This window comes from Triplophysa rosa, linkage group LG14 (genome assembly GCF_024868665.1).
Source record: "Triplophysa rosa linkage group LG14, Trosa_1v2, whole genome shotgun sequence".
NCBI classification, from domain to species: domain Eukaryota; kingdom Metazoa; phylum Chordata; class Actinopteri; order Cypriniformes; family Nemacheilidae; genus Triplophysa; species Triplophysa rosa.
Genome location: NC_079903.1, coordinates 1,120,935 through 1,187,555, shown reverse-complemented (window position 1 = coordinate 1,187,555; position 66,621 = coordinate 1,120,935). Strand labels below are relative to the sequence as shown.

At 43.0% G+C, this 66,621-nt stretch overlaps 2 protein-coding genes across 2 annotated transcripts; both read right to left on the bottom strand.

Annotated features, from left to right (window-relative positions):
• Nucleotides 1-9,159: 9,159 nt before the first annotated feature.
• Nucleotides 9,160-30,237, bottom strand: LOC130565166 (arylacetamide deacetylase-like). The gene is made up of 4 exons (XM_057351749.1): nucleotides 30,138-30,237; nucleotides 28,808-28,955; nucleotides 10,550-10,727; nucleotides 9,160-10,427 (listed from the first exon to the last, which is right to left on the bottom strand). The coding sequence occupies exons 1-4, from the start codon at nucleotides 30,235-30,237 to the stop codon at nucleotides 9,807-9,809; spliced, it is 1,047 nt and encodes a 348-aa protein (XP_057207732.1). The 3' UTR covers nucleotides 9,160-9,806.
• A 20,951-nt stretch (nucleotides 30,238-51,188) lies between these two features.
• LOC130565165 (arylacetamide deacetylase-like) lies at nucleotides 51,189-53,491 on the bottom strand. Its single transcript, XM_057351748.1, has 2 exons — nucleotides 53,121-53,491; nucleotides 51,189-51,431 (listed from the first exon to the last, which is right to left on the bottom strand). The coding sequence occupies exons 1-2, from the start codon at nucleotides 53,259-53,261 to the stop codon at nucleotides 51,189-51,191; spliced, it is 384 nt and encodes a 127-aa protein (XP_057207731.1). The 5' UTR covers nucleotides 53,262-53,491.
• Nucleotides 53,492-66,621: the final 13,130 nt, after the last annotated feature.

Below are 66,621 nucleotides of genomic sequence, written 5' to 3'. Positions count from 1 at the left end.
AGGAAAGGAGGTCTGAGGTTTCACTGGGTTTGTCGGATAGGCATCCTCTGTGTTTGGGGGATAAAAGATTATAGAAATACATATCATACTTACCTTTTCTTGCCATTATCAGAGAGACATCTCATTAATTGTGTGTCCCACTTTCATCACATCCATTATCCTGGGTGAAAGATGCCTTTTGGTGAGGTTCTGCTGATAATGCCCTTTGTATGGTTCCCATCAAAGAGTTGTGCACCTCAGCCTCATTGGGTATTTTGGCCCTTTATCACAAGACACCTTCAGTCAAGGGTCAGCAGGTTGATCAGACCTGGGTGTGTGTTGCATTGTTACAAGGTCATCTGGCAGCCCGTGCTGTGTCCATCCGCCTAAACCACAGCCATTGGCTTCTTCTTTCTGCACCACTGGCAAGTTCTTGATTATCCTCCACTGGACCTGTCCTCTGAGAGTGACCTATTTGTCAGCTATGGTGACCTCTACATTTGACCCATCCAGTGAGTAGTGAACTCACGGACTGCAAGTCGTGAACATACTGTATATACACCCGGAGCAGTGGGCAGCTATCATTGCAGCTCAAGGGCATCATAGTCGTTACCCACCGGCCCTGAGAATCGAACCGGCATCCTTCTGGTCACAAGTCCAACTCTCTAACCATTAGGCCACAACTACCCACACCTTTAACGTGTGCTCAATGCCCCCGATCCCGTATTTCATACCATTACAACACATTACCATAAACTCGCCGCAACCATATGTGCCACCCCATTGGCTAAGGCTGTTCTAGCCCAACTGTCACCATTAATGCATGCTCAGTGCCCCCGGTTCCATATGGCATAACATTCCAACACACAACACCATTTTATTACATGGTCACTTGGCGTTTTGGGGGATGGCATTTGCTGCCACTCTCTTGGTCTCTACTGATGCAGCCAAGCACTTTAGTACTCGATTGTGGCGTCATGTGTATCTCCCCTGTGTCAAGCTCTTCTTACAACCCACAAGAGTATGTTTCCGGTTTGCTGGAGCTGCACATAGGTGGCAGGCTGGATCCTGTCCACACCAAACATGCAGATTTGTTGGTGAGGGCAGCACATCATATGTAGCTCTTATGATAAAACTTAGCCTGTTTGTTTTCATACTCCACAGCTCACTTCAAGTGATTTTGCACCGTTCAATGCCTTCCCACCTCATCCAACGGCCTTGCTGGGCTTGAGAGACTTCTCTGGTGCATCTACTTGCTTCCTCTTGACACTGAACCTCCTCCACTACCAGGGGACGCTGTTCCTTTGGTGTCACTTTTCGCCACGTGGGTGTGGTTGATGCCAAACCAAGTCCCTCTCTGCCATGTTGAACTTGTACCACGACGTCCTTATGTCTGAGGGCTGCCTTTGCATCTCCTACCGCTGTTGTTGGGTTCCATTTCCTCCCTGTCGCTACTGTTAGAGCAGCATCTCTTACACAGGCATCACAGGATTCTTTGAGCGTCATCTCTAACCTTGTTTTGGTGCATGTGGAAGCAAAAAAATCTTAGATTGGAGGCTAAACTTGCTAGATGAAATATTAATCATTTAATACTAGAACATTCATACTGCACATGTTTAATGAAAATCTTTTGTACTGAAGAGTGGCATGTACACAGGGCTGGACCGTGGCATAGGCGACATAGGCAGTTGCCTAGGGCGCAAAATGACCAGAGGGGAACCAGACGAGAGCGCAAAAACGTGACGTGAACAGCTTCTTCCATCATGACGCGATTATGATTAACTATGATTGATAATCTTAATGCATTAATTATGCATGAGTAACGGAGACCAGCTAGTGTGGTCTTTGCAGGTTAAATTCACTCCGCGAGTTCAAGAAATGTCCACGTTACTTTAGATTAGTGTTAGACGTTAGATTGTGGCCTTGTGGTAAAAGCGCCTGTTTCCCATTCAGAACTCATTGCCTATATTAAGTTTGAATCCCACTCGGAGCCGCTTGCTTANTCATCGAAAAAGAACATGGCGGCCTCCTTAGGTTAAAATGAGTATTACATTTAGGATTTTTTTTAACTGAAAAAAAGAACTGAAAATATTTGATGTGTTTCTAACGACAAATGCTAGTAGTGTAAGGCTATTACAACGCATTAAGCCATACATCTCTCTATACACCAGTTTCCATTTAAGGTTTACTGGAGCTGCACATAGGTGGCAGGCTGGATCCTGTCCACACCAAACATGCAGATTTGTTGGTGAGGGCAGCAAATCATATGTAGCACTTATGATAAAACTTAGCCTGTTTGTTCCCATACTCCAAAGCTTACTCCAAGTGATTTTGCGCCGTTCAATTCCTTCCCACCTCATCCAACAGCCTTGCTGGGCTTGAGAGACTGCTCTGGCCCATCTACTTGCTTCCTCTTGACACCGAACCTCCTCCACTACCAGGTGATGCTGTTCATTTGGTGTCGCTTTTCGCCATATGGGTGTGGTTGATGCCAAACCAAGTCCCCCTCTGCCATGTTGCACATGTCCCACAGTGTCCTTATGTCTGAGGGCTGCCTTTGTATCGCCTACCGCTGTTGTTGGGTTCCATTTCCTTCCTGTCACTACTGTTGGAGCAGCATCTCTTACACAGGGATCACAGAATTCTTTGAGCATCATCTCTAACCTTGTTTTGGTGCATTTATATTCCTCCACAAGGCTTGAAATGGGAAGAGAGAGAGCTCCATTCCCATACAGCCCTATGTTGTGAAGGCATCTTGGTAGCCCAAGCCATTTCCTCACTTGTGTACTCACCAATCTCTCCAGGTTATTGGCATGATACAACGTGAGCTCATACATTGAAATTGACCACATCAGGCGTGCCAACAAGCCAAATTGGAAGCACCAGAGTTTAAGCTTCCCAGGAAGAGCTGTATTATTGATTTCTTGAGTCCACTGGCTGTCTCTTGCATGAGTTGTTCCACCTGTTTGGCGTCTTTAAGGTCTGTGATGTACCACCGTCCAAGGCTTTTGATGGGCTTTTCCGTGACCGTTGGTATGGGCTCACCTTTCATTCGTAAGCCTGCCTTTGACAATAGAAATACTGCGGGATTTGCTTGGTTTGACCTCCATTTGTGTCCAACTAATGTTCTCCTGGAGCTTATCCAGCACCCGCTTTGTACATGCTTTGGTTGTTGTGATGGTCGTCATGTCATCCATGTATCTGTGGAGAAATGTAGAGAATATGTGTTAATCTGTTTAAATGCGCACAAAGAGTTAACCCCCCCAAATATTTATTTTTGCAATGTTTGTTTAACTTGTAGTTTGATTGTTAATGTTTAATAATTCGGGACAAGCACACATTCATAATAAAACCTACAAAGATGTAATGAATGTCCACTAGGTGGCAACAGCAATATAGAGACTCCTGGAGTAGACCAGAGGAGAAGAAGAGTTAGCTGACGAGTGTATAGAGAGAGGCACGAGTCGGTTGTTGTGAGAGAGATAACGCTGTAACGAGATCTATGGAATGCTCGTGAATGTGCTGGCGGAATAAAAGAACCCACCTGAATCACACGCTTGTTGTAGTCTTCTTCAAGTGTGTTACATATCCCCTGATTGGAGGTAGGCCCAACCCATTTTTCAAACGCTCTCCTCCAACCACCCAACGCGATGCCCGGATTATTATTTCCATTGCCATTGTGAAAGCCAGTGGTGAAATTGTGCAACCTGCCATTATGCCAACCTCCAGCTGTTGCCACGCTGTGGTACTATCCTGTGTGGTAATACAGAATTGGAGATCCTGAAAATATGCCTTAATCAGCTTTGTTACCTGCTCTGGAATGTGCAAAAAGTCAAAGGCTGTCCACAGCAGCTTATGTTTCACTGATCCAAAGGCATTGGCAAGATCTAGAAAAACCACATGCAGGTATTTCTTCTCCTTTTTTTGCCATTTGCAACTGGTGCCAGATCATGTAGGAATGTTCCAAACATCCAGAGAAACCCCCTATGCCTGCCTTCTGCACTGAAGTGTCAATGAAGTTGTTTCTCTTCAGAAATCCTGAGAGTCTATTGGCCACAACGCTGAATAAAATCTTACTTTCTACATTCAAGAGGCTAATTTGGTGAAACTGGTCAGTAGTTGAGGAGTTTTTCTCCTTGGGGATCAGTATGCCTCCTTCCCTTCTCCAGACCTTTGGTATCACCTGCTTTTTCCATGGCACAGCCATTAATCTCCAAATGTACCTCAACACCCCAGGGGCTTTCTTGTAGAGCCTGTATGGTATACCGTTGGGTGCAGGATCTGAAGCTGATCTTGCCAGTTTTACTGCACTCGCAACTTCGCTCCATTTAGGGGGCCTTGTGTCCATCTGGTGTTCTGGTAGCTGAATTGATGGCATGTCCTCTGGAATGGGGATTGGATCATGCCTCTGATTGTCAGAATACATTTTCCGTAAGTGTTCCTCAAGATCTGTTATAGGTAATTTAAGCGTCCCAGTTTTCTCCTTGCTAAAGATGAACTTGTAAGGATCTTTGTAGATCAAAGATCAAGTTATCCTGAAAACTCAGTTTATTTTGTGACACAATACAGTACAGAGGCAAATAAAATTAATAAAATTATAAAAACTAATTGGGAAATCTTTGGAAAACGGATTAAAGGGTTAAGTGATTTTTAAATGTTTAAAGCAGTACAAGCAAGAAAAAAATTCATTAATTCTTCTGGCATTGTTTAGGGTAGAAAGTACCCAACTTTTCACCTCTTAAAATCATTTCGAAATCATTTTTATTCATTTGACAGGTGTGAGAGTGCAATGTGTTATCATAGCAATGCGATACTTCCTGTTTTCTTTCTGCTAGTATGTCCTACGAAGGACATCTCATTTACTGTAATTCTAGCCTGACCTTCAGAGGATGCGACCTCCGAAGGACACGAACAAAGAAAAGTGTCTTAAGCCTTATTCGCACGGGAATAGTATTATCTGGGGACCTTGTGTGATTCAGAAAGTAACTCCCCACATATGTATTTCATGTGGCGCATTCGCACGGGATAAGTGAAGCCTGTGATTTTACTCAAATTTACAGACTTATTTCCCAGATATGATGGCAAGGCTTTGCGTATAGTTTGTATAGCCTATAGATGTATGTTGTATAATGAAATATGACCGTACCTGTTAGCATTTGAGATCTGAGGAACTGGACAGAAGATCACCGAACGGGATCGCGGGTCTCAAATGATACGAAAGTTTCCATGAGAAATAACAAAACGGGAGACTCCAGGCCAAAACGACAATGTTGGCAAGTATGGATATGACCCAGCACCCGAAATAATATCAAAACACTTCAAAACAGCCTCCATTATTCGCAAACGGTGGATAAAACCTTGAAAACGGATATATGAGCCTTCCAAATCACAGAGATGCCGATTCTCACGGAACTAATATTATCACAGGACCTCGGTGTTCGTCAAAATATGGTAGGTCATTTGTGGGGGAATTTTTACTTTACAAATTACAGACATAGACGATTCGCACGGGATTAAGATCACAGACAACCTCCACAATTGTTACAAATGACTAGAGGTCCCAGGAAATATTAATTTCGATAGAGCTTTACTCTGTCATTTGGAATCGAGTCATTGCCAATATTCAATAGGAGCAGCATTGCAATTTAAAACATGAGATTTTGGCCAAATGACTGAAAAATCGGAGTTCCACATTGCACATTACTTGTAAACTAACGGTACTGTTTAGCATGTTGACAAAATGTTTATATGCTCTCCTACTTGTAAGTCGCTTTAGATAAAAGCGTCTGCCAAATGGATAAATGTTAATGTAAACATTATTTGCTGTAAGTTTATAAAAACGTAATGCATTGCACTGGGGCATTAAAGTAATCACCATGAAATGGAAGTTGAAATTGTCTTCTTATCTGTATCGTGACGTACATCTGTGTGAAACAGCTTCTGAAAAAATTTAGGGAGGGACTTCATTTTCCCTTCCCCTAATTTATTGGATCGTTGTAAGTAGGCCTTGATACACCACCGGTATCCATTGGACAGTCGGTATAGTTCTTCCTTTTTTCAGGCAGTACGTCATGAAGAGAAGAGTTGTTGTTTAGAGGGGAGAGGAGCTTTGTGTTTTTGATTAAGTGCAAATTAATTTACAATTAATTTACAAAATTACAAAAATAATGATGCGCATGGATAAATCATGTATAATAATCACTGCAATGCTGTGTAAGAAAATTAGTATTATCATTTTTAATTGCACGGTGACTTTCAGCATTTTATAATGTAGTATGCTTTATACTTGGTCTATTTATATGTCTGATGCAATAATACACATAATGATTAAATGCATTTACTGCCTCGGATGTGATCGTTATAAGGATGGACAAAACATATATGTCCAACATTTACTGGTCATTTGAGTTTCTGTGACATGGCATACTAAATGTAGTAATGATGCTGAACATGACTATTTGTCATCAAGGTAATAAATTACATTATTAAAACGTTTTCAAATAGAAAACGGTTCTTTTAATTTGTTATAATATATGCTATTTATATATTTTTCTCTGTATTGCATGTATTGTATTTCGATGGCTCAAATTGTGTTAAATAATAGTTTGAATAACTCTTTATATTTATTAAATTAAATATCATTTGTAATTGTTGTGCAAGGTTAGCTAAGGGACATACACTCCCCCAACACCACAAAATATTTGACCACACCATCCCCCTTGAATTTTTTCGACCACTGCGCACAATAATTCAAGATACTGTGTCATGATGAAAGACAATGATATGCATGGGTAAGTCCAAGAAGACCGTTGACTGGCCACTTCCATCAGAAGCTGTCTACATTTTAGGGTGGTCATCTGCAAGGCAGGTATAACCCATCACTTTAGTGAGCTTTAATTGTTTAAGGCTTCAAAGAAGTTATCTGTCACAAACTCTTCCTCTTCTTCCATGTTTGTCTCGAGTCCCCGTCTAGATTGTGCTGCTCCAGAGGCCATGAGTCTTTATGTCAGTCTCAAGATTTTGCCTGTACAACCTGGATTTTTACATCCTAGTTTGTTGTGCTGCATGTGATCTTTGTAATGTACAGCATGAAGATAAGTCAGTATAGGGATATTTGTTGTTTTAGGAGATCACATACACATATTGCACTTCTTTATGTGTAGTGTTATGTGCCACTGAGCCTCTAATATCAGTTAGAATCAATGTACACTTTCCTATCCAACTTGTTTTTGTCTGCTTTCCCATTCTGAGAAAGGCCTATAATGCCTGTGGAATTTCACTCATATCAGAAAAATGTTGGTAATGAAAACCTCCTGCTGCTCCCACTTTCATTCTTTGCTTGCAGTGTTGCCAGACTTGTTCATGTCAAGTATCTTCCGCTGCAATATCAAAACAACATACAGATGTTTTCATATAATAGACAGGCTAGGTATGTTTTTCATAAAATGTATTCTTTATTTTCTTTTTGTCATTATTCTTGCATGTTTAACTTGTCAGACAAACTCTTGTGTTTTTGCTCATATAGGACATAACTGCGATATGTTGATAAGTCAAACATGTCTCATTCTATCTGTCATAATTTGTGTCGGGGCTTTTGGGTTATCAATGACTTTTGAAAGAGGTCAAATATGCAGAAAATGCTGCAAAATCAACCTAGAGGATTTCTCTGCACACCAAAGGAATTTAACTTTTTAATAGGTGTTTATTAACATATGGGAGTACTGAATTAAAAAAAAACATAGTTCTATGTTGTACGTAAATGTTAAATTGTGAGATTAGTTAGTTTGTTGAGACAAATTCTGCAAAATATTATGTACTTAAATGTTAATTTATTCCAGTATTTAATTACTTTTGTTACCCTTGTGCAAAGAGTGGGTTATGAAAAAGAGGTTTCTTTATTTTAGCTACAAAAGGTGGTCACATACCATTATGCTGCATGTTATATTCACCAATCCACACACAAAGCTTTGGGTTTGTAAATGCAAAAATAATATCAAACAAATGTTTAAAGCATATTTAGGCTCATGTCATTATTGTAATCACCATTCTTAAGTCTTACAGTTTTTCTCGATTGCTAACACACAATTCATGAAACAACTCACCATTTTCTGACAACTATAAACACATTCTCAGAACAATACACAAACTTGTACAAACCCCAAACACAAACAGCCTCAATTTGCAAAGGTTTAACCATGTTCTCATTCAGAAAACACAAACACACAATATAATGAACTGAAGTGTCAATATGTAAACTCAAATAGCACACATTTGTCCATCAGTAAACATTCTGTTGCAAAACTGATGACACACCAATCAGAATCTCAGGATAATATCAATAGGAGCTCATCCTAGAATCATCTACTGGGCTTTACACTACTTACTGTAAACATACAGTATAATTACAGTACACACTTTATATGAGAGAAATTTCTCTATTCTGTATCCAGTAAACTGTAGCACAATTTTTGCAGAAAATATGGAATACTTTTACAAAATTGGGCCAAAGGTGCAGAGGATGCCATATTTTTTACATTGCCTCCTATTGACAAATCGCTTCACTGTATTGTTTCCTTTATCTTCTCTGTAAGTCGCTTTGGATAAAAGCATCTGCTAAATGCCTGAATGTAAATGTTATTTGTGCAGTTGTGTACCGTATTGTGTTGCATGACCAGTTTATATTGTTCTTTGGTTTTTGAACTTCTATTGTCTTGTAAGATCATCTTCATCTACTTTACAGTAGTGTAATGTTTTATTTGTATTTTATGCTAAAGCTCATTCTTGCACTTTGATCTGCACTCTTTTATTTTGTATATTCTAATACACACTAAGCTGTCAAATTATTCTCGAATCCCACTAAGAGGTTTTAGTAACAGTGTTTTGAATTGATCTCACCAGTGTCTAAGACTATGTTGCAGTGTGGGTGATTTTGAGGGCTTGTGTGTCATGTCTGCGGGAAAAGCTTGGTTTTTCAGCAAGTTTGAATGGTTTTGAGAAGAGAGCTTCATTTTGACCCGAAAATAGGATGTTTGGGGAATTGGGTGAGATGTTATGGATTTGTGTTTACTGTTTTGAGAATACGAGGCATAATTTCAAGAAATATGTTTAAGCAATAGAGAAAAACTGTAATAATATGTAGGCTACAAAAAAAGTATACATTTCCTTGAAAATTTAATGTCAGCCACAGCATGCTTACTACCCCAGAAAAGAGTAAAAAAACAAACAATTTAGCATAATGTCACATTGTTTTATTGTGGGATATTCTTTCCATCGACAAGGTCACAAATGCAGTTGGTCCATGACTACTACACGAGTAATGTTATAAAAAGATTATCCCAAATGACTTCATGTTGATCAGTGCATTTAAACATTTATATTAGTATGACACATTTGCTTTTATTTTGTTTACTAAGCCTACATTTCAAAACACCAAGTTAAACTCGTTGTATAGTTGATATATTTGAAGAGAGGCAGCGACTCGGCTGACAGTTTACTGCATATCAAACCTTCAGGAAGGTAAAACAGCCAGCAATATAGAATTAAATTCAGATAAATTCATCATAAACATATACATAGTTGTAAAATGTAATGTAAAATGTAATACTTGACCGTGTGAAACAGTTAAGACCAGTGTTCCTTAAAACCAGATGTGGCCAGGAATGTTTATGCCATGATAGACCATCAAATACAATAAAAAGTGTGCCATTTTAAAATATAAAAAAGTGGTGCACTGTAAACTACAGAGCAAAAAAATAAAACTAAATAAATAATGTCATCTGAACCAGTCAAACGAAACTGATGCATAAAGCACTGTTGCATTCGACATGTTATAAATTTTGCTTAAGCCATGTAACGTAGTTGTCTATCATCCTACGTCCAATCTCAAAGTCTGAGGGCCACACAGTGAACATAAGTGCACCATGAAATCCACCGGGGTAATGTTCATGTGTCACATCAACTCCAGCATTACGCAGGCGCATGACATACATTAAGCCGTCGTCCCGCAGTACGTCATACTCGCATGTCAGCACATACGTCTTAGGCAGTAACCGCAAAGTTGTGTCAGGCACCAGCAGTGGCGATGCCCTTGGATCTATGAGCCAACGGTACGAAGCAAAAGAGTGTACTGGATTTTTTCCGATGGCCACAGGTGGGGCACTGTAATTGTAAGTCTGTCGGAACGAATCCGGTAAGTATGAACTCCAGTTCACAAATTTAAGCAGAGCAGCTGATTCCGGATTATTGTGTGTGTTTGTCATCATGGCACGGAAAAATGACTTATCGCTGGTGAAGTACTCGCTCCAAAACCGAATCATCAGTGTGCGGGATAATATAGGCATATGCTGGTTCTGCTGATAGGAGGGGGTGTTAAGGTCTAGAGCTTGCAGGACAGGATAGATTAAAGCCTGGACCTTCAGGTGGACATTGTTCCTTGAGTCCTGCTGCAACTGATTACAATTATACAACATAAATATACAACTAGACATTCAACTCACCACATATTAAGCAACATTGATTTATTGTATTTGATATTCCTAACATTATACAGTTCTCCTGTACATTCCCTTACCTGCTGGGCCACAGCAGCTGCAAGGTTGCCTCCTGCACTGTCCCCCGACACAGCGATTCGTTCTGGATTGATATGGTAGCTCCTCAGAACGTCAACATCAAGGAAGTACTTTACCACACCATACACATCCTCAAAAGGGATAGGAAAATGATACGCTGGTGCTAGGCGGTATCTAAACAGAACAAATTATTATTGGTAGTGTATAATTCTATTATTATGCATGTCAGAATTGGGAAGGAATATTTGAATAACATACATATGCTTTTAGTACAATAGTGCTGCAGTAACAAACGCAAAAAACTGGTACCATTACAACCAGAGGTGGACAGTAACGAAGTAAATTTACCTGAGTACTGTACTTAAGTACACTTTTTGAGTATCTGTACTTTACTTGAGTATTATTTTTTCTGAGTACTTGTACTTTAACTTCACTACATTTGAAAGACAAATATCGTACTTTTTACTCCACTACATTTATAAAAAGGTCCAAAAGTAGAAAATGGTTTCTATGCAGCAGGGTTTCCTGTGTGCGCAATTTATCTGGCTTGCGATCTGCCAGGACCTTTTACTGTTGCCAAGTATTTCAGTTTTTCTAAGCTCGCGGTTTTCCGGCAAGCTTTGAATGGCCATTTGGCAGATTTTTTTAACGCAAATCTGGCAACTCTGGGATCTTCCCCGCTAAACTAATGTAAACGTAGGCGCTGCTACACCGTTGATAGCGCTCTAAAAAGGCAAATAGAACAATAAAAGACGAAAAGGGCACATGTTAAAGTGTGGTGTAATCATCTGTGGGTTACGATCAGTCAAAGATCGTAGAAACATTGTCATGAAAATGATCGGCATAACGGCTAAACGGTAAATAAGCATCACATACACCTTGAGCTAAGAGTGCGTGTTAACTTCTGATCTGCTGCTATATCATTTAAAGCGATTTGGAAAATGAATGATGTTTTTACTGAAGTAACTATAGTTGAAGTATTCCTGTTGAAATAAAAACAATAGAACCCTGCGCAAAATACAACATAAAATGTAATGGATTTAATGGTTATAATAGGAATTGTACTATGGATACTTGTTGTCTACTTGTATGTGATGGATTCTATTGATGGAATGGTAAATCCTATTTGAATAAAACCCAAAACACACTACAAAGAGGAATTTAATGAAAAAATCTCATTCTAATTAAAAAATTCATTGTTCTTTCAGCAGGGATGGTATTTGCAGTAAAACCACAGTATCCTCAAATTGACCATTTTCTATATATAGTCCATACTCCAATATATATATATATATATATATATATAGTCATACTCCAATTAATAATCTTTAGTAAAACCACAGCAACTAAAAATACCATAGTTTCATTATACCAGCTATAGTTTATGTTTGTAGTTAAATTATGGAAATACAAATGGTAATAAATCCAACAAACACATGGCTTCTACACTTGACTATTTACAAGAACCTTACTACTTACTGATAAATTGCTGCTAAAACTGGTAAAAGGAATATACAAAATAAAAAAAAAACACTGCTCATTAATACATATAGGACTAGGTGGATAATGAGGATAATTAGGCTAAATGGATTATATCTAAACTAAACATATATGTGCTAAACATATAAAGCTCTTAAAGGAGTTGCTCACTGCAAATTTTGCCCCCATTGACTTTCCATAGTAGGAATAAAAATGACTATGGAAAGCCAATGGGGGCAAATTTTGAAGTGAACTACTCCTTTAATACTTAGCTCTGTACTAGTGTTGTCAAAAGTACCGGTACCTCGGGTCCAAGTCGGTACCTAAAAATAAAAAAGTTGTCAGTACCTAATTTTCATAAGACCCGGTACCACCGATGTACCAGGTCAACCGGGTACTGATGCTCTGTCTGACAGGTTGTCAGTCGGAAACTTTTTATAGACGCAATAAAACGTGATGAGCGGATAAGTGCGGCTCCGATCCACAAGAGATGCGCACAGAAATACTTCAGATTAAAGTCATATCACGAAGAAAACAAACAGAGTTTTGTGGTGAAACGAGGAAACATCCGGATTTAAGTTAACAAGTTCAAGTAAGTTTCAAATTCTGTTCGCGTTTGCATTATGAATGTTGTAGCATATGTTAAATTTAAAGGTTACGTTAAAATAAACGTCCCTGTTTGCGTGTTAATTTGTTAGTGCCAATGCTAATCCAGTCAATTGTCCTTATTAACCATTTAATGCTTTTATAACTGTAATGGGGTAAAATAAATGGGAGGACAGGATGGGGTTTACAGTACCTATTTTATATAGGCATATCTGAAATCTATGTGCTAGAAAACGTCTTGGTTACAGATGTAACCTCAGTTCCCTGATGGAGGGAACGAGACGTTGTGTCGAGCCGACAGATGGGGTTCGTCCTTGAGAACCAATCGCTTCCGACTACTTAGAAAAGGCCAATGAAATTGGCGAATGAAATTTGCATGCCGGACTCCGTCCCCGGATATCCGGGTATAAAAGGGAGACGGCGTGCCTCATTCATTCACCTTTGTTCTGAGGAGCCTGAGACCTCTCACGACTGCTGCAGTGNAGCAGCAGACTGAGGAGGATGTTCATCAGCATCAGCAGAGAGCACACAACAGTTTCAGCAACAATTAACTTATACTTCATGTATACAAAATGGCATTGCTTTCTATACATTTATATTAACAATGAGATTTATTTAAAAAATTGTTTCAATTAGCATGTACTGGTGTTTTGCTTTGGTACCGAAATTGGTACCGAGAACCGTGGAATTTTACTGGTATTGGTACCGACTACTGAAATTTTGGTACCGTGACAACACTACTCTGTAAACTGTGATAGGCTATGTGAGACCAATTTTCTTTTGTTGCACTTATGCTTTTTGTTGTCCTTATGTTGTTCCAATTGCTTCCATTGTTTCCCTCATCTGTAAGTCGCTTTGGATAAAAGCGTCTGCTAAATGACTAAATGTAAGTGTTAATACAACTGATACTGTGAGCTACTCAGTGTATTCAGTAGGTTGCTTCAGGGGCATAAGGTATACGACAATAAAACAATGCACAACTGACATAAAGGAAATTTACTTTTAATACTTGAGTACTTTGAAAAGCACGTACTTCTGTACTTTTACTTAAGTAAGAATCTGTCTTTACAACTTTTACTTGTAGTGGAGTAATATTTGACTAGTAGTATCTGTACTTTCACTCAAGTAAGGAAGTTGTGTACTTCGTCCACCTCTGATTACAACACAGAAACAGAAGAAAATGTGGAAATGGACAAACATCAAGTTGGGCAATCTCTGTTAACGCCAGAGCAGTTATTAATTATTGGTGTAAAAAAAAACTCAGTCCAAACTATAAGCACACGCCTGTTAGACCAGCAAAAGATGTCAGCAGCCTTGGTGGGAAAGGCCTAAGAGCTAGCAGGCTTGGAATCCAGAAGACAGGCCCAGAGCAGCAGAATTAAAGACCAGGCGGCAGCAGGCGAGATGGGGGCAGGTGAGCGAAAGCTCCAGGGAAGGCAAACTGATCGTCGTCAGCACATAGCTGACAAAAAACATGAACACGGGTGGCAGACCATGTAAAAAATAAACCTCAACAATACAAGCCAGGCTGATCAGGATGAGGTCATGACAGGTCACCCCCCTGAGCGAATAGGGTCGGGTACTAATTGATTCTGATCCCGATTCTGCTGATCAATTCATAAATTACTAGATAGACTGTCGGTGGTGATGTCACTGGCTGCGAGAGACCTGACAAATCTCGAAATTTTATTTTTGAAACTGCAATTTTTAGCTTTTGCATCTCCGTTTGAAAATGAAATTGCAGGTAATTTATTTACTTACCGTTGAAAATCAGGGGAAGGTTGGCAGGCAGTTTTCAACACTGATTTTTATGTACTTTCCCAATAATAACATTTTGGTTTATTTTACCCAAATAAGTTATGGATTGCAGCTGTATATATACATTAATAAATAAGAATATAATGTAATTTCTGAATTAAAGGCTGAGAAGGCAAGCCTGTCTAGAAAAGTTTTTTTTTTCATGTTAGTTGGAAGTCTCTTAACATCCAGCGAAACATTGGTATTTTTATAATTATATATCTTCTGTGAAAGGCGTAGGGTCAAAAAACGTTAGACCAATTACTGCCCTCGGTCCGAGGGCAATGATACGTTGTAACAAAGTTCAATGTAGAGAAGGAAGGAGGCGGGAACCGGCGAACATTTAAACAATAAACTTTAATCAAAAATAAACAAACAAAAACACGGAAGTAAAAGGCCGGCAGCCACCTCACGGTCGACTGCAGGCCACACAAACATAAATAAAACTTAACATTTCCGGGCCCGGTCCTCTCTCGTCGGCAGTCCCGTCGCTCGTCCTCATATGCTCCCTAGCTCCCCGTGAGGCATGCGGGACCGGTGCGCGTACAGCTGATACTCATTATCACTCACGCCACCGGCCCCGCCTTCCTGCCCCACGGCTCTCGTCCCGCCTTCCTCGCTACATATGTCATGTGTACATTTTCAGTCAGCGTATTTTGCATCCCACTGCGCACCCTGTTCATGCAGACATCATGCGTCATCAGTGCGATATGCAGGCAGCGGGACAATGGCGGACAGAGAGCAGGTACCTGGAGATGTTCGTTATTGTAGTAATGTAATTCACTTTGTACTGTAATGTTTTCTCACCGGTGAATGTGACATGACTTCACTGGAACCGATCCAACAGCTTCTGGTCTGTGTGCGCACTCATGTGTTTTGGAGGAGGCGTGGCTTTGGATGGTGATTCGCGAGAGGGAGGGATCATATGATTGCACTACTAACAGGCAAACGTTAGCATTTTCCAAATTATCTACTCTGCCTTTAAGTAATGTCTTAACCTTTGCAGGCTCCCTATTGGCTGATTCAGATGTCAAGGGGGGCCATTTTGTGTTTAAATCATTATAGTCCTTAAAGCCACAATATGGAAGAATTTTGTTATGAAATATCCAAAAATCACTTTCACAGTGTGATATACAGTATTTCATGCAGTTGTGTACTTACATTATGCCAAATGTTCCCAAGAATGTGCAAATCCAGAGAAATTCCTATTTAAAATAATGGCCCGTCCCTTGTCTCCCTTGTATTTGTCGCATATCAGTGACTTAATATCCGCTGCTCTGCACTACCCTCAGTTTCCGGTTGTAGAAATTACAGCAACACGCAAATGCGGAAGTGGTTATACAGCATCTGGGATGCAGCATCTGTTGTCCTGTTACTATGCATCCCGATTACTCTTTGGCATGTAAAGGAAACCAAAAAAGGTGTAAACGTAGGACAAATGAGGCAAGCAGGCTTATGGACAAACGAAGAAATAAAACAAGGATTAATATCAGCGTGGCATTTTCTAAATGGAGAGAGCTTCGTGACCAACTTGGACTCGACAGAGACTCTGCTCTCGCATGTGTTTTAATAGACAGGTAAGCAATTTTTTTTTAATGTACACGAAATACTCATGCACAGATTAGTTGAATAGTTATGAATGCAGTTACCCTTTGAAATACAGTATATGTCGCACAAAAATATGTAGCCAGTAACGTTACTTGTAAATACTGTGGGTTCGTTCAAATTTACTTTTTAAACGACGACTGTATGACTGTTTTAAGGTAAAACTGTGTAGCTTTACACTACCAAATCAAATAACAAAGTCCAATATCAGTCGCGGGCTGACGTAGCATTACATTCCACGTTTCTTGCAAGCTAATTCATTACGATGACATAAAATAAAATTCATTCATTACCTCATCCATGAACATGATGGGCGATCTCCATACGCCTCTGGATGGTGAAAACGACATGTCCCATAATTCCACTCTCCTACATAACGTCATTTAGCTTCGCCTTTTGATGTTGTTTCGAAAGTGCACCATCTAGCGGTCAAAATATTCCATATTGTGGCTTTAATTTACAACACTTAAATCAGAACTTAAGAATCAGTCTTAAACGTTACTGAAAGTTGCTACGTTGATATGAGGATTACTGTGAGCGCTAATCCGTCAGCCAACGGCTCGCAGACCGTTCGCACCTCGTCTCGCTCATCTGACCATTCCCCATGAGATGGTCCCACCGTCTTGTTCCTCAACCACGTATTTGGAAACGGTGCGTGATGATGAGATGTCCGTTGCAGCATCGGAGGGTGACTTACTGGCATCTGACTCCGACGATTCCTCGGAGCTCCCTCCCTCGGGGGGTCGAGCCCAGGAAGAAGCAGACGTCGAAATGTCAGCCATGCTTTCCCGGGCCGCCGGCATTGGGTTGCAGTGCACCGCACTGCCTCTCCCAACGCTCGCGGCTGGATACATGATACCTCGGGTTTGAGAGCAGCTCCAAGCCGCACTCGCCCCCAGTGCCATGTTTTCCCGGAAGTGCATGAGGAACTTAGTACGACCTGGAATGCCCCCTTTCGGTGCGTGCATGTCAACTAGTTCCATCGCCCTTCTTCCCTCGATGGTGGGGCAGCTAGAGGATTCGTCGATGTCCCCCAAGGGCTCGACCTAGACTCCCATCCAAAGCATGTAGGTTTTTTCAGCATCTTAGTTGTCGAGAGCTTACTCTGCTGCGGGCCAAGCTGTCCCCTCTCTCCACGCTATGGCCATCCTGCAGGCCAAGGCATTGAGAGAGCTCCACGAGGGTAAGACCGACCCAGCGTTCATGCAGGAACTCCGCGCCGTCACCGACCTCGCTCTACGGGCGACCAAGGTGAACGCGCGGGACCTGGGATAGGCGATGTCCACACTTGTGGTCCAGGAGAGACAACTCTGGCTGAACCTTGCACAGATGAGTAACACCTTTCTCGACGCACCCATCTCGCAAGAGTGGACTGTTTGGTGATACTGTGGAGCCGCAGTTCTCGACAGTAAAGAAGCAAACAGAGGATATCAAGCATATCCTCCCCCGCCGCGATTCGGCCGCCCTCTGGCCGTCGAGATCCGGTGCACCGTCTGCTTCCCAGCAGCCCTGGTCCTCTTCGACGCCTTTCAGTTTCGGCACCCCCACTCAGGCGGCCCCCCGGAAGAAGACATCGAAGAGGAGACCACCACCCCGTCATCAGCCGTGGCGGAAGCCGAAGCGGACCTCATGGGAAGACCCCAGGGTTCCTGCCCCGTCCCAACAGCCCACTTCTACGAGTTTTCTCTCTCTCTGGGTGTTTATCACAGCAGCTCTCACCCTCTACATGACGGTGTTCGGCAACTCAACGTTGCGTCATGGCGAGACCCAATGTCGAGGATAATCATCAGCCTAAGCACTCTCAATCGATGGTGCGTTGTGCTACATCATCGCCAGGCAGGTAAAACAACAGAGCCGATCTCCTCTCCGGGGTCCCCCCCACGGAGAGGGATCCGCACTGCCAGCCATCGAAAAACCCCCCGGGAGGTCGATGAAGCAGAACGTACCCCTAGCCTCCCTGTCGGTCCCTGGGAGCCTGACAAGAGCTTCCCAAACCGTCACGGTAACTACGGGATACGATCCGTCTCGGCTATGTGGTCCAACTCCCCAGACACCCGCCCAAGTTTCGGGGCATCCTTTCAACCTCAGTCAGAGGCAAGGATGCTCCCGTGCTTCGGGCCGAGGTCGCCACCCCTCTGGAGAGGAAGCGAGGGTTTTACAGCCGGTACTTCATCGTCCCCAAAAAGGGGGTCGCTAGATCTGCGTACCCTGAACAGGCACCTACTCAAGATGCCGTACAGGATGCTCACGCAGAAGTGCATCCTGGCATCTATCAGATGACAAGATTGTTTCATGGCAATCGACCTGAAGGACGCTTACTTTCATGTCTCGATTCTCCCTCATCATCGCCCGTTCCTACGGTTCGCTTTCGAGGGTCGGGCATATTAGTACAGAGTCCTCCCTTTCGGTCTGTCCCTGTCCCCACGAGTCTTCACGAAGTTCGTGGAAGCCGCCCTCACTCCCCTCAGGGAGAGAGGTGTGCGGATACTAAACCATCTCGACGACTGGCTCATTTTGACACACTCGCGAGTTCTGTTATGTACATACAGGGACCTAGTGCTTCGGCACCTAGATCGATTGGGACCACAGGTCAACCGAGAAAAGTGCAAGCTCTCCCCTGTGCAGAGCATCCTCTTTCTTGGTATGGAACTCAACTCTGTCTCCATTACAGCGCTACTGACTACTAAACGCGCTCAGTCAGTGATGAACTGCCTGGAATATTTCAAGCAGTCAGCGGTCCCCCTGAAATTCAGAGGCTACTGGGCAAATGGCATCATTGGCGGTGTTGATACCCCTCGGGTTGATGCACACGAGACCGCTCCAACACTGGCTACAGAGTAGAGTTCTCTGGAAAGCGTGGCACAACGGCAGCAGGCAAATGGTGATTACGCCTCTCTGCCGACGCACCGTAACCCCTTGGTCTTCAATGACCTTTCTACGGACGGGGGTCCCTCTCTGGCAGGTCACGAGGTGAGTCGTGGTGAAGACAGTGCCTCCCTGCAGGGTTGGGGTGCCATGTGCAATGGGCAGGCAGTGTCAGGGCGATGGACGGGCCCCCGCCTGCGCAGGCATATCAACTGCCTAGAATTGTTGGATGTGCTACCCGCACTGAAGGGGCTACAACCGCTCGTGCAGGACAAGCACATGCTGGTCCGGTCGGACAGCACAACTGCCATAGCGTATATCAACCACCAGGGTGGCGTTCGCTCATGGCAGCTAACACGACTCGCCCGACGCATCCTCCTGTGGAGTCCACAGGTGAGCAGATCCCTGCGAGCCACACATATCCCAGGCGACCTGAACCAGACAGCCGATGCGCTCTCTCGTCAGTTGATGACTCGCGGAGAGCGGCGACTCCATCCCCGCACAGTCCAGCTCATTGGGTACAGTTCGGGCGGGCTCAGGTAGACCTGTTCGCCTCCCTGGACACTACCCATTGCCAGCTAAGGTACTTCCCGTCCGAGGCCCCCCTCGGCATGGATGCTCTAGCGCACAGCTGGCCATAGGACAAGCGGAAGTATGCCTACCCCCTAGTGAGGCTCATTGCACAGACCCTGTGCAAGGTCAGGGAAGAGGAGCATCAAGTGTACTATTTGCGCTATACTGGCCCAACCGGACTTGGTTCTCGGAGCTATTGCTCTTGATGACAGCTCCCCCCTGGCTTATTCCCGTGACGAAGGACCTGCTTTCCCAGGGGAAGGGCACGTTATGGCATCCCAGGCCAGACCAGGGACGGGACGGGGACGAGGAGATCCTGAGTGGCATACCCCCTGTGGCGGTTAAGACCATCACTCAGGCTAGGGCCCTGGCCACTAGGCGGCTATACGCCTGTAAATGATGCCTCTTCTCATCCTGGTGCTCTTCTCGAAGAGAAGACCAGCGGAGTTGTTCGATCGGGAACGTGCTGTGCTTCTAGAGACTCGAGAGTAATCTCTCCCCTTCCACACTGAACGTGTATGTAGCCGCTATTGCCGCTCATCACGACCCAGTTGCTGGTAAGTCTCTAGGACAGCACAACCTGATCATCTGGTTCCTAAGGTGCGCGGGAAGGCTACCGTATGGAGCAAAAATTGTGCCTAAACTTAACAAACAAATCCAGCTTTTTTGCAAACAAACGCAACCTTTTTTGCAAAAGAAACTAAACTCTGAAACAAACAGAAAGCGTTTTACAAATACATAATGCAATTTGAGAGAAAATGCAAAGGTGTAACATATAAATGTACTGTGTTTAAGTCTCACCTTTTTATGAGATTCTCTCAGCTTGATTTTCTCACAAATGTGATCGTCCAGATTTTCTCACAAATGTGATCGTGCAGACTTTCTCACAAATGCATGTGCAACAGCAGGTGGTGCTATTGGGAATTAGTTTCTATAGGAAGAAGCCATGAACATTTCCTTGCGTGCCACCCTTGCCAGTGCCAGAAACTGAATTAATTTCATTCATCAAGTTTCATTCAGTTAGTCTCATGAAATTTATTGAAACTGTTAATAATAATCAGTTGCTGTTCTTAATAATAAATAATGAATTATGCATTGGTTTTAATATACAAATAACGTACAACAAACTGGATGCATTTGCAATGTTGTCACCCCTTCCACCCCATCTCATTCTCTCGTTCTTGTTTCCCAACTGTTTACGTTCACAAAACAAACTACTTTTTCAAGGATATTTTCTTATAAGGGAATTTTGACATAATTTTGTGTTTATATCAGGGCCAGCTCTAGGCATGGGCAGGGGTGGGCTGAATCCCCCTAAACATCTGTCTTGCCCACCCAATGAGAATCAAAAAATAACACCAAAAATTGTTGTATTTTCTATTGGCTGAAAGCAACGTCACTCTTCACTTCACTGCTCTGGCTTTAGTTTGTAACAGAGAAGCATGCTACATGCTACAGGTGGAAGCAAAATACTGTGCAAAGGAATTTTAGACGCACTGCACATATGTAAAATTAAGCATGTCAAATTAATTGTGCAGTAAAATCAGATTCATTTCTTCGTTTTTGCGGTCTTATTTTGTGCTGTTAACAAACAGCTATTATTTGCTTGCAATATATAGGCTAGATTTTAACCTATTGACTTTCAGTAATGACTGAAAGCTCCCTCTTCCGAAGCTCCCGCTTCAGAAATAAATCTGTTTCTCTCCATCTCAAACACCCCAATTCACACTGCAGGTGGTAGCGAAACAATGTGCAAAATAGTTCAGTTTAGGCGCGATGCGCGCTCACGATACCACATAAAAAACAGCAGACACGATGTAAAGTTCATTGTGCAGTGTAATCAGATTAATTCATTCAATTCATTAAAAGAAATTAAACAGAAATCAGTGATCGTTCAGTGAATGGAGAATGTTCTTAGCCCACTTTATTTTGTAGGCTTCTATTTATGTCCAGTTTACATAACCGCTTTATTTAAGGTGTAAAACATCAATGAAATGTTGTCTGTTTTTTATATTTATATAAAAATAAATCATTTAAATCCTGCATGTATTGCAGTCATATACTGCAGTGTTTGTTGAATTCCAACAAAAGCAAACCTCAAGAGTGACTGAGCACGATAACAAACTAATTAAAAAAAATCTGGGTTATTTCATAAAACATTTTTTTACGTTTTCTAACGTTTTCTTAGTTTTGTGTTGCTTAAAACTAAATATGAACTTGTTTTTGCTGTGTTTCTGTTTTAAAAATGCAGATCATCTTTTCTGTTTTCACCTGCTTTCACCAGTTCATTTTCTCCAAATAAATAAAAATAAATTATATGAAATTTGGGAGAAATGTTGTCAAAAGTTCACAGAAATAAACAAAAATGATCATTTTACCAAATCACATTCTTATCAGAAAAAGAGGAAAATACTTTTTAAATGGACTCTTAATTTTGTCTGCAGCTATACTGTCTGTGTGGTTGGGGTATATCCCCACCCAGGATATCTGCTAGTCCACACTTCTGCACCTGGCAGGAACCGGGCCTGATTTATATTTATTTATATTTTTATATGTCAATTTTTTGTAAGATTTCAGTATAGTATTTTGCGCTCTTTCTGAGATGTGACTCGGTTTTTAGTGATTTTTCTGCATGAAAGTTGCACTGATACATATGTTTGACTTTTATACATAACAACTCATAGATAAAAAGTATTTAACATTATGTCTAAACACTATGGCATTAAAGTAGAGAGCTTTCTAGGCTATAAAAGATGGAAAAGCAAATAAATCGTCGTGGCAGTTGTTTCAGTCAGTCGTCGGCTTTGTTTGGTTGCCATTAGCCTATTTAGGTTTAAAATGAATGCTGCTATTTTTTTGGCTATTTCAAGCTATTTGGGCAATTTTTGCAATAAAATAAACCAGCACAAAAAAACAGTAATATAAATCTAAGTCAAACAATTGAACTATCTGCTGTTTTGGGAGAAGTTGCATAACTGAGAAAATCTGTACGGTCACATTTGTGAGAAAATCTGCACGGTCACATTTGTGAGAAAATCTGGACGATCACATTTGTGAGAAAATCTGCACGGTCACATTTGTGAGAAAATCTGGACGTCACATTTGTGAGAAAATCTGCACGGTTTAAGGTGAGACTTAAACACAGTACATTTATATGTTACACCTTTGCATTTTCTCTCGAATTGCATTATGTATTTGTAAAACGCTTTCTGTTTGTTTCAGAGTTTAGTTTCTTTTGCAAACAAGGTTGGGTTTGTTTGCAAAACGCTGGATTTCTTTGTTAAGTTTAGGCACAATTTTCGCTCCATACTACCGCCTCACCCGCGCTCCGTACCCTCTTGCGACCTTGATGCAGTCCTGGAGCCCCTCGGAGATGCCGCTCTTTCTTACCTCACGATGAAGACGGCTCTCGGGATGGTGCTCAAGAGGGTAGCAGACCTACAAGCATTCTCCTTGTCCACAAATTGCCTAGAACTCGGGCCCGGTGATTCTCACGCTACCCTGAGACAGGCACAGGCACTCCATCCATCACTAAGAAAGCACTTCCTGCGGGCGGGCTGGGCAGAGCAGCCCTACCCCTTAGGCCGGGTACCAACTGAGTTATCCACAACATAGCTCTAACCGGACCTAGCGGACGTTGTAACCCCCCAGCAGGGCGGTTCCGTCTGATGTATCCTCATGATTGGATCCCATCTTGGTAACCCATGACCTTCCCTAGGTGGACCTCCACCTTGCGGTTAACTCCTTCAGTCCGCACATTCCTCTCATGAGTTCTCCCCTAACGGTGAGACCATGTTGGTATCTCCACTAAACTCCTCCCTGCGGTAGGAAGTTGTCTCTGTAGCGCATCCCCCATTGAGGAAGTAACGCTTACCCAGTGGCTTTACGGTACCGGGCGGCTTCTCGCTGTTACAGAAACAAGGTCGACGCCTGTGAGGCCGAAGGCAGGGGCCTTCCCACTTTTCAAGAAAAGCTCTGTGACCCCCTACCTACACACTGGTAGGTTACAATTTCGCGGTAGCACTCACGGCTGACACGCCCAGGCCAGTCACCGTCGCTTCACTAGAGATTGTGACAGGGCACAGTGTTGTGGCGTTTTCCATAGGAATCCCATCTGTCGGCTCAACACAACGTTGAGAGACCGACAGAAAGGGAACATCTTGGTTACGGATGTAACCTCAGTTCCCTGATGGAGGGAACGAGACGTTGTATCCTTCTTGCCACAACACGTGCTACCCACTGCAGCAGTCGTGAGAGGTCTCAGGCTCCTCAGAACAAAGGTGAATGAATGAGGCACGCCGTCTTTCTTTTATACCCGGATATCCGGGGGCGGAGTCCGGCATGCAAATTTCATTTGCCAATTTCATTGGCCTTTTCTAAGAAGTCGGAAGCGATTGGTTCTCAAGGACGAACCCCATCTGTCGGCTTGACACAACGTCTCATTCACTCCATCAGGGAACTGAGGTTACATGAATAACCAAGACGTTTGCTTCTGTTGGATTTTGAGGGGTGTTGTTGGGAAGTCGATGAAACGCATGGCAATATTTTAATTGCATGACAATTATTGATGAGCACATCAAGACATTATTATCCACTACCATCTAATGAGAAAGGACGCTTGGGGTTTGATTATATTCATGGATGTCCCTTGTATCACAGCACACGTGAACAGTCAGGCAGTTCACCTCAATCGAGATGTTTTATGAGCTGCTTCTGTAAGCCTCCATGAAAGAGAGAGAGAGGCAAGTCAAAATTTGCGCATTTTACTCTAGATAAAATCCATTTCATAATAGGTAAATGGACTTTATGGCTTTAATAGCTTCATGGACAAAACATTTGAGACCCCCATGTTTATCTATTCCAGTTATTCCAATCAATAATCAATACAATACCATACTAAAGAACTGTTTCCGTCTTAGTTGCAACAGTTTTGAAAGGTCTTTTTCTGTTGTGAGATGCCTGTGCTCAGGCCCGGCTCCAGATATGAGAAAGGTCTGCCAAGTGATTTTCCAGGTGGGCGGAGGATTTTTTTTGCCCAAAACTACTATACATAAACTATTTACAAAATAACTATATAGCTTTTTGAATTATTCTTACGTCTAGTATTAATATTGTATAACATTTATATTTTTACATTCTTATATATATATATATATATATATTTAAACATTTTTTTACAATTTTTTATATATTTTTTTTTACCCCACAACAGATCAATTTTGTAACTTTAGATTTGATGAAAACATAAAAAAGAGCTATTTATATCACAATGATATTCACAACATTAACTTTCTGCTCATTTTAGAGAATTCCATCACAAAGGTTTTTTTTCATCTCATGAAGCATTGTTTGGCGGAATGGTGTCAAAATTCTTGCCAGAGAAGAGAATGAGCTCTCACATGAAGCAGTAGAGACACCCATGACCATTGCAGAATCATACAATGTATGAAGGCTTGCAAATGCATTTTTGTATTACTGAAAGAGTTTGCAAACAGCAGAACATTCAGCATCAGTTGGAAGCTTTTTAGACAGCATTGGTCTGGCAACAAGAATTTCATTCTGGAGTTCGTTTAGACTAAAGTATTGTAATAAAGTTCGCAAATACTAAAAAAGTTAATTTGTTTTAACTGCCGTTATATTGCTTCGTTCTGCACGTCCATTAACCTCAAAGGTAGCAAAGTGAATGAGCGTATGCGGAGCGGGAGCAGCGCGTAAGGAGAGCATTGGCAGCGCGTCCATTGTCCTTTCACACCGGCAGCGTATGCAGCGTGCACCTGGGCACCTGGGCACGTACTACAATGCAATTTCGAATTACGTTATTTTAAATACATCAATGAGCAAAATATCTTCCAGAACTTCATCAAAAAGCTTATTTTGTGTAGATTTTATAACTTTGATTTGTTTGATCCGCCTGATTCATGCTCTTTTAGATTCACGTAGTACAAGTTATAAATAAAAAGCCATCGTGCTTTGAAGGAGATGATTTAAGTCAAAGGGTTTACTCACCATAGTAGAGAGTGATTGACTTGTGATGCGATAGCTTTTCTCTCACACATCAGCAATATAAGCTTAACATGATGTGTATGTAGTTTTATCTGTTTTTTTTCATAATGATGACAGTGGGGTTTAGACAGTTTACTGTCAGCGCAATGCGATCGTTTTCCCCTCTTTCATATGAAATATAAGCATAACATTTCAGATACTTGTAGAATTATAAATCCTTTAAATGTGCTTTTGTGGTTTGGCCAAAAAAACTCCTGACAAAAGTGTTTTAGGAAGTCATGGCAGTCATGGCCTAATGGTTAGAGCAGTGGTCACCAACCCTGTTCCTGGAGATCGACCGTCCTGCAGACTGCAGCTCCAACCCTGCTTCAGCACACCTGTCTGTCATTATCAAGCAAACCTGAACACCTTGATTAGATATTTCAGGTGTGTTTGATTGGAGTTAGAGCTGAAATCTTCAGGACAGTCGATCTCCAGGAGCAGGGTTGGTGACCACTGGGTTAGAGAGTCGGACTCGTGACCAGAAGGTTGCCGGTTCGATTCTCAGGGTCGGCGGGTAACGACTGATGTGCCCTTGAGCAAGGCACCTTAACCCTACTTGCTCCCTGGGCGCTGCAGTGATAGCTGCCCACTGCTCTGGGTGTAAGTGTGTTCACGACTTGCTGTGCGTGTGTTCAATACTCTCTGGATGCGTTAAATGCAGAGGTCACATTTCGGGTATGGGTCACCATATCTGACAAATAGGTCACTTCATTTCACTGTTAAAACACATTAGACACCACTTACAGGCTTTAAAGGTAAAATTGTTAATTTTTCCTGTCAACCCATCTGTATTTTGACTGTAAAGAGTGCACTGTCACTTTAATTGAGCGTGAGCAGCGCAGCAAAAACAGACTCTGCGCCAAAATGATCGCTGCACTGCTGTTTACGCGCCGCTTCCGCTCCACAAGCACGCGCTGCTTACGCTTGCAGTATGAATGCTCTCATCTGTTAACGTGTGCGCCGAAAAAAATATGCGCTGCTTACGTGTGCGGTGCGGGAGTGAAGCGGGCGAGAGAGTCGCGCCGACTCTGTTCACTGCAATGGAACAGTTATTTCACAACGACAGCGGTTCACGGATCCTATCTCTCAACGACTCTGGGGGGAGGCAGGGTAAGCAAAACTTCTGATAGGGTGGGCAAAGCCCACTGTGGAGCCGGGGCTGATTGTACTCCAGTATGAAAGTCATTGATGAGTTCGGGTGATAAGTGTTCACCTCAGAGGTGTTCAGCTGGGTTCAGATCTGGACTTTATGTTCTTCCACACCAGTCAGAATCAATCTTGCTTTGTGCACAGGGGCATTGTCATGTTGGAACAAAAAAAGGTCCTGCCCAAACTGGTGCTGGGTGATTCTCATGAAATATCAGATTTCAAGATGTCAAACATGATTTTTTAAAAAGATACTTGCATCAACAGATTGCCATTTTAGGGCATTAAAAACAAGGTCTGTCATGTAACACATTATGTTACTTTTTACAAAATAAGAACTTAAAAATCTCATTACTCTAACAGCTTAAAAATGTCCATTTCGTTGCATGGTTCACTAAAAGAAAGAGAAGGCATGATGTCTAAGCACCTTTTTATTAATCATACCTGATTAGACATTAATAAAGTATAAAATTTAAATTTCTTTTAAATGTGGAAACCTACCCGTTACCTGAATACTGTCAATGTCATTAGTTTTTTTTCACTAGTTCACCTATGCAGATAATAGCGTTTGCAGGAGAGGAAAGAATATACTTATTTGGCATGCTGTCCGGGGAGCATCCAAGCTCGCCGGTTCCTAACAAACCCAGAACACTCTCCCCTTAACGAGGAGAGTGCGCTGACCTCGGAACGCTGACCTCGGAATCGGCCCGAACCCAGAACTCACCCCCCGGAATCCTGCTATAAAAGCAGGTTCAGGGAAGGAGGGAAGGTGGTGGAGGGATGCTGATTACCGTAGAGATGATGCAAGTAAGAACAGCTGCCTTGTTTATAGCAGTGGTTCCCAACCTGGGGGGCGCCAGAGTTCACATGAGGGGCGCGGGAGCTGACATGCTTTGAGGTATAGCAGCATAAATGTTCCACTAATCATTTTAAATAAAAATATTTTTGTATGTTTTAAAAAAAATCATGTCCTTACAATGCCAAGATAATGCAGTCAAAAATAGTTATATCTTGTATAAAATAATTATTTCAAATTTTCCGGCTCCATCGGCATTCACACGGGGCTTCGCGGTAGCCAGAAGCACTGTCATTGGCTGTTCTCGCTATGAGACTCACATGAGAAACGTCCTCTGGCAGGCGTCAAAGTTCGTGTTAAAATAAAAATCAAAAGGAAAAATAGCAGAGAAACGTAAATGCGGTGATTCTTCGTCAGAAATAAAGGAAAAAGTTTAGAAGCTATGACAAAACCTACGTAAATTTAGGATTTATTGAAGGACAAGACAAGTCTCAGCCAGAATGTGTTCTGTGGTGAAAATTGGTAAACGACAGCATGAAACCACCAACCTGAAAAATCACCTGAAAATGTATTTGAGTATTCAAGTAAAAATGTAATTAAAATCTTTTATATTACTCATATTTAACCATTTCATTTAATTTATTATTGAATTATTTCATTTAATTTATTTATATTTACTATCTATATATGTGTGTTTGAGTAGCAATTATGTGTGTATACACACACACACACACACATATATGAGGGTTGGGGGGGGCTCCGATTGTCATATATGTACGTGGGGGGGCCCCAAGGAAAAAAGGTTGGGAACCACTGGTTTATAGGATGGCTCGCTTGAGTTGACAAGTTAGAAGCCGTGATTGCTGATGCGAATCAGCTGGGCTTGATTATATGCTTCGGCTCCTCCCGAACTTTGTTAATGAAACATCATTTCACGAGTTCACCTATGCAGATAATAGCATTTGCAGGAGAGGAAAGAATATGCTTATTTTGGCGTGCTGTCCGAGAGCGGGCTCCAAGCTCGCCAGTTCATAATGAACCCGGAACACTCTCCCCTAAATGTAAAGTGGCTGGAAAAGTGATCTGCGGGATACCAGATTGAAGCAAAACAGATTTGAGATGCTTTTGGAACCAGAAGCGTGAGGCAGGGCGGTTCGAGTCGTCGACGAACAGGGGATCAGAATAAGATTTGGCCTGTGGTCTTCTGAAGCGGAGGTAGGCTAAGAGGGTTTGGTATGGTTGTATTGGGGACTGGAGATTGAATATGTAGATGAAGTGGCCACTCCTGGCCTGATCTGTCTTGCTTTGCTTAATGAAGCATGAAATTGTTTCAGAATCCATCACTGACAGGTCGGAGATGGTGGGGTGAACTGAGGGATTGAAACTGGACGTGGTTGAGATCTCTGAGCATCTCAGAAAGCCGAAGAACACCAGGATGAACATGGTGTCAAGTGTGCGTGCCGTGTGCTTGGAGTGATATCCTCTGATATTGGAGACTGGAAATGCATTTTGACAACACGTCTAGAGTTATGGGTTGCCTTGCATCTGGGTTGGGCTCCCTGAATGCCTTTGATGAGCATGGCTGTTTGGGAGCTGCTATGTCTGGGGAGGGTTGCGTTAAAAATGAGCTTGTGGAAAAATTGCACTCCGCTCAGGTAGCCTTTGATTGAGCTGGCTTGGAGGTTTTTGACGGTGTTGAGGAATGAAAAGAAGGAAGTGATGATAAGGAGAGAAAAATAGGGGAAGGGGAGGTTGTAAATGTGGTTTAATCTTTTGAGTTTCCTCCATGCAGTCAGGTAGGATTGGAGGGTCCTGGGGGAGACGGCTTTGATGATGGAGTTGAGAGAGGCATCTAGCAGGGTTTTTAGAGGGAGGTTCATTTGAAGATCAGCTCCAAATAAGGAGGGACTGGGGGTCTGCTTCCGGCGCTAACATTCTGAATTTCTGGAATGCAAAAAGAGAGCGTCAGCAATCTGGTTTTTTGACCCAGGTATATGTTTGGCCGTTAGAATGAACTGATCGCAAGCCGAGATCCATATAAGGCGTCTGAGGAGGGGCATTTAGGCGGGTGAATGGGAGCGACCTTTGTTGATGCAATGCACCGTTGCTTCGTTGTTGCAATGGACAATGATGCTGGAAGAGGACCATTTTTTCCCCCACAGGTCTGACGCTGCGACTAGCGGGTACAGCTCGAATAATGCTGATGATGCAAGAGACTGTGGTAATTTTAAAAGCTGGGGAGGCCAGGTAAAAGTGAACCAGCGGCCTTCGTAAAATCCCCTGAAATGGATGGAAGGAGCGATGGTGGTAAATTGGCGGATGTAGACGGGGAGAGAGACCATGTCGTTGTAGAAAAAAGACAGGATATTCCATTGATTGAGGAATTTTATCCATAAGCTGAGCTCATTGCAGCATGCGTTAGTTAGGTATATTAGATCCTCTAGTAATGAGTGGAAGATGCGAGGGAGAGGAGATGCAAAATGAACGGTCAACCTTGCGGGAAGATGCGCATCGCGAAATTCAGGTGGCCGAGAATAGATAACAGCTTGCATTTTGAACAGCGAGGGGTGTCTATGAGAGTGGGAGTGACCAAATGATGCTCTCAATCTTTTCCTTTGGCAGAGAAGCCTGGAAATTGGGCGAATCTAGCCTGATGCCTAGAAATTTGATGGACGTACTGGGTCTTGCAGTTTTCTCTCGAGCGAGTGGAATGCCGAGCTTCGCGAAAACTTCTGCTCTCAGAAGATGTTCGGCTGGGATTGAGTCGGGAGACGACATGATTAAGAAATAATAAATCATCAAATAAATGGATGAGGTAAGGAATTGCATAGTTGTTAGAGAGAATCCAACAGATTGCCTCTGACAATATGTCAAAAATTTTCGGCCTGTTTCTGCATCTGAAGGTGAGGTGGACAGAAAAAATAATTCCTCTCGCCAACGAATGCAGAAGAGATGCCAAAAGTCTGGGTGAATGGGCATTACTTTAAATGCTTAAGTGATGTCGACTTTGACCAGCCAGGCTCTGCTTCCGATCTTTTTGATCAGTGTGTGGCTTGATCTATGTCATGATAATGTAGAGAAAATTCCATGAGCGAAATGAGACTATTAATGCTTGGAAAAAGGGAGCTGTGGGGGGACGAGAGGTCGAATATGAGGCGTTTTTCCCCAAGAATTTTTGCGTGGCGACGCCGATGGGGCTGACGCGGAAAACGGTGAATGGGGGAGCGGCAAAGGGGCTGATCAAAAATTTATTGTCAATCTCTTTTTTGATCAGGAGATCGACCGTCTCGGGTCTGCAAGTGCAGCGACTGGAGATTGGGGCAGGAAGAGGGGGTCTCGATGCCGGGATTGAAGCCGTTCGTGAAACCGGTTAAGAGGGAATTTAGATAATTCAGAGAACAGGTGCAAAACATTGACAAAACATCATTTTTTTTATTGCAAGATTTGTACGCAGAGCACACAAGTCGTGGAGGTACCAGCAGCGTTGCCTTGTGCATTTGCCTGCATTGAAGCTTTGGCAGACTTTGTGTGCACGGGGGTTAGTAGCATTGGGTGGGTTGGCTGTTTGATTAGGCAGGCGCGGAACGTGAGCGGTGGAGACGATTGGAGGTGAGACCAGGTGTGGGGGAATGGAGGGGGTGACCAGGAGGCAGGATGTGGTGATGTGCTACTGCCCCCCAATAAGAGCACTGGTTCCACTGAACTACTCTGATGGCACATTTAGCGGAAAAAACTATTTGTGATATGTGTGATATTGTGATAGAAGTGTGACGCTGGCGCTGGGCTCAGTTGATCGGTGGCTTTAAGCTGCGGGGAAGATCTTGATGGGGGAGCTTCGGTCTGCAGCGAAACATACAGGCCGTAAAGCTCCGCCTTTTTCATCCGCCGACTGAAATATACGTCCTGGTTGGTGAGGGCTAGCCGTAAACCTTCCACTGTCCACTTTTCGATGGCTGGGACAGTGTGTGGTATTGATGCGTAAGATGACACTGGAGAAGGATGCGGAAGCCCAGCAGAGGTAGGCGTGGAAGTACATAGGAGTTTTGAAGCACGAGGAGTATCAGAGCCGCAATCTCGGTTGCTGTGTCCAAGCCAGGGCTGGAGTGCTGGGAAACACTCAAATGCGGCAGAATGTCCTGGGCGATGGTGCTGTCGCTAACGACAAAGTTCGGGGTCTCTGACATGCTGATTACCATAGAGATGGCGCAGGTAAGAACAGCTGCCTTGTTTATAGGATGGCTCACTTGAGTTGATAGGATAGAAGCGTGATTGCTGATGCAAATCAGCTGGGCTCGATTGTATGCTTCGGCTCCTCCTAAACTTTGTTATAAAACATCATTTAGTGGAGAACATCTAGTTGAACTATTTTAATTGTACTCTATTGAAATTAAAACATATTATGTACTCAAACATAGCTGGACGTGTTACGGTAATAAGATTTTGAGCAGAAAAATTAAATACAAAAATAATTAATTCCCATCTTAAAATTATTCTTTGTCTTTATTATGATAATTTTTTGTGTTTCTGACAGGCAAGCTACTTGGAAAATCTAGTGAGCTAAGCTAAAAGTTACTCTACATTAAATGAAGCTTCATTACACTAAAGCTACCACCCTGGGAAATGTAGCTAAGCTAAGCTACAGCAATATGGAAAATGTAGCTTACTACATCTAAACTACTTTTTTTAAATATAATTTTTATTTTTAACCGACTGCTTTCCAAATGCTACCTCAGTAATCAATAAAACTCTCAGTGAAACATATTTGCATAATTATTCAGAAACTTTAAAAGAAAAAAAAATCTTTATAAGGGCATTTTTTGTAATGTTAGTGCATCGTCTTTTATATCAAATACTTACAGTACATTTAATCAATTATTTTAACAAAGAAGAATAATGAGTAAAATATTATCAACATCAACAAAAACTGCAGAGGTTGCATCTGTGATGGATTATTAGAAAGACTGTTTAATGCTGCTCAAATGTGCCATAACTGTTAATAAAACAATTGTATAATGTTGTAAGATATAATTTGAAGTGCAAAAAGTACATTATACAAATATGAATAATAAAAAGGACAAAAAGTATAAGGCCGATTTGTCTTTAAACTGAAATTAATCTGATGAACACATATAAATCATAAATATAAAACAGCAGGCAATCATTACATTCGACTGCAAGATTTCCACAAAAATCATTAATTGTTACCGGAATATATGATAATATAAAGAAAACTATCAAAGAACATTTAACACCACCAAAACACTCAATGACTCAAGGTTATACATGAAACAGTCTTGCTACTCAGCACAATAAATCTCGCTTACATCGTGTACGTATGCGCTTGTTTATAATGAACATTGTGACAGCTCTCATTCATCTGTGAATCATGTAAACGCCTTTGATTGGCCAGTATATTCATATGCTGAACTGTGACTGGTTGTAATGCTCACTGCTGTAGGAAATCAAAATGTTATGCTGTAATCGACATTCGTTCGTTTTTTAGATCGCAACTGTCGTAGTTAGTTTGAATATCTTGAATACCTTATATCTTGCATTTGGATGGCATTTTGTTCACCTTGGTGTCTTTTTTCCATAGCCTAATTAATTTCCGAGTCCGACTATTATGTAAACACAATGCATGTTAGGAACCGGTCTCTCTTATGTAATTATTATCTGCTAATGGAGCTTAACGCTCACTTACACAATGAAAAGTTGTTCAGGAACCCTAAACCCAAGGCTTAATAGTGAGACTTCCTTAAAATACGATGCTTCATTCTTGTGCATCTCTAAATCAGCCAGCGCATTCTCCCGTGCAGCTGCACTGGGCTGCCGCCGAACGTCAAAACAAAAGCTTCGTTCGACGAGAGGTGAAATCACACGTACCATCAGTAGCAAATAAAATGTTGGGGTGGCACCCATGGTGGCCAATTGGATGTCACTCAGATCCATGTATGGTGGTGGCGTCACTTGCTGATCCAGGATCAGTGATCCTTAGCAGTATTTCTGATTTGCGCTTGAGGTTTAGAAATGCTTGGGAAAATGTACCTTTTGTGGACACTACCGCACTACTTGAAAAAAAAGCTTCGCTACTGAAAAGCTATTTGATTCAGAAAACAGAGAAGCTACCACCACGCTACTGAGAACGTCTCGGTTACGTTTGTAACCTCAGTTCCCTGATGGAGGGAACGAGACGTTGTGTCGAACCGACAGATGGGGTTCGTCCTTGAGAACCAATCGCTTCCGACTTCTCTAGAAAAGGCCAATGAAAATTGGCGAATGAAATTTGCATGCCGGACTCCGCCCCCGGATATCCGGGTATAAAAGGGAGACGGCATGCCTCATTCATTCACCTTAGTTCTGAGGAGCCTGAGACCTCTCACGACTGCTGCAGTGGACAGCACGTGTTGTGGCAAGAGGACACAACATCTCGTGTTACTGTGGAGAGTTCTCGACAGTAAAAAGCAGTCCTCCGTGCCGCAACTCGGCCACCTCGGCCGTCGAGTCCCATGCACTGTCTGCTTCCCAGCAGCCCTGGTCCTCTTCAATGCCCTCCAGTGACCTGGAGGAGACAGCGAAGAGGAGACCATCGCCCCATCAGCAGCCGAGGGAAGCGGCTGTCATGGGATCACCTCAGGAGGATCGAGGCTACCATTGGGCCCGACCCCAGCCACAGCGCTGGTAGGTCGGATAGGGACGGTTCCTGCCCTGTCCCTCCATCTGCTGGCCCCCTCTGGGGGGCTGGCGCCCACTTACTCTCAAAAAGGAGAGTTTCCTCTCTCTCTGGGTTACCTCAGCCGCTCTCACCCTCTGCACGACGGTGAACGGCAAACTCGACGTTGCGTCATGGCAAAGCGCAATGTCGAGTATAAACACCAGCCCTCAGCACTCTCAGTCAGACAGTGCGTTGAGCTGCGCAGTCGCCAGGCAGGAAATATGGCAGAGCCGATCTCCTCCCCGGGGGGCCTCCCCCGGCAAGGAATCCGTACTGCTAGCCATCGAACCACCCTCCGCGGGGGCGATGAAACAGATCAACCTCTAGTCCCCCTGTCACAGTTCTGGGAGCCCCCAGACTGTCAGGCTGGCTAAGGAAGACGATCCGTCTCGGCTACGCGATTCAGTTCGCTACACGTCCGCCCAAGTTCCGGGACGTCCTTTTACCTCAGGCAGAGGCAGGGATGCCCCCGTACTTCGGGCGGAGGTCGCCTCCCTTCTGGTGAAGGGAGCGATCGAGCCCGTCCCATTGGCCGAGGTGTTCAGCGGGTTTTACAGCCCATACTTCATTGTCCCTAAGAAAGGCGGAGGGTTGCGCCCTATCTTAGATCTGCGTGTTCTGAACAGGCACCTACACTAGCTGCCTTTCAGGATGGTCACGCAGAAGCGCATCCTGGCGTCCGTCAGGCGTCAGGACTGGTTCGTGGCAATCGACCTAGGACGCATACTTCATGTCTCGATCCTCCCTCGACATCGGCCGTTCCGACGGTTCGCGCTCGAGGGACGGGCATATCAGTACAGGGTCCTACCCTTCGGTCTGTCCCTGTCTCCACGAGTCTTTACGAAGGTCGTGGAAGCCGCCCTCCTTCCCCGTTGGGAAGGAGGTGTACGGGTACTAACTATCTCGACGACTGGCTCAAGTTTGGGCACACTCTCGAGATCTGTGGTGTACACACAGGGACCTGGTGCTCCGGCACCTAGATCGGTGGGGCCACAGGTCAACTGAGATAAGAGCAAGCTCTCCCCGGTGCAGAGCATCCTATTTCCCGGTATGGAACTCGACTCTGTCCTCACGAGCGGCTAGCGCGCCCGGTCAGTGTTAAACTGCCTGAGATCAGACAGTCAGCGGTCCCCCTGTAACAGGAGGCTCCTGGGATTCATGGCATCCTCGGCGGGGGTGGCCCCCCCTCGGGTTGCTGCATATATGACCGCTCCAACACTGGCGGCAGAGTCAAATTCCTTGGAGAGCGTGGCACACCGGCAGCAGGCGTTGGTCACACGCTTTTCTGCCGACACACCCTAAGGGGTGCCGTGTGCAACGGGCAAGCAGTGTCGGGGCGGTGGACGGGCCCCCGCCTGCGTTGGCATTCAACTGCCTAGAGTTGTGGGTTGTGCTACTTGCATTGAGGGACTTCCTCTCATGCAGGGAAGCACGTGCTGGTCCGGTCGGACAGCACAGCTGCTGTGGCGTATAATTCACTCACAGCAGCTAACATGACTCGCCCGACGCCTCCTCCTCTGGAGTCAGCAGGTGATCAGCTCCCTGCGAGCCACACACATCCCAGGCGTCCTGAACCAGACAGCCGATGTGCTCTCTCGTCAGTTGACGCCTTGCGGAGAGTGGCGACTCCCTCCCCGCGCAGCCGGCTCATTTGGGGGCAGTTTGGCCAGGCACAGGTGGTCCTGTTGCCTCCCCGAACTCCTCCCATGGTCCGCTTGGGTACTCCCTGTCCGAGTACCCTCGGCACGGATGCCCTTGCGCACAGCTGGCCGCGGGACAAGCGGAAGTACGCTTCCCCCCAGTGAGCCTCATTGCACAGGGCCTGTGCAAGGCCAGGGAAGAGGAGCATCAAGTGGTACTAGTTACGCCCCTTCGGCCTAACCAGGACTTGGTTCTCGGAGCTGAGGCTCTGACAACAACTCCCCCCTGGCCGCTCCCCCTGGCGGACAGCTTCCCCAGGGGAAGGGGCACGTTACGGCATCCCAGGCAAAACCTGGTCTCCATGTCTGGACGGGACGAGGAGATCCTGAGTGACCCACCCCCGGTCCGGTTGGGACGTCACTCAGGCTAGGGCTTCGGCCACTGGGCGGCTATACGCCCATAGGTGGCGCCTCTTCTCGTCCTGGTGCTCTTCTCGGCGAGAAGACCCGCGGAGTTGCTCGGTCGGGTACGAGCTGTCCCGTCCTCAAGAGAGACGGGGGAGTAACCTCTCCCCCTCCACACTGGGAATGTATGTAGCCGCTACGGCCGCTCATCATGACCCAAGTGCTGGGTAGCCTCTGGGACAGCACGACCTGGTCATTAGGTTCCTAAGGGGCGCGAGAGGGTGACCACCTTACCCGCGCTCCGTACCCTCTTGCGACCTAGGTGGCGGGCCTCAAGAGGCCCCGCCCCCTTCGAGCCTCTCGGGGTTGCCGCTCTTTCTCAGTCTTGATAAAGACGGCTTTCCGCATGGCGCTCACCTCCAAGAGGGTAGGGGATCTACAAGCACCCTCCGTGTCCACAGATTGCCTAGAACTCGGGGCCGGGATTCTCACGTTATCTTGAGACCCCGCCCCGGCTACGTGCCCAAGGTTCCCACCACTCTCCCGAGAGACCAGGTGGTGAACCTGCAGGCGCTCCCCACCGGGGAGGAAGACCCAACCTATCCGTGTTTTGTCCAGTACGCGCACGGCGCCTCTACTTGGACCGCACGCAGAGCCCAGAAGCTCTGAGCAGCTCTTTGTCTGTTTCGGAGGTCAGCAGGAGGGCTGTCTCCAAACAGAGGCTGGCGCACTGGATCGTGGATGCCCTCGTTAGGGCATACCGATCTTTTTTCCTGCCCGTTGGGGGTGAGGCACACCCCTCGTGGCTGGCTCAGGGCGCCTCTCTGGCAGACATCTGCGGAGCTGCGGGTTGGGCTATGCCTAACAACTCCGTGAGGTTCTAATACCTACGCGCGGAACCGGTGTCAGCCCGCATCCTGGCAAGGTGTGGGACCGGCAGCCGGTAGGGCATACGCCTGCGGAAGCCCTTCCCCCTCCGGGGGGAGCAGTGGCGATCCCGCCTCACTTCTTTCCCCTCGGGTAAAGAACAGGCATTCCATCCATCACTAAGCACCCTTCCAGGGGACAGGCTGGGCAGAGCAGCCCTGCCCCCTTAGGCCGGGGAACAGTTGAGTTATCTCCCACATAGCTCTAACCGGACCTAGTGCTCCAGACGTGGTAACCCCCCCTCCGTGGGCTGTTCCGTCTGATGTATCCTCATGAATGGTTCCCACCTTGGCAACCCATGACCTCCCCAGGTGGACTCCCACCTTGCGGTTAACTCCTGCAGTCCGCACATTCCTCCCATGAGTTCTCCCCTGATGGTGAGACCATGTGGTGTCTCCACTAATTCCTCCCTACGGTAGGTAGTGGCCTCTGCAGCGTTTTTTCCCCAGGGGGGAATAATGCTTACCCAGTGGCCCGTACGGTGCCGGGCGGCTTCTCGCCATTTAGAGAATTAGGCCTCCGCCCGTGACGGCCGGCGTTAGGGGGCTTCCCAACTTTTTGTGGAAAGCTCTGGGTCCCCCTTCCTCTCCACTGGAAGGTCATAATTTCGCGTTAGCGTGTTCGTCTGACTCGCCCAGGCCAGTCAACGTCGCTCCGCAGAGATTGTGACGCGGCTCAGTGCTGTGGCGTTTTCCATAGGAACCCCATTCTGTCGGTTCGACACAACGTCGAGAGACCGACAGAAAGGGAACGTCTTGGTTACGGATGTAACCTCGGTTCCCTGATGGAGGGAACGAGACGTTGTGTCCCTCATGCCACAACACTGGCCGCCCACCCCAGCGGTCGGGGGAGGATGCTTTAGGCTCCTCAGACCAAAGGTGAATGAATGAGCACGCCGGCTTCCCTCTTATACCCGGACATCCGGGGAGGAGCCCGGCATGCAAATTTCATTCGCCAATTTTCATTGGCCTTTTCTAAATACTCAGAAGATGATAGGTTCTCAAGACAAACCCCATTCTGTCGGTTCGACACAACGTCGAGAGACCGACAGAAAGAAAACGTCTTGGTTACGGATGTAACCTCGGTTCCCTGATGGAGGGAACGAGACGTTGTGTCGAACCGACAGAATGGGGTTTGTCTTGAGAACCTATCATCTTCTGAGTATTTAGAAAAGGCCAATGAAAATTGGCGAATGAAATTTGCATGCCGGGCTCCTCCCCGGATGTCCGGGTATAAGAGGGAAGCCGGCGTGCTCATTCATTCACCTTTGGTCTGAGGAGCCTAAAGCATCCTCCCCCGACCGCTGGGGTGGGCGGCCAGTGTTGTGGCATGATCGACACAACGTCTCGTTCCCTCCATCAGGGAACCGAGGTTACATCCGTAACCAAGACGTTCCCTTTCTGTCGGTCTCTCGACGTTGTGTCGAACCGACAGAATGGGGTTCCTATGGAAAACGCCACAGCACTGAGCCGCGTCACAATCTCTGCGGAGCGACGTTGACTGGCCTGGGCGAGTCAGACGAACACGCTAACGCGAAATTATGACCTTCCAGTGGAGAGGAAGGGGGACCCAGAGCTTTCCACAAAAAGTTGGGAAGCCCCCTAACGCCGGCCGTCACGGGCGGAGGCCTAATTCTCTAAATGGCGAGAAGCCACCCGGCACCGTACGGGCCACTGGGTAAGCATTATTCCCCCTGGGGGAAAAACGCTGCAGAGGCCACTACCTACCGTAGGGAGGAATTAGTGGAAACACCACATGGTCTCACCAGCAGGGGAGAACTCATGGGAAGAAGTGCGGACAGGAGTTAACCGCACGGTGGGAGTCCACCTGGGGAGGTCATGGGTTGCCAAGGTGGGAACCATTCATGAGGATACATCAGACGGAACAGCCCACGAGGGGGTGTTACCACGTCTGGAGCACTAGGTCCGGTTAGAGCTATGTGGGAGATAACTCAACTGTTCCCCGGCCTAAAGGGGCAGGGCTGCTCTGCCCAGCCTGTCCCCTGGAAGGGTGCTTAGTGATGGATGGAATGCCTGTTCTTTACCCGAGGGGAAAGAAGTGAGGCTGGATCGCCACTGCTCCCCCCGAAGGGGGAAGGGCTTCCGCAGGCGTACGCCCAACGGCTGCAGGTCCTACCTGTTGCCCTGCAGGACGCGGGCTGACACCGGTTCAACGCGGAGGTTGTATAACCTCGCGAAGGTATTGGGCGTAGCCCAACCCGCAGCTCTGCAGATGTCTGCCAGAGAAGCGCCCTGAGCCAGTGCCCACGAGGAGGCAACACCCCGAGTGGAGTGCGCCTTAACTCCTAAGGGGCAGGGGCGATCTTGCGACCGGTATGATCTTGCGACCACTGAACAGGCACCTACTCAAGCTGCCGTTCAGGATGCTCACGCAGAAGCGCATCCTGGCACATCTATCACATGTCAAGATGGATTCACGGCAATCGACGTGAAGGACGCTTACTCTCATGTCTCGATTCTCCCTCGTCATCGCCCGTTCCTACGGTTCGCTTTCGAGGCTCAGGCATATTAGTACAGAGTCCCCCCTTTCGGTCTGTCCCTGTCCCCACGAGTCTTCACGAAGATCGTGGAAGCCGCCCTCACTCCCCTCAGGGAGAGAGGTGTGCGGGTACTAAACTATCTCGATGACTGGCTCATTTGACACACTCGCGAGATATGTTATGTACACACAGGGACCTAGTGCTTCAGCACCTAGATCGATTGGGACCACAGGTCAACCAAGAAAAGAGCAAGCTCTCCTCTGTGCAGAGCATCCTCTTTTTTGGTATGGAACTCAACTCTGTCTCCACGACTGACTCAGAAAGCGCTCAGTCAGTGTTGAACTGCCTGGAATATTTCAAGCAGTCAGCGGTCCCCCTGAAATTCAGAGGCTCCTGGGCACATGGCATCCTCGGCGGTGGTGATACCCCTCGGGTCGAGTTCCCTGGAGAGCGTGGCACATGGGCAGCAGGCGGATGGTGATTACGCCTCTCTGCCGACGCGTGGTGATGACAGACGCCTCCCTGCAGGGTTGGGGTGCCGTGTGCAACGGGCACGCAGTGTCGGGGTGATGGACGGGCCCCCGCCTGCGCAGGCATATCAACTGCCTAGAGTTGCTGGATGTGCTACTTGCACTGAAGGGGCTACAACCTCTCGTGCAGGCCAAGCACGTGCTGGTCCGGTCGGACAGCACAACTGCCATAGCGTATATCAACCGCCAGGGTGGTGTTCGCTCACGGCAACTAACACGACTCACCCAACGCCTCCTCCTGTGGAGTCCGCAGGTGAGCAGATTCCTGCGAGCCACACATATCTCAGGCGACCTGAACCAGACAGCCGATGCGCTCTCTCTTCAGTTGACGCCTCGCGGAGAGGGGATACTCCACCCCTGCGCAGTCCAGTTCATTGAGTACAGTTCGGGCAGGCTCAGGTAGACCTGTTGGCCTCCCTGGACACCACCCATTGCCCACTAGGGTACTCCCGTCCGAGGCCCGCCTCGGAACAGATGCTCTAGCGCACAGCTGGCCGTGGGACAAGCGGAAGTACGCCTTCCCCCAAGTGAGCCTCATTTCACAGACTCTGTGCAAGGTCAGGGAAGAGGAGCATCAAGTGTACTAGTACATACTGGCCCAACCGGACTTGGTTCTCGGAGCTAATGCTCTTGACGACAGCTCCCCCCCTGGCCGATTCCCCTGACGAAGGACCTGCTTTCCCAGGGGAAGGGCACGTTATGGCATCCCAGGCCAGACCAATGGAACCTCTATGTCTGGCCCCTGGACGAGATGAGGAGATCCTGAGTGGCCTACCCCCTGCGGCGGTTAGGACCATCACTCAGGCTAGGGCCCTGGCCACTAGGCGGCTATACGCCTGTAAGTGGTAGCTCTTCTCATCCTGGTGCTCTTCTCGAAGAGAAGACCCGCGGAGTTGCTCGATTGGGAACGTGTTGTCCTTCCAGAGACTCGAGAGTAATCGCTCCCCTTCCACACTGAACGTGTATGTAGCTGCTATTGCCGCTCATCACGACCCAGTTGCTGGTAAGTCCCTAGGACAGCACAACCTGATCAATTGGTTCCTAAGGGGTGCGGGAAGGCACTGCCTCACCCGGTCTCCGTACCCTCTTGCGACCTTGATGCGGTCCTGGAGCCCCTCGGAGATGCCGCTCTTTCTCACCTCATGATGAAGACGGCTCTCCGGATTGTGCTCAAGAGGTTAGCGGACCTAAAAGCATTCTCCGTGTCCACAGATTGCCTAGAACTCGGGCCCGGTGATTCTCAAGCTATCCTGAGACCCCGGCCCGGCTACGTGCCCAAAGTTCCCACCACTCCCCCTACACCAGGTGGTGAACTTACAGGCGCTCCCCACCGGGGAGGAAGACCCAACCCCATCCGTGTTGTGTCCAGTGGACCACACGCAGAGCCACAGGAGCTCTGAGCAGCTCTGTGTCTGTTTTGGAGATCAGCAGGGAGGGCTGTCTCAAACAGAGATTGGTGCACTGGATCATGGACGCCGTCACTACGGCGTCACCGACAGGGGAACCTAGAGTGAGGAAACGTCAGACGGGACTACCCAAGAAGGAGGAGTCACTACGTGTGGAGCACTAGCTCAGGTATAGGGGTTCATCTTGTGAGGGAAACTCACCTATACTGGGCTTGGAATATGAGCCGCTCTGCCCGGCTCGTAAGCTCGAAAGTGCTGATGGATGGAATAGGGAAGCTCGAACAGCGCACTGACACACCTGATGAAGGGGAGAAGGAGCTTCGCAGGCGTACGCCCAGCCGGCCGTCAGTCTTACCTGGTGTGCAAGATGCGGGCAGACAGCGGCTCTACAAGAAGTTTGTAGAAGCTCGCGAATGTATTGGGCGTAGCCCAACCTGCAGCTCTGCAGATGTCTGCCAGAGAGGCGCCCTGAGCCAGTGTCCACGAGGAGGCTACACCCCAGGGTGGAGTGAGCTCTCACGGCCAGTGGGCACAGGAGATTTTGGGATCGTTATGTCAAGGTGATGGCGTTCACGATCCAGTGCGCCAATCTCTGTTTGGAGACAGCTCTTCCCTTCTGCTGTCCTCCAAAAAGGAGCTTCAGAAGCTCTGAGCAGCTCTTTGTCTAAGTGCGGTCCAAGTAGAGGCGCAGGGAGCGTACTGGACACAACACTGAAGGGGTTTGTTCTTCCTCCCCAGGGGGGAGCGCCTGCAAATTCACCACCTGCTCCCTGAAGGGAGTGGTGGGAACTTTGGGCACGTAGCCAAGCTGGGGTCTCAGCACCATGTGGGCGTCGCCCGGCCCAAACTCTAGGCACTCGTTTGACACAGAGAGTGCATACAGATCCACTACCCTCTTGACGGAAGCGAGCGCCACTAGGAGAACCATCTTCATTGTGAGATGAGGTAAAGCGGCTTCCCCTAGGGGCTCAAACGGGGCCCCTAGGCCGACAAGGACCACATTAAGGTCCCAAGAGGGTACGGAGCACGGTTGGGGAGGATTAACCCTCCTTGCACCCCCCAGGAATCTGATGACCAGGTCGTGCTGCCCGAAAGACTTACCTGCCACAAGAGTGTGATGTGCAGCAATGGCGGCGACATATACCTTGAGCATGGAAGAAGAGAGGTTGCTCTCTAACCTTTCTTGAAGGAAGGACAGTAAGACACTGATCGCACAATTCTGAGGGTCTTTCCTATGGAAAGAACACCAAGATGAGAAGAGGCGCCACTTGTAGACGTACAGTCGCTTAGTGGCTGCTCTTGCCTGAGTGATCGTACTCACGACTGCGGGAGTCAGGTCACTCAGGATCTCCTCGTCCAGTCCAGGAGCCAGACATGGAGGTTCCAGATGTCTGGTCTCAGGTGCCAGACCGTGCCCTTTTCCTGATAAAGAAGGTCCTTCATCAGGGGAATCGGCCAGGGAGAGTTTCCGTCAGAAGCGTTAGCTCTGAGAACAAGTCTGGTTGGGCCAATAGGGCGCAACCAAGAGAACTTGATGCTCCTCTTCCCTGACTTTGCACAGGACATGTGCAAGGAAGCTCACTGGGGGGAAGTCATACTTCCGCTTGTGGCCAGCTGTGCACAAAGGCATCAGTGCCGAGGGGGGCCTCGGTCAGGGAGTACCAAAGTGGACAATGGTACTGCCAGTGTGCCACGCTCTCCAAGGAACTCGACTCTGAAGCCAATGCTGAAGCGTTCTCATATGCATCAACCCGTCGAGGATGCCATATGCCCCAGTTTCAGTTTCAGTGGGACCGCTGAGTGCTGCCTGACGAGGATCAGACAGCGCAGCATTGACTGGGCATGCTCGTGGTAAGGCGCACTGTCATGGTAACAGAGTCCAGTTCCATACCGAGGTGCTCTGCGCCCAGTTGACCTGCAGGCCCAATCAGTCGAGGTGCCGGAGCACAAGGTCCCTGTGCGTACACAACAGATCTCGCGAGTGAGCCAAGATAAGCCAGTTGTCGAGATAGTTGAGGATACACACACCCTTCTCTCAAGAGGGGAGAGAGAGCAGCCTCTGCGACCTTGGTAAAGGCACGGGGAGACAGGGCCAGACCGAAGGGCAGGACCTTGTACTGGTATGCTCGACCCTCGAAGGCAAACCGAAGAAACAGTCTGTGCCGTCGGAAAATCAAGACATGAAAGTACGCGTCCTTCAGGTCGATAGCCACGAACCAATCCTAATGTCGGACAGACGTCAGGATGTGCTTCTGCTTCAACATTCTGAAAGGGAGCCTGTGAAGGGTCTTGTTCAGAGTACGCAGGTCTAGGATAGGTAGCAGCCCCCCACATTTCTTGGAGACGATGAAGACATCTCAGCCAGAGGGACAGGCTCGATTGCTCCCTTCACCAGAAGGGTGGCGACCTCGACCCGAAGCACGGGAGCATTCTCGCCTCGCTCCGAGGTGCAGAATGTCCCGAAACTTGGGCGTGCACCTGGCAAACTGGAACGCATAGCCGTGACGGATCGTTTTTACTAGACCAGGTCCCAGACACCTCGACAGAGGAACTAGCGGGGAGATCCGCAACATCGCCCCCGTGGGGGAGGTTCTGTGGCTGGCAGAACGGCTGTCTCACCAGGGACATGCGAACGTCCATGCGAACACCCACATCACCACTCGCCGCTGCAGACGGCTTGGCAGCCACCGCGGAGCGGGAAGCAGACGATGTTGTGGCTCTGTCCAAAAAGAACACAGGCAACCGTGACCGCAATACCTTGATAGACATGTCTCGCAGTGCGGACATGCCGTATCCAAGAACGCTACTTCAGCATGCTGGTGACCCAGACATGTGATGCAGGTATCGTGCCTGTCAGACTCGAGGACGAGGCGGTCAAATCCAAGATTACAGTGGCAAGACATGCCTGGCGACAAGTGCACGCTGTGAGAAACTTAGCTTTTGGAAAATTTGCTCTAATAGACACCTTTGGCTCGCTACCGAAACGCCCAGGGGGAATCGCCTGGGCGATTCCGCTGTTCTGCATCGTAGAATCCAGTAGATAATCAGGAGATAATGCACTCAGCTTAGCAGGTTCCGAAGAACAAAATGTGAATGAATAGGCACGCCATCTTCCTTTTATACCCGTATGTACGGGGCGGAGACTGGCATGCCAATGTTCATTGGCCTTTTAAAAGTACAATCAGAGATGATAGGTTCTCAAGATCAAACCCCATGCTGTCGGTTCGACACAACATCGAGAGACTGACAGAAAGGGAAATAATAATAATAAAATAAAAATAAACAAGTGCTTTTGGACAAATGTTGTTAAATGTGTCATGATTTGGACAGTAACCCATACACAGACAGCAATAATTAAACAAAGACCTTTAACAAAACAAAAAATCCACGATGGGGGCAAACAGCAAATAATAAGTACTCAAAACAAAACTTCCCACGAGGGGGCAAAACAAACAAAGTCCAAATGACAAGGATAACAAGTCCACAAAACAAGACAAGGCAGGATTGGAATACTCCACTGGGACTTCGACAACGAAAATTAACAAACCGGCCAGGGACAGAGAACACAGGCCTTAAATAGGGAAAACTAACGAGGGATAAAGACACTGGGCTGGTGATGGGAATGAAACACTAAAGCCAGGCGTAAACGTTGAGAATTCTGATGGTCGGAAGATCGTATATACACGTACATGTCACGAGTGAGTAAAAACTTGAGAAGTGTACGGAGGCAGTGATACATGACGATTGTACGACCTGACAATTTCCCAAGCAATCGCACGAAGTTCCACACCCAAAACATGGAGTCAGAAGAAGAGATTGCTTTCTTTGTAGCAGCAATGGCTTGCGAAAGAATAAAAAAGAAAAGAAAAAAAAGGGCATGGCAAAGAATTTGGTTGAAGAGCAGAGAACAGCATGGCCTTTTTGTTCTTCAAAAACAACTTGAGGTAATAACGTATCTGTTCGTGCATGTTTTGATGTGGTCACGGAAAATATCATATCAATCATAGTGTGTCACGCAAATTTGTGCAAATAGTAACCCCTGATTGGTCAATTTCAGATAGATCAACAAATCGGCTCGTTCAACAGCATACATGTCAAGGTTTCAAAAAATAGTTCCCAAACTTTTTCTACATGTTTAAAAATGATCGGGAAGTGATCTTAAGGCAGTGTGCTCGGCTCGTAATTCCTCGCACAAGATACGAGCCGCGACCATACGAACATTAACGATTTCCTCGCGATTGGAAAATAATCACCTGCGAGCTCATACAGCAGCAAAAATCGCACTGTGTATCCCCGCCTTAAGGGCGAGATTATGGGAAAACTAATGGGCGGGGACAATGCACGCAACAAGAAAGAACACACAGAACCCTGTCCACAGAACTAGAAAACTCCTGACAAGAAGGAAGAGATCATGACAAAATGTCTTTTGAATGAACATATTTTTGATTTCTTTAAAATAACATGCATAGATGAACAGTGCATAATACAACCAGGAAAGTGTATGCGCTTATGCAGGATTTTCAAAAAAGAAAGAAATAAAATATGGGCAAAAATAATTCCTGTCAAGTGTAACTTTTGATGCACTTAGTGTGTGGTGTGGTGGTGTGGTGTGTCTGTGTTTTCTTTTTGCTTTATGATTATATGATTTATGCAGCACTAAAAACGTGTTGCGAAACAAAATGTCAGGTAGATAAAAGTTGTTGTAAAAACAAAGTGAATGTGGGTTTGTGTTTCACACACTGGCGAGCACTGAAGGAGAGAATGGGTCTGAAGTACTGCTGTTGAAAAGATATGTGTCATTCCCTAAATAGTAGATTGTTGTACATACAAGCAGTAAGTATGTACACACAGGGGCTGACTGAGACTACTGGCCCTGGACTTCTTCACCAGGAGCAGCCCACAACACCAAGCTGTCAACATAATACACCAGCTTATTGATGCACAAATCATTCTATAACACTACAATTTAGAAACAAATGTTTCTAAGGACCTTTTAAAGACCCATTGCAAAGCCAATAAAACAACACACATTAAACAGTAAAGGCCAGTGCAGTCTAAGCAGCAAACAGACATCAGAATTAAATAGAACTCTGACTAAACATGTCAGTGTAATGTAGGGAAATGTATTTGAACTGTTTGTAAATGACACTGACCACAACATGTAACACACATGTGTCAAAGACTCAAGTTTTACCCTGTTTTAAGTCTAAGGGTAATGACTTCCTACTTATGAATAAATTGTTAGACAAGAGAATGTACTTAAGCTGCCAAAAAGGTTTGACTAGACTTGTTTGACTAAACTATTGTTTTATTACACCAAATATAAAGTCCAAAATCAACATACAAGTCTAAACAAAAGTGAGCATTTAGAATTATAAACCGGGAAGAGAGGAGAGAAACATTCACACTTTGGGCTTGATAATTTAGTAGCTTCAATAAGCATTATAAAACTACATTAAATAGAAATTTGACCAAAAATTGTGATTTCATTACTTGTGATTATAGTTCTGCAATCTACTGAATTTATCAATGTTTATTAAATCCACCATATAACTTACACAGTCTTATTTTATGGCTTGAATGGTATAAACCTGCGATTCTTAATCCTGGTCCTCGTGACAACAGGTGTCCTGAAATTTGTCCAGGTTCCTACCAGGCAGGTTGTCCTACCAGGCATGCGCACATCAATATTACGTCATCTTACCTGTTAATTTTATACTGCTACGACAATCTGATAGGGTATTTTCATTGTTAAATCATTCTACATATTTTTTATTACTGGTAGTACAATTTGATAGGGTATTTTGCACTGTAAATTAATCCTACCTGTTTATTTTATACTGTAGGATAATCTGATAGGGTATTTAAGATGTAACTTTTTTATGTTTTTATTTTAAGATGGTAGGACTATCTGACAGGGTATTTGGCATTTAGATTATATTAAGTTTTGCCCTGCGGTAGGAAAATCTGACAGGGTAGGACAATTCGACAGAACACCGGCTCTGCATATTTTGCATCTCTCTTTCTCTCTCTGTTCAACATGCCTGATTTAAAATATGAAATATTACAAAATATGCAGAGCGGGGGGGTCGCGAGGACCAGGATTAAGAACCGCTGCTATAAAAGGTATGTTGTCAGTTATGTTTTTAGGCATGTTAAATCGAATGCACGTTAAACATCTTGCATTATGTGACAAACCACCTAAGTTTACATTTAAAACAGCAGAATTCACAAAAGTTAAGTAGTTTGCATCTCTAAAATCTTACTGTTTTTCTTTTTGGTTGTTAAACAGTTGGCTTTGTTATGTTTGACTTCCCATATCTCACTACTGCACAGTCATCAAACTGAATTCGCACTTGGTTTCTGTTAGCGCCCGCCTACCGAACTTCTGTCTTCCAGTCTTCGTCAATTTAATTGGCTGAAATGTCTGTCCTCTTCAGATTGAGTGGTTTAAGTTCTGCTTGGCCTCTGTAATTTTATTGGCTAGAATTCTCTAAACCTTGTTTGATTGGCCAACCTTTTGACATTGACGAGCGTTGGTACCGCTGTGGCTGGGGCACAGAAATCACAACTATAACAAGTGAGCAAAAGAAAATATAATTATTATTTCTTTATATCCTTACCTTGGGCCGGCCCACATTGACCTATAAAGCATCGCGTTAACTTTAAAATCTTGCTTATTACCTATAAAGCCCGACATGGTTCAGCTCCTCAGTACTTGAATGAACTCCTCTTGTATTACAGTCCTTCACGTGCATTACGCTCTCAGGCATCCTGTCAGTTGGTGATACCTAGAATTTCAAAATCAAGTGCAGGTGGTAGATCCCTTTCCTATCTAGCACCTAAACTTTGGAATAGTCTTCCCTGCACTGTCCGGGAGGCAGACACACTCTGTCAGTTTAAATCTAGACTAAAGACGCATCTTTCTAATCTTGCATACACTACACTTCCATAATATAAATCCTCTCAGGGTTTAGGCTGCATTAGTTAGATCAACCGGAACCAAAAACACAACTGATGTACTTGTTGCATCAAAGAGTGCAGAACAGTACTCTACTCTCAGCCAGTCTTGTCTCATTGTTCCAAGGTTACCACAGTGAGCAGGATGCAGTTCATGCCCAGACCTGATGGTAGAGCGGAGAATGCGAAGCGGCGACCTGACAAGAGCTGAGATGATAGAGCTGGATAAAGAAGGACGCGGTCACTTGACACGTCTTCACCACAAAATTTAAAATGCTACTAGATTATTAATGGTAGTCTTAAAACTATAATTTACCTTATTAGTAAGTTTATTTATTTTTATTTAGCCTTGTTGTGCAAGCTCTGTGGAGCTTGTGCAGAGGCAGCAGCTTTTGCCAGAGGGGAACTGGAATCCCCTGGTTGGGCCTGGGTTCTCCTGAGGTTTTTTTTCTCGATTAGAGTTTTGGGTTCCTCGCCACCGTTTGCATACTGTTCTTTGCACTATTTGCCTGGCCGGGGGGGCTGCTTTAGAATTTTAAAGTTTAACTTAATTAATATTGCATATAGGAATTTATAGTCTGTTTAATATTTGACCTGTGTTTCTCTTTCCTTTATCTTAAGTGTGTGCTTTCACTGTGCATGCGTGTCTGTGTGTGCGTGCTTGTCTGTGTGTGTGTGTGTGTGTGTGTGTGTGTGCGTGTGCGTGTGTGTGTGTGTGTCTGCACATCCGTGTGTGTGTCTATGTTTATGTGTGTTAGTTCGTGTGCATATTGTGTGTGTGGAGTGTTTTGTATGTGGGTATGTCTGTCTTTTGTATTTTCATCTTTTTCTTGTTTTTACAGGTATAACTTTAATTGTCTAGCTTATAGTCAATATGTCTCATGTACAGCTGCTTTGTAACAATGAAAATTGTAAAGAAGCGCTATATAAATAAAGTTGAGTTGAGTTGAGCAGCGGCCCACCGGGAAAACTCCCGGTGCTCCAGGGGGCCAGTCCGCCACTGTGTACACACACTAAATGATACTGTTAATAAAAAATAACCTTTGAGCGCTGTAGAACTGGCACTGAGCTTTGAATCATTTTCTGTCTAACCTCTCAAAGCCTCACCGGTTACACTGCCACATACAAACCAAGTAATACGTTGATTATCAAAGACAGATCTGTTTGCTGTTCTACATTCTTCAAAATATCTTCTTTTGTGTTTAACAGAACAAAAAAATATATAAAGTAATTTTTCTTAATATGGTAGTCAACGGGGTCCAAGAACTGTTTGGTTACAAGCATTCTTTCAAATTTCTTTCTCTGTGTTCATCGGAGCAAAGAAATGTATACAGATCTGGAACAACTTGAGTAAATGATGACAGAATATTTATTTTTGGTTGAACTATCCCTTTAAGTTCAAAACCTAGCACAATACAAAAATGGATGAGACAGAAATGTGCAAAATTCCATCAGTAATACCATATTAAAATGTATTATGATTATAAAAAATCAAATACTATCAAAGCAGTTAGATGTAACTCAACACTTACAAGCGATTGTAAAAAAAAACTAATAAGATAAATGTAGAACTTTTATTATACCATTAAGAAGCAACACATTGTATTCAGAAATGGAGCAGTAAGCGGTTAACAAAACTCACGCGAGCTGCCCAGACACCATCCTCCTCCATGCAGGTAAATAATGGCTCTTTTTTGCTCTCCTGTGTCTTCTTTCTGTGCAGGCTGATACACAATGACCTCCACCCCCTCANTGTGTGTCTATGTTTATGTGTGTTAGTTCGTGTGCATATTGTGTGTGTGGAGTGTTTTGTATGTGGGTATGTCTGTCTTTTGTATTTTCATCTTTTTCTTGTTTTTACAGGTATAACTTTAATTGTCTAGCTTATAGTCAATATGTCTCATGTACAGCTGCTTTGTAACAATGAAAATTGTAAAGAAGCGCTATATAAATAAAGTTGAGTTGAGTTGAGCAGCGGCCCACCGGGAAAACTCCCGGTGCTCCAGGGGGCCAGTCCGCCACTGTGTACACACACTAAATGATACTGTTAATAAAAAATAACCTTTGAGCGCTGTAGAACTGGCACTGAGCTTTGAATCATTTTCTGTCTAACCTCTCAAAGCCTCACCGGTTACACTGCCACATACAAACCAAGTAATACGTTGATTATCAAAGACAGATCTGTTTGCTGTTCTACATTCTTCAAAATATCTTCTTTTGTGTTTAACAGAACAAAAAAATATATAAAGTAATTTTTCATAATATGGTAGTCAACGGGGTCCAAGAACTGTTTGGTTACAAGCATTCTTTCAAATTTCTTTCTCTGTGTTCATCGGAGCAAAGAAATGTATACAGATCTGGAACAACTTGAGTAAATGATGACAGAATATTTATTTTTGGTTGAACTATCCCTTTAAGTTCAAAACCTAGCACAATACAAAAATGGATGAGACAGAAATGTGCAAAATTCCATCAGTAATACCATATTAAAATGTATTATGATTATAAAAAATCAAATACTATCAAAGCAGTTAGATGTAACTCAACACTTACAAGCGATTGTAAAAAAAAACTAATAAGATAAATGTAGAACTTTTATTATACAATTAAGAAGCAACACATTGTATTCAGAAATGGAGCAGTAAGCGGTTAACAAAACTCACGCGAGCTGCCCAGACACCATCCTCCTCCATGCAGGTAAATAATGGCTCTTTTTTGCTCTCCTGTGTCTTCTTTCTGTGCAGGCTGATACACAATGACCTCCACCCCCTCAAAACTCTCATCGACCACTTGCACCCTATCATCCGACACTGGTACCACTCGCTCCGCAAAGGTGATGAACATCATGACTTTCATGTAGTCCAAAAGTCCCAGCTGCTCAGTAAGTTCTGCCTGTGAGGAATGAAAGAAATATGTTAGTGGGTTCATTTGTCACATGGTGTATAGCTGCATTGCTTTATGAAGGCGTAGAAAAGAGGTTCCTGTAACTCAATTGGTAGAGCATTGCGTTAGCAGTGCGAAGGTCATTGGTTCGATCCCAGAGAACATGTATAATAACTTTGTAATTTGTTTTGGATGGAAGCGTCTGTCAAATGCATAAATGTAATGTAATGTTAAGCACAGGGTTGACCGACTGAGATTATCTCTCTAATTTCCAAAAATGACATGGAATCCCTTAAACTTTTGATCCAAATGGACAACAGATTCAAGCCAATTATAAACCATACGGCTGCACCTTAAAGGGATACTCCACACAAAAACCTGTATACATTTCTTTGTTCTGATAAACACAAAGAAATATTTTTCGGAAAAATGTTAGCAGCTGACATTTATGGGACATCACTGAGGTCTTTAGAGTTTATAATTTATTTCAATCATCTGTTGTTGATATAATTCTACAAATGTAATCTAAACATCAGTTACTAACTGTAAGAGAACTGTATGTCTGTGCTAAATTGTTATGTCTCATCCTTTCATCTCCCTCTCTCTCTCTCTTTGCCTGTGTGAGCATGATCATTTTGCATTGTGGATGTTTTTTTTGCATTGTTGGAAGTGTGCCACTTTATTCCTGTCTATGTGTGATCTGTGTTGTTTCTGATTTTAATGATGAATCTTGTCCATTTTCTAAACTGGGTCTCCAAAGTCCGCAAAGACCATGAGTGTGACTTTTTTTCCACACCAACATCATATCAAGATATCATTCCATTTTTTTTTCTTTATAGATCTAGAAAGTGTTGACCACTTTCAAAAGTATCATGCCATTTGGCCAAAGAAAACGTTTTTTTTATTATTTAAGCAAACGTCATTTGCGAGTCAAAAAGACCCAGAAGACCGCATAAGGGTTAAGACAACAACTTACATAAATCTTTCATTTTTTTCTTCTGCATATGGAACACCTGAAGCGAATCAACATCTTCTTCAAATATAGTGGCAGTTAATGTCACTGAAGCTAAATATTCTGCCTAACATCTCAAATATGTTCTACATGAAAGTCATGAATTTGGAACATCGTGATTATACATGCTTTGAAAAGCTATGCCTTCAACTGAGTTGTCTAGTCCTCTCAGTAGTGGACGGCAACTGACTCGCATAGGTTTATTAGTGATCACCTTTTTGTGTAGAATCTGGATATTAGCTATTAAATACTAAATTAAATACAAAACAGATTAAAGCGAATGCAGAATTCTGAAGCCTGTTAAACTCGTGTACTCTGACTACAGAACTCTTTACCTCTCTACATGTAAAATAATATAAACAATCATACTTAAACTACAAATCTATGATAAAAAAACTCTTTCTGCAGCGTACAAATACCAACGTTTACTATGAATAGTTCCGATACGTATTATTATATAAAGTAACTAGAATACTTGGATTAAGGATTGACATAATCTGTATACACACGGTATCGTGCCTTCGATATAATCACGTGTAATTGAGCCCACGCATACACACACATTGTTTAAGAAAAACGATCCGAAAGTATGCATTACATTAAAGTAAACTATGCATGCGCTCTCATATAAAAATCATAATAGTTTTAATAAACATGAATCGTTAATTTTTTTTAAATAAACTTACCAAGTGGCTCAAACTTCTGAAGAACGAGTCAGTGAGCATGAGTTTCCATCTCTCCTCTATGTTATTCGGAATAGGTAAATAAACGTAATACGCTGTTAACGCACTCAGTAACACCACCAAAAACACTCCTTTAGATCCCATGTCGCTATTAGATTCCGATTTTCTACTTTATATTTCTATTGTTGATTTCTATGGGCTCCACTGTTTCGTTTCAAGCGATCGAGTCTTCTGCAACTGAAAGAGCGTCCGTCAACTGAGTTTGTAGTCATTGAGTGGTCTGTGTGTTAATCCTGGATTAATTTGGCCTGGCGCCAGCGCGATATGACAACACGTGTTAGTGTCATCTGATGGTGATATTGAAGCGAGGAGCCCTGTGCGTGCATGCAATGAAACACGACTGAGCTTCAGCACACTGGCCAGATGATCTTCTCAAATTCCTCAGATACCCTCACGGGTCATCGCAGTGGTGCCCCTCCTCTCCTTTCCATACTGAGGAGCTCAGCTCTCGTGACACCCGAGAGCCATATTTACGGCAGTAAACAAAATGGACATGCAAAGAAGTTTATTAAATACTAAATAATACTTGAATACTAAATAATGCACAGAGTAAAAAGAGAAATACTGAACTGTTTTATTATGTAAATGTACTGTTTAGAATATCCAGTATATAAAAAAGTGCTGAAATGTTCTTTTTCCGTTCAGAATCATTTAAGAAATTGGGTGTTCTTTTTAAAACCATATCTGAGAATGTACGGTTTACTTTTCTAAGCAATCGGTTTGACTATGCACTCAAAAAAAAAGATTTAGCTGCTTATCCGATTTTGTATGTTTAGTCATATAACTGAATCCATTCATGTTTGGACAACATAAAGGAGTAGTGTTGTGTTAACATAAAATAGTTAAATTTGGGCAGAGGACTTATATTTCCCAGCATGCTTTTGTGCTCATAACTGCATTTTGAGTTATTTTCTTAAATAAGTGTTATTTTATGCATTTTTCAGTAAAAAGAAACACTTGTAAGTCTTTAATGTTAATTTATCGTCAAGGTTTTATAGAGTTTGTTATATTTTTAAATTTTGTGCTGACCATGTCCATTGTTCAGAAAAGGGTTGCCTTTGCTTAGCACGCGGGCGTTTACAATTTTATATTCTCTTAACTCAATATATTCTTATTGAACAAAATTAAATAATGTCTTATTAATGCACAACATATTTCAAAATATTTCAAATTTCAAAGTGCCTTCATTGCGTAACCTAATTAATAAAATAGGGTATTTTATATAGGTTTTATGTCAAATATACATGTTAGCATAATTTAATTAAAAATATATATATTATATATAATATCATTTTTTTTGAGTGTGAGCAAGTGCAAAACTTTTTCAACTTGTCATTGGATGTCTGATCAATATATATATTTAAGGCTATATATATATATATATATATATATTATATACATATAATACATATACATATTTATTGTGTGTGTGTGTGTGTGTGTGTGTGTGTGTGTGTGTGTGTGTGTGTGTGTGTGTGTGCGCGTGTGCGCGTGTGTGCGGGAAGAGTAAACCCTACGGTATGGGGACAAAATGTCCCCACAAAGATGGCAATATCCAAAATCCTTGTCCTTGAGGGGACATTTTTTGGTCCCCATGAGGAAACAAGCTTATAAATCATACAGAATTAACTTTTTTGAAAATCTAAAAGAGCAGACAGTTGTGTGTGATTGTTAGGGAATATGATATACAGTTTGTACAGTATAAAAACCATTGCGTCTATGGAACGTCCCCATAAAACATGGAAACCCAACGTGTGTGTGTGTGCGTGTTTAAATAACTACAACTTGAATCTTCATTTCCTTTTTATCTTTTTATTATTGTTTAACCAACACATTAACAATGGCCGGTCAGTCACATTTGAGGGGCAGAGCAATACCAAACAAGAAGCACATGAAGCTGCGGTCTGAAATTCCGTTCACTCATTGTTCACTTTCATTCCCATATTCCCTATGTAGCGAATAGTAAGTAGTCCACTATATGGGGTTGAAGTGAATGAAAATGAGTGAACAATTTCAGAGACTGCCCTCAGCAAGCAATAGCCGTCATTTCAACGTCTCGGTTAAGTATAGACCATATATAGACCGGCTACGAGTAACCCGCTTCTAGACCAAATAACCATGAATTCGGTTACATGTCGTTTTCGCCTAAAAAAACGTGTATGATGTATGATATTCCATCATGTAAACACAACCAACAGTGTGTAAGGCGTTTGGTTTAATTTATTTGACATGTTTTGTGCGTAGCCACGATTTAGCCCCAATTTAGACCGGCTATTTGTAGCCCACGAAAAGTCAAGACTGGTTCATTTTCGTTCTTTGGTCAGTTAGCGCAGAGATTGTTGATGTATCTTATCATGTTCTATGTTTTAAAAATATCAGCAAGATGAAGTGTCATTTCATTACATGGTCGATCTGTAGTCACGATTTAGCCCTAAATCGGATGGGCTATGTGTAGTCTGCTTTTAGTCCACCCGGCGAAATCGAGGCGATGTATGGTCTAATTGTAACGTCTTGGCTATAGCCTTGATTTATTTAGACTAGTACTTGTGTACCAATGTGTTCACATGTATGTCGCCCACGCAGATCATTTTTGATGTCATTCACAACATTTACTATATACATTCTTTTTATGTTTATTGAAAAAATGTGATTACAATCTCCACCGCTAGATGGCTGAGACATGGTCGATCCTCGGGTAACGCGACACCGCTGCCAGATCTCGCAATAACGTTTCCGCCATGTTTTTGCACTGCACTAGAGAGAGGGAGAGCGAAGCACAGCACTGTGAACTCACTGCAAACTTTAAAGATACTAACAGTCTACAAAAACGAAGAACATTTTGATTTGATCTAGTATGTATCTTTCTTTTCTATTTCACATGTGTTCATTATTTATCTACATTATTTGTTATTATGTGAACCGTAACATTTAAGCGGATATCAGTATACGCCATGTTGTAGTTAGCTTTAAATGCTAACTTAACTTATGTGCTCGTGTACTGTAACACGCCTGTTTCTTTGTGCCCTTAAACGGTGCCCTTTGTACATTTTTCTGAATTCAACAATGTAAACATTCAGATTCGCTTAATAGGACTATAGGTGTTATAATCCCACTATTTCAGAATGGCACAGCATGCGGAACATTTTACAAGTTAAATTATGAAATACACAGTGCTCTGGAAATACACAAAGTACACAATAGATTATAAATGTACTTTGGGCTTACACCATTTAGTTCTTGATCAAATTAAATCTAAATTTGAATAACACGAAATCAGTGTAAAGACTTCAGAATTGTAGTGATGTTATCCATTGGATTTGCATTATTATGGTAATTGTTTTTATTTTGTTTGTTCTGTTAAACACAAAATTAGATATTTTTAAGAACTTAGGAAAAGAAACCAGAAGTGATGTACCAGAAGGGAAAATTGCTAACATTCTTTCTAATATCTTTCTTTCTCATTTAATGATGACAGAATTTCATTTTTTGGAAATAATCTCTTTAAAACAGCTTTCTCAGTTGTTTTGTTGTTACAATGCACCATGTTATAATAATTATGTATATAATAATCTTTTTATATTCATTTGAGATATGTGTGACAGTGAATCAAATAGCTTCTGGACTCGGTGCCACAAACAGCAACAATACCGCCACAAGGTGAATTTGAAAGATGGCAAATGCCTGCCATGGTTTTTTATTTCTTAATATGAAACAACTCCCACTAGTAATATTTTCAAATGCCATTACAGCCGGCAGGTCTCAGCGCCAGCCAAGCAATGGCACTACCAGGACCCACGCAACAGATATTCCTCAAGGTTAGTATTCATGACCCTAGGGCTGTGCAAAAATATCGATACAGGTAACTATCCCAATTTTTTTTTTTCGATAGTGTATCGATAGTGATACCTCTACTATCGATATTTTTTTTTAAATCATGTCATATACATACGGCCAAAAGTAAGTGGAAGCAAGCATGGCGAAAAATATAAGAATGCTTTGAGCTCTCAGAGCTGATGTGTGGGTGTGCTTTGGTTTTCAAAATAAGTCATGGAGTAATGAGTTATATAAAATAATGCTGTTTGTAGGCTTCGCAAGTCATGACACAAGTCACTTGGCTACTGCAGTGCATTAGACAAAAAGTTTATTAAGAAAAGTAACAATGACATTTATTGTGCTTTCACGGATGTGACACCAGCGCATTTGCAGCACAGATGAACCAGGGGTTTTACACTGCCCATGTTCATTATTTTAACTGTAATGCACCACAACAGCCACGTGACCCACCTTATTCCCTTGTGCTACCCACTTGAGGGACGCAATCCACAGTTTGAGAACCCAAACCTCTGATCTAAAGGGTTAGGGATGTTTTTACACTTATCCTTACAGAAACCCTCGGTGGTACACAGCATGTTGTATTTCTAGCTCTACTTTTTACATTTTCTATTTAAAGTATTGCAATATATCGCAAATGTGTATCGTATCGAAATACATAGCAATATATTGTATCGTGACGCATCTATCGTGATATGTATCGTATCGGGAGGCACTTGCCAATACACAGCCCTAGTATAGACATGATATGCATGTTAAGCTCAGTTAAGGAAATGGTTGTAATTTTGCATAAGAAATTAATTAGGAGAATTATTAGTAAAATCATGTTTTTCTAAAACATTGTATGTGCTACATCTGTTTGCTTACTACATTGTTCATACATTTTTCAGAAAAGCAAGACAAGTTTCCAATGTCTGAAAAAAGTAAGTATCCAATAGTTTTTTTGATAAAATATTTGATTTTCTTGATTCAGGACTGTGGCATTATAGACTCTCCACTTTATCCTTGAACTGCTGGTAGATTCCAGGCAACAGATTTTCTCCTTGTTGCCATGTCATACAGATGAGGAGGAAGAGATTTGTGTTCATTTTGTAATGTTATAGATTATTAAAGTAATCATACCTCAGTATTGTCTTTTTTATCTTTTATGCTATTTAAAAGTAACCCAATGCCTTTGTTGCATTTAGGATTCCAAAGAAAGGTTCTGATGCTGCTGCTAGAAATAAAAGAAGAGCTAAGAAGAGTTGGACAAAGGGTTGAACCAGACACTGTGTTCCACCTGTCTACTTTGGANTTATTGGTGGCAGACAATTAACAATTGGTTAATAAAAATAAGAGATAACGGGAAAATACCTGATTGGTTTTAGAGAGGACCACCTTTCAGAAGTTTTACTATAACTGTAGACTGAAAACACTTGGTTTTTAGATGACTTTGAACATCTCACTTTGTTTGGCTCGAGCAAATAAAGTTAACTCCTCAACATCCGGACCTTCTCTGAGAGATTTTTTGAACTACAAGACTGAAATTTTTCCACAACACTGTCAAATGCATAAATGTAATGTAATGTTAAGCACAGGGTTGACCGACTGAGATTATCTCTCTAATTTCCAAAATTGACATGGAATCCCTTAAACTTTTGATCCAAATGGACAACAGATTCAAGCCAATTATAAACCATACGGCTGCACCTTAAAGGGATACTCCACACAAAAACCTGTATACATTTCTTTGTTCTGATAAACACAAAGAAATATTTTTCGGAAAAATGTTAGCAGCTGACATTTATGGGACATCACTGACTAGTCTTTAGAGTTTATAATTTATTTCAATCATCTGTTGTTGATATAATTCTACAAATGTAATCTAAACATCAGTTACTAACTGTAAGAGAACTGTATGTCTGTGCTAAATTGTTATGTCTCATCCTTTCATCTCCCTCTCTCTCTCTCTTTGCCTGTGTGAGCATGATCATTTTGCATTGTGGATGTTTTTTTTGCATTGTTGGAAGTGTGCCACTTTATTCCTGTCTATGTGTGATCTGTGTTGTTTCTGATTTTAATGATGAATCTTGTCCATTTTCTAAACTGGGTCTCCAAAGTCCGCAAAGACCATGAGTGTGACTTTTTTTCCACACCAACATCATATCAAGATATCATTCCATTTTTTTTTCTTTATAGATCTAGAAAGTGTTGACCACTTTCAAAAGTATCATGCCATTTGGCCAAAGAAAACGTTTTTTTTATTATTTAAGCAAACGTCATTTGCGAGTCAAAAAGACCCAGAAGACCGCATAAGGGTTAAGACAACAACTTACATAAATCTTTCATTTTTTTCTTCTGCATATGGAACACCTGAAGCGAATCAACATCTTCTTCAAATATAGTGGCAGTTAATGTCACTGAAGCTAAATATTCTGCCTAACATCTCAAATATGTTCTACATGAAAGTCATGAATTTGGAACATCGTGATTATACATGCTTTGAAAAGCTATGCCTTCAACTGAGTTGTCTAGTCCTCTCAGTAGTGGACGGCAACTGACTCGCATAGGTTTATTAGTGATCACCTTTTTGTGTAGAATCTGGATATTAGCTATTAAATACTAAATTAAATACAAAACAGATTAAAGCGAATGCAGAATTCTGAAGCCTGTTAAACTCGTGTACTCTGACTACAGAACTCTTTACCTCTCTACATGTAAAATAATATAAACAATCATACTTAAACTACAAATCTATGATAAAAAAACTCTTTCTGCAGCGTACAAATACCAACGTTTACTATGAATAGTTCCGATACGTATTATTATATAAAGTAACTAGAATACTTGGATTAAGGATTGACATAATCTGTATACACACGGTATCGTGCCTTCGATATAATCACGTGTAATTGAGCCCACGCATACACACACATTGTTTAAGAAAAACGATCCGAAAGTATGCATTACATTAAAGTAAACTATGCATGCGCTCTCATATAAAAATCATAATAGTTTTAATAAACATGAATCGTTAATTTTTTTTAAATAAACTTACCAAGTGGCTCAAACTTCTGAAGAACGAGTCAGTGAGCATGAGTTTCCATCTCTCCTCTATGTTATTCGGAATAGGTAAATAAACGTAATACGCTGTTAACGCACTCAGTAACACCACCAAAAACACTCCTTTAGATCCCATGTCGCTATTAGATTCCGATTTTCTACTTTATATTTCTATTGTTGATTTCTATGGGCTCCACTGTTTCGTTTCAAGCGATCGAGTCTTCTGCAACTGAAAGAGCGTCCGTCAACTGAGTTTGTAGTCATTGAGTGGTCTGTGTGTTAATCCTGGATTAATTTGGCCTGGCGCCAGCGCGATATGACAACACGTGTTAGTGTCATCTGATGGTGATATTGAAGCGAGGAGCCCTGTGCGTGCATGCAATGAAACACGACTGAGCTTCAGCACACTGGCCAGATGATCTTCTCAAATTCCTCAGATACCCTCACGGGTCATCGCAGTGGTGCCCATCCTCTCCTTTCCATACTGAGGAGCTCAGCTCTCGTGACACCCGAGAGCCATATTTACGGCAGTAAACAAAATGGACATGCAAAGAAGTTTATTAAATACTAAATAATACTTGAATACTAAATAATGCACAGAGTAAAAAGAAAAATACTGAACTGTTTTATTATGTAAATGTACTGTTTAGAATATCCAGTATATAAAAAAGTGCTGAAATGTTCTTTTTCCGTTCAGAATCATTTAAGAAATTGGGTGTTCTTTTTAAAACCATATCTGAGAATGTACGGTTTACTTTTCTAAGCAATCGGTTTGACTATGCACTCAAAAAAAAAGATTTAGCTGCTTATCCGATTTTGTATGTTTAGTCATATAACTGAATCCATTCATGTTTGGACAACATAAAGGAGTAGTGTTGTGTTAACATAAAATAGTTAAATTTGGGCAGAGGACTTATATTTCCCAGCATGCTTTTGTGCTCATAACTGCATTTTGAGTTATTTTCTTAAATAAGTGTTATTTTATGCATTTTTCAGTAAAAAGAAACACTTGTAAGTATTTAATGTTAATTTATCGTCAAGGTTTTATAGAGTTTGTTATATTTTTAAATTTTGTGCTGACCATGTCCATTGTTCAGAAAAGGGTTGCCTTTGATTAGCACGCGGGCGTTTACAATTATATATTCTCTTAACTCAATATATTCTTATTGAACAAAATTAAATAATTTCTTATTAATGCACAACATATTTCAAAATATTTCAAATTTCAAAGTGCCTTCATTGCGTAACCTAATTAATAAAATAGGGTATTTTATATAGGTTTTATGTCAAATATACATGTTAGCATAATTTAATTAAAAATATATATATTATATATAATATCATTTTTTTTGAGTGTGAGCAAGTGCAAAACTTTTTCAACTTGTCATTGGATGTCTGATCAATATATATATATATATATATACACTCACCTAAAGGATTATTAGGAACACCATACTAATACGGTGTTTGACCCCCTTTCGCCTTCAGAACTGCCTTAATTCTACGTGGCATTGATTCAACAATGTGCTGAAAGCATTCTTTAGAAATGTTGGCCCATATTGATAGGATAGCATCTTGCAGTTGATGGAGATTTGTGGGATGCACATCCAGGGCACGAAGCTCCCGTTCCACCACATCCCAAAGATGTTCTATCGGGTTGAGATCTGGTGACTGTGGGGGCCATTCTAGTACAGTGAACTCATTGTCATGTTCAAGAAACCAATTTGAAATGATTCGAGCTTTGTGACATGGTGCATTATCCTGCTGGAAGTAGCCATTAGAGGATGGGTACATGGTGGTCATAAAGGGATGGACATGGTCAGAAACAATGCTCAGGTAGGCCGTGGCATTTAAACGATGCCCAATTGGCACTAAGGGGCCTAAAGTGTGCCAAGAAAACATCCCCCACACCATTACACCACCACCACCAGCCTGCACAGTGGTAACAAGGCATGATGGATCCATGTTCTCATTCTGTTTACGCCAAATTCTGACTCTACCATTTGAATGTCTCAACAGAAATCGAGACTCATCAGACCAGGCAACATTTTTCCAGTCTTCAACTGTCCAATTTTGGTGAGCTCGTGCAAATTGTAGCCTCTTTTTCCTATTTGTAGTGGAGATGAGTGGTACCCGGTGGGGTCTTCTGCTGTTGTAGCCCATCTGCCTCAAGGTTGTGCGTGTTGTGGCTTCACAAATGCTTTGCTGCATACCTCGGTTGTAACGAGTGGTTATTTCAGTCAAAGTTGCTCTTCTATCAGCTTGAATCAGTCGGCCCATTCTCCTCTGACCTCTAGCATCAACAAGGCATTTTCGCCCACAGGACTGCCGCATACTGGATGTTTTTCCCTTTTCACACCATTCTTTGTAAACCCTAGAAATGGTTGTGCGTGAAAATCCCAGTAACTGAGCAGATTGTGAAATACTCAGACCGGCCCGTCTGGCACCAACAACCATGCCACGCTCAAAATTGCTTAAATCACCTTTCTTTCCCATTCTGACATTCAGTTTGGAGTTCAGGAGATTGTCTTGACCAGGACCACACCCCTAAATGCATTGAAGCAACTGCCATGTGATTGGTTGATTAGATAATTGCATTAATGAGAAATTGAACAGGTGTTCCTAATAATCCTTTAGGTGAGTGTATNAAACCAGAAGTGATGTACCAGAAGGGAAAATTGCTAACATTCTTTCTAATATCTTTCTTTCTCATTTAATGATGACAGAATTTCATTTTTTGGAAATAATCACTTTAAAACAGCTTTCTCAGTTGTTTTGTTGTTACAATGCACCATGTTATAATAATTATGTATATAATAATCTTTTTATATTCATTTGAGATATGTGACCGTGAATCAAATAGCTTCTGGGACTCGGTGCCACACCAGCACACCGCCACAAGGTAAATTTGAAGATGGCAAATGCCTGCCATGGTTTTTTATTTCTTAATATGAAACAATCCACTAGTAATATTTTCAAATGCCATTACAGCCGGCAGGTCTCAGCGCCAGCCACATGGCACTACCAGGACTCCACGCAACAGATATTCTCAAGGTTAGTATAGACTAGGGCTGTGCAAAAATATCGATACAGGTAACTATCGCAATTTTTTTTTTTTTCGATAGTGTATCGATAGTGATACCTCTACTATCGATATTTTTTTTTAAATCATGTCATATACATACGGCCAAAAGTAAGTGGAAGCAAGCATGGCGAAAAATATAAGAATGCTTTGAGCTCTCAGAGCTGATGTGTGGGTGTGCTTTGGTTTTCAAAATAAGTCATGGAGTAATGAGTTATATAAAATAATGCTGTTTGTAGGCTTCGCAAGTCATGACACAAGTCACTTGGCTACTGCAGTGCATTAGACAAAAAGTTTATTAAGAAAAGTAACAATGACATTTATTGTGCTTTCACGGATGTGACACCAGCGCATTTGCAGCACAGATGAACCAGGGGTTTTACACTGCCCATGTTCATTATTTTAACTGTAATGCACCACAACAGCCACGTGACCCACCTTATTCCCTTGTGCTACCCACTTGAGGGACGCAATCCACAGTTTGAGAACCCAAACCTCTGATCTAAAGGGTTAGGGATGTTTTTACACTTATCCTTACAGAAACCCTCGGTGGTACACAGCATGTTGTATTTCTAGCTCTACTTTTTACATTATCTATTTAAAGTATTGCAATATATCGCAAATGTGTATCGTATCGAAATACATAGCAATATATTGTATCGTGACGCATCTATCGTGATATGTATCGTATCGGGAGGCACTTGCCAATACACAGCCCTAGTATAGACATGATATGCATGTTAAACTCAGTTAAGGAAATGGTTGTAATTTTGCATAAGAAATTAATTAGGAGAATTATTAGTAAAATCATGTTTTTCTAAAACATTGTATGTGATACATCTGTTTGCTTACTACATTGTTCATACATTTTTCAGAAAAGCAAGACAAGTTTCCAATGTCTGAAAAAAGTAAGTATCCAATAGTTTTTTTGATAAAATATTTGATTTTCTTGATTCAGGACTGTGGCATTATAGACTCTCCACTTTATCCTTGAACTGCTGGTAGATTCCAGGCAACAGATTTTCTCCTTGTTGCCATGTCATACAGATGAGGAGGAAGAGATTTGTGTTCATTTTGTAATGTTATAGATTATTAAAGTAATCATACCTCAGTATTGTCTTTTTTATCTTTTATGCTATTTAAAAGTAACCCAATGCCTTTGTTGCATTTAGGATTCCAAAGAAAGGTTCTGATGCTGCTACTAGAAATAAAAGAAGAGCTAAGAAGAGTTGGACAAAGGGTTGAACCAGACACTGTGTTCCACCTGTCTACTTTGGAGAGCATAGAGGAATTACAGCACTTGGAAAGGAAGTTGATAAATGAGGAGACCCGGGCAGCAATGGTAAAAATAAACTTGTTAACGCCACATTTCCTCATTATTAAAACCATTATTTATTTTAACTATAAAATTGAAATAATTACTGAACAATAGCATGTTGCATACAGAACATGTGCTGATAGAATATTATTCCTTTTCATAGTAAAATAACAAAAAGATTAAATTTGAATCTTAAAAATTAATTTTATATAATCAAGTTTAAATATACAACAAATAAAAATTGGAATACAAAGGCATATAGTACACTGAAGCACATATTACTTGCCAAGTACTGACATGTTATGTGTTGTTCAGGTGTCAGCGCTGTGCAAAATAGGAGGAAGAAACCTCAAGGACAGTGCAAGAAGGATGCTGGATAGGTAAAGCCTAGTTCTTCATACTTATTTTTTTCATGAGGTCCCAATGAAAAGTAAAAATAAAAAAAATTGATTAAGCATATAGTCGTGACGTCATCATTAGCGTAACCACGTGTCATTCATGAATTATACATATAAACGTGATGCTCCCTCATGCGTGGCACTGCATATGGTCCTAGTAATGAATACGTCAGCGTATACGTGATTTTACGACAGGGGAGAAGAGGGCATTTCAAAATACAAGCGGTATAGACAGACCATCGAAAGCATGGCTTTGCGAAATTTTCTTAACAACTGCCGACGCGTTTTTCAAGAATGTGTGCATTTGTAAAATTATATGTATTATGCGTCAACCCAATGGGCAACATGGGCTGCTGCCGAGAGTCCCGAACACTAAGGGATCCCGAGAGAGTTCTCATTTGCATTTTAACATTACACATATTTACATTAAACATAACACATATTTGTCCAGTATTATGCATATCCGAATCACTACGGACAGTACATGAAGATTAAAATCATGTTAAAAACACGAAAAATGTCAGAAAACCAGTAAACGAGGAAGCTGCGTTTTTTATTTTTTGTATGAAGCATAAATGATGTTTCATTAACAAAGTTCGGGAGAAGCCGGAGCACATAATCATCTCGGCTGGTTCCCTATCAGCAATCCTATCAGCTCAAGCGAGAGTCCTTATAAATGCAGAAATTCATGTCTCTCAGAATCACACCCCTCCACCTCCTGTAGCTCAGTGGTAAGAGCATTGTGTTAACAACGCAAGGTTGTGGGTTCGATCCCAGGGATTGCACATATGTATAGGATAAAGCAAGTAAGTCGTTGGATAAAAGCGTCTTGCCAAATGATAAATGTAATAATGTTGATTATATTTTAATGCTTTAATAAACGCGGCCATAAGCTACATGCTTTGCGCTGTAAATACGCCGCTTGAGCATTCAGTGTCCAAGCACAATAAACGTGTGAACTATAAAGTAATTGTAAGTTACTGGAATAACTTTTTTAATGCATGCAACAGCAAGGGCTTTGTGACCCTCCGACCCAAAGTTTGAGATCCTTTGATATGACCATACTGCCAGTTAGTGTAGCGGTTGATACATTTGGGCATGAGATTGCGGGTTCTCACACTCATTTCAAAATTAAATAATATCGATGGTTGGATTTAGTTTGCAATTTGGTTTATTTTTATCCTATGAGTCCTAATAAATGCAACTTCAACTATTTCTAAAGTGCTTATTTTATAAAGAAGCCGCTACCTCACATAACGCAGTAAAGCAGTACTTGTATAGAGTGAATAATTGATTGTCGAACGATCAATATTTATTCAGCACCACCACCATGGAAAGCACCTGGTAACGTGGGACGTAAGAAAGTAACCTCTTATGGTATAGTTTAGGAAGTAGGCTATACGCCTAGAAAAGGAATAACTTGAGTTAAGGTGTAACTTCAGAGTCTTCATAGCTAAGAGACAACATTATCGGGAAATGCAGCCCTGTTATATTTAACATTTTATTTTGGATCACAGCACAGGATATTGGTAGTTGACGAATAAATTGGTTAGTTTTACATTATTTTATATTATTAATATTTATGTTTATCATATAAAATAACATAACAGGGATTTTATCATATAAAATAGCATAAGAGAGATTTATCTTCGTTCTTGGGTTTTTTCCTACATTTTTTTGTCAACCATAGGACAAATTTGCATATTAATCATTTAATGATTATTGATTTAATCATTAAATTAAGCGTATCATTGCCATTTTTTAATAAAATAA

Excerpts from the sequence above, each read along its gene's own strand:
- LOC130565166 (XM_057351749.1), bottom strand. The coding sequence starts at position 30,237 with ATGTCGTCTCCCGACTCAATCCCAGCCGAACATCTTCTGAGAGCAGAA. Across the intron at positions 10,728-28,807 it reads CACCCCACCATCTCCGACCT|GTTTAGATACCGCCTAGCAC; the intron begins GTCAGTGATGGA and ends ATAATTTGTTCT. Across the intron at positions 10,428-10,549 it reads CAGCTGCTGTGGCCCAGCAG|TTGCAGCAGGACTCAAGGAA; the intron begins GTAAGGGAATGT and ends AATTGTAATCAG.
- LOC130565165 (XM_057351748.1), bottom strand. The coding sequence starts at position 53,261 with ATGGGATCTAAAGGAGTGTTTTTGGTGGTGTTACTGAGTGCGTTAACA. Across the intron at positions 51,432-53,120 it reads TCAGAAGTTTGAGCCACTTG|GCAGAACTTACTGAGCAGCT; the intron begins GTAAGTTTATTT and ends CATTCCTCACAG.